Below are 72,089 nucleotides of genomic sequence, written 5' to 3'. Positions count from 1 at the left end.
TATGGATGCTGTTCATTAATTCATAGCTTCATAGGCAACTAATAGGCGATCAATCTACAGTCTATTACAAGCCAAGCATATGACCCATACTCTAAGGCAATTATCTTGTTTTACCTTGCAGCTGGCAAGGTTACTACTCCAACATGTAGTAGAAGTTGGTTTCAGAGGCCGGACATGTGCCTGGATATGAAAGTATCAGGGAACTGTATCTCATCTGTCTATTGATGAAGTTGTAGTTCTTTTATCTGGGTATTTGAGGAGACACTTTTTCCTTGAAGGAATATGAGGTTAAGGAGAATAAGATCTTTCATGCCTTAAAAGGCTACCTGCAGATCCCCACAGAGGAGTCTTTAACAGGCCAGGAACGTACAGAGGACTAGCAGACTGTCTGGATAACTTTGAGTCTCAAGGCCATTGATCTTTTTTATTTAAGTATATCTAAAGACTCTCAAGCTGAGCAATACATTTAACCAAATATATGTTGAAAAGGGCTTCATATTCAATAGTTGCACTGGTAAGATATAAGTATAAAGGGTTATTAAGACTTTTTTTGGATCTAGAAGAGATGAGATTGGAAATTAGATGGGGCAAACTGAAGGTTTTCTAAAGTAATGTGGAGATGTGATGGTGAAAATATAAGGAATTAACAACAGAGCCTAGATCCCCTTTAACACTGTTTAATTTGAAAGATTTTTGTTGTCTACATGGTATGATGGGGAAATGTTTTGTTTAACAAATTTAAATATACTACATTTTTTCACATTTCATTTGAGACCATTGTCTTTGCACAAGTGCTGAAGCTATTGTGAGTCTGTAGAGGATAAAAATACCAACACCCAGATTAGAGTCATCTGCAAATTTAAATAACCGTAAGTCAGGAGTGATGGTCTGAAGGTCTGAGAAATAAATGCAAGGTTAGTAGAGGACCCAACACTGAGCCCTGCTGTATACCACTAATAACCTTTTTTTTTATAAGATTCACATAATATTAACAGTAACATGGGTAGACACACAGTTATAGAAAAGAAAATAGACCATTTTCCCTCATTTTCAGTATTTATTATACATACATGTTTTCTTTATTAACAGTTATAATTCTATCCGGCATTACACAATTTGGTCAAGTCCTGCCTTCCCTTAATTTTGACTCCTTCTGCTGAACATTATTCTACACTTATTGTTCCCACCAATTTTAATCATTTGTATGCAATTTGTACTTTCCATTCTCTAAAGTTCCCACCTACAATTTTCTCTTATCTCCTTTATAATATTCAATACTTCAGTTGTGGTTAGTTTAAATTTTGAATTCCATTTTCTGCTAATTGCTTTTTGATAGCCAATAGCATTAAACTTAACAAGACTTTACTATGTCTAGGCATGTCAGATTCGTAATCCCAGCTAAAAATTATTATTTCCTTAGTTACAATCATTTGCTCCCCCAACTGGGGAAGTACTCTGTAAGTGATGTTTCAAATCTGCCATCTTGTTAATTCCCAAAATACATGTTACAATGTTCCTCTCTGTTTCTCACTTCTGCAACAATTGTCATCCACCTGAGGAAAAATTCTTCAAATTTGCTTGGGGTATACCAATGCCTGTGCAAACACTTCTATGCAAAATCCTACACCTTCTGGACTTTGTTGCATACTTGAGGGCTATACAGATGTCTTCCCACTGCTCCTTTGTGTATTGTTTTTCCAGTCTCTCTTCCCAAACTTTTCTTTCCTGTAATTCTGACATTGGTTCCATTAGGCAAAAAAAATTGTTATGCAAAGCACAGCATAAAGATTTATATTCAAATTTACCTGTCTTTCAATGACACCTGCATGGAGAATAATGTCAAAGGCCATGTCCAGGTAGAGAGATGCAGTATATGCTACATAATTACTACCTACTGCTTCTGTGACATTTTCAAATAAATTAATAAAGTTAAAGAGACAGGCTGTGCCTTTTTTTTTCTTTCAAATATAATTTTTATTAGTTTTGCAAAGCCAAACTGATGAGAGTCTAGGCTTTGGAGATTTTCAATGTCTAGATTAAAGAGGTCTGAGATAATATATTCCATAGCTTTACATTCAAGTCTAGTGAAACTAATGAATCTGTAGTTACCAGGATCCATACCTCTCAACCTCTTAGAGCAAAAAATCTGGACAAAGCCTAAAATGATGGGGAGACAAATAGGGATAGATTTTAAATATTGCCCTTACAAATGTAGATAGCTGATAGAATATTAGGTTTTGCATTAGCATGAATTATCTGCAAGATTTGGTGTATTAAACTCAAATTGTTGTCATTATTTAATGACTTCAGTCCTCAGGTATTTGCCAGAAAGGTACAGATTTTAGGAGGAACACACCAAAACTATGAGGAAAAATCTGGACATTCTGCAAAAATCTGTACAGTTGAGAGATACAGCTGGGACACCCTTATGTAAAGGTACTGCAATGGCTGTTTTCTGCAGTTTGGAAATACAACCAACTTAGATGCTTAGATTAAAGAACTTAGTAAGGCATCCAGACAGACTATATCTGGTACTGATAATCAAACACCCCAATATATTATCAGGGCCCATGGATGAGGTATTCTTAGCTTTTGAGAGGGTCAATATGTCCTCTTCTACAGGAATTAGCAAGATGGCTTGTGCTATGGAATCTGATTACAGCTTGGAATTAGTTTATATGTTTTTTTGTCAGAAAATTACCTATTTCCTTTGCATTAGACTGGGTACTATTATTGTAGACTAGCTTTGAACATTGTTGGGTATTAGTCCTTAACTTCCTGACATAGTTAAAGAAAGATTTTAATTTTTTGGTTTTAGCAACTATTTTATGGTCATGTTCTGATTGTAGCCTTCTAATTGTTCCCTTAAACTTTTTACTAGTTTTCTTAAATGTGTTCTTATTATAGGAAGAATGACATCTCATATAAGCATTAATTAATGCACTTCTCTTGTTAAAAATTTTATTTATATGGGTAATCCAACATAGGGGGTTGTTTTACAATTTTCTTTATATTTGGTACGGATAAGGGACTGCTTTATCAATAATGTCAGAAGCTTTTAACAGTGAGAACAGTGAAAAATTAGGTCAGCAATTAACAGAATAAGGTTTTAAGAATCCTCTAAACACAGACGTATAAGAAGTAGTTAACATCACATTTCAGGCAGAAGACATAAAATTGTTACACATGATTGTAGTCATGGTAGGTAGCACCCTGCTCAAACTTGTGATGTATTTGTGGAACTTCTTCATGATAATAGTAAAAAAAAAAAACAGCTGTGACCCATTTGCAAAAGATTGTTTTAATATTCTTTCAGCAACATGTTTTGCTTTTCTTCCAGTCCAGAATAAAGCCCAGCATTTATAAAATTGCATTCTACTGCTTTCACTGGCCAGGAGAAACCAGAAATATTAAGAATGGAAAAGGATATAATATAAAATATTAATTGTACAAAATGAAAAATCAATCAATAAATAAAAAATGCAGTATGTAGTTTTCCCCAAGGTTCAACCCAACACAAGTAGAGTTCCTCCACAGGAAATTTCTGTTATACAGTTCTGCCAACAGTGATTCCCTTTTTGGTGGAATTACCCCATTCTTCATGTTGGCATGACCATGAGGCTGGTATATATAAGTTTGGGGGGGTGGACTTGCCCTCCACATCAGTGTTTGGGGGGGGGCGCAAAACTGTTTTTTCAGCCATTTATTTTCTGCAAATGCATTTCACAGATTCTAATCCTTTGTGCATGCAGTGTCATCCATTCATAGTGGAAGCTGAATATTGAATATAAAGCAAAAAAATGGTCTATTACAATTGATAAATGGTTTTGAAAAATAAAATCAAGCTTTATTTGATTTATATTTAACTTTCTCACCAGCTATAACCATAATTGCTTAGCTTGGCTTAGCATAACCAAAGTTAAAGGATAGAAGAAACACAAGCAGATCATGTCAACAGGAATGGACGAAGTCACTGAGCATGCCTGAGTCATGCATGTCCTACATTTGGTATGCAGCACTGAGTGACAACCAGAAGAATGGCAAAATGTTGCAAGAGAACAGTTGTCTGAAGATATTAAATGTGTTCAGTAGTATGAGGGACAGAGAAGCTACTGGGCTCTGTACACTAAGCTAGAGAGATTTTAATCACTTGTGATAAAATAATTAGGGTGAGAAGAGAAATGTAGGCAGATCTCACTTCTCATTAATCGATGCAGATATAAAAGTCCTGGGGAGTTATGTTACAAAGTAATACCATCCTTCATTGAACAAGAATGTCTAACTGTAGTAAATGGACACGGTCTGCTAACTGACTGCCTTTATTATTAAACAAATTATGTTTAAGAACAGTAGGTGAAGTTATAGTGTTATGTGTTATGTGAATGTGATTTCTTTTTCACAAAACAAATTGCATGGTTGGGAGGCATTATAAAAGTTATATAGGAGCAAGTACACTGAGTTAGAGTGTAGTTTGAGGCATTTAGCTTGGTAAAGGTCAAAAGAGCATATGTACCTCCTCATTATATCTATTCATTATAGCAATGGAAGTTATTTACATGGACAGAGTAAATTATTTCTGAAATAGGGACATGAGTTTGTGATAACATTAGCTCACATTTATACACAGTGACTGTATACTTCTGGCAGATATGAGATAGGAGAAGCTGCAGGCATAATTACTGAGGAAATTAGACTGTATTAGATAACATCTTTACTATTATGAATGAGTAGTAATTGAAACCACAAGAGGCATCAGGCAATATAATTTGTAGGAAATAAGAAGAACTAAGGTATTTTGTGATCAAAATGCATAGGTAAGAAGAAGTTGGATAATTGAGCCACTCAGCCTTGTAAACATTGGCTCTAAGTAATTTTGCCACATTGACTAATGTTGATATGACACCCCGACTCCATGTCAAGATTGAAAAAATGCACTGATGACAGCAACAATGGATATCTGATATGCTTTTTGGTTGCATAAATGTGGCAAAGATGAATGTTCCTCCGAGAAATGTATATGTATAGAGAAATGTGTTACAGGTTCATAGGTACGTACTTGGCTAGCTGGCCTTGCAGACCATTTTAAGCCTAACCAGTTTCCCTTTTTATGCTTGAATTAACCTAGTCCATTTGGTTAGAGACTGGCCTCATCCATCCCATGGTTGATAATTATATGTTATCCCTAATGAGAATAACTGAGACCGTACCATAGATAAGTAGATGAGTTTCATATATGAGGAAAAGCATTTATGAGCTGCCTTTGCCCATTAGTAGTACTGAGGGTTGTCCTAGGGTCAATTTTCTGTTTTGCATCTGTAGATCCAAGCTGTTCTTGAGTATGAGCAGGGATTAACTTTGTTTTATGTGGATGGGAAGTCTGTTTACAAGCAGTGGTATCCTCTGAAAGATATAGCATTTATATATGGAGCATTTGCCCCTAGACCTCTGCTGAAAAGAGGCTTTGTTCCAAGTCAGACTTTCCTGGTAAACAAATCTTAAATAAATAAATAAAATATATCTGTCCATTCTGCACCATTCTGTTTATGTAGCAGAAGAGGCTTACATTCCTAGCTCTGAGTACTTCTGATACCATTTGACTTACCGATATGTAGTAAATCTATCAGTATTGGGTCATGGAATGCTTTGTATGCCAGATATAGTGCACTCTTTGCAGTCTCTAGGATACCAAGTACAGTAATAGAGTTTTGAACTGGACCAACTAGAAAATGAGGATTAGGCTTTGTATCCTTTTAGTAAGGCATCTCTGTGCACATTCCAGTTGTTGCTTGTATCTCAACAGATACATGCCAATGGGGCATTATTCTCAATGACTGGCCTAATGAGCCAGTATTGTCAGTAGTATAATCTTTGAAAATGGTGGATAAATTGCAAAATGCACGTAACTAATATGCATGGAAGAATGGGAAGCACAACCTCTTGAGTTATTGGGGAGAAGATAGGGAGTGGTTGATTTCCATAAGTTATATTTTAGATTCAACAAGCAACAGCCTATTACAGTAGGAAAGATTCAACAACTGGAATGGGAAAGCAGAGAGATGAGAATAAGTTATGCAAAGGAATACATTATAGCAGAAAGCACCAGACAAGTATATTCATTTAGGGATTCGAGAGATATTAGGTTTGTGGTGCCATAGTGATTGAGCTGAGAGTAGTGTTTTTAGAGAAAAGAACAGATCAAAATGGCATTTAGATTTTGATCTAAAAATATGCAGTAAGAAGTAAATGCAAAAAAAAATAAATAAATAAAAAAAAAATAAAGAAAGAAAGAAAGAAAGAAAGAAAGAATGGAGAAAATTGGAACCGAGGAGGAGAATTTATTATTTTGAGGCAGAATGTCTAGTGTATAAGACAAGCAAAAGTTAAAGTGGTGAAATATGAAATGAAGAAAAGATGTGCTTAACTCATTTATTCCAAATGAGCTCTGGTGGTTTGAATTCTAACTTCCAATGATTGCATCATAAGCTTTTTGACAAAATCATGTTATGTCTTCAGATTTCAAACAACTGTTCATATCTGTGAAGTCATAAAGAGTACTAAAGAAATGTAAATTGCAAACTTTTCAGCACAAACAGGTCTTTACAAAAATAGTGTCTATTAGATTCCCTGTCTTAAACTGGATTTCATAATGAATGCAGTAAATATTAATTTTATAATATTTTGTAAACAACATGCAATAACTTACCAACCACTCAAGCTGCACACAAGCTGCCGACAACAATTTGAGTGTCCATCTGTATACTTTCGTATAAGGCAATGTTCAACACAAAATGTTCAAACAAGTACAAAACATACTATAGGCCATCAAAGAGTATGCCACCAATTAAGAAAAGGCCATAAACTCTTTTCCTAAGCCAACTATCCAAACTCTGCTTAAAAGCATATAATTTGCCCAGCTTTCTAATTTTTAGAGATAAAGCATTTAACCATAATGCTTACATTTGTAAAGAAGAATCTCTTTTGGCTGCTAGAACTAAATATTTATACCTTTATGAACAGCTCTTTATTCCTAGTTTATCAGTTATGGTACCATTAAAATAAAGGAAAATAACTGATAAACTAAGAATAAAATTAGAAAGCTGGACAAATTATATGCTTTTAAGCTATGGTACCAAATTTGTGTATCAACATAAAGTTACCTTTCACCAATCTGTAATTTATAGTATACAGATTCTCCAATCTTAATCTGGAGCAGCATTTTCTTAGTTTAATAAGCCACCTTTTATAGAACTTGTGAATTCGTTAAAGTGTGGTATAGTATCACAGCAGATCGTGACTGGGGTATCTTCTGTGTGGAGCTGGCATGCCCTCCCTGTGTTCTCATGGGTTTCTTCTGGGTGCTTCATTTTCTTCCCACATTCCAAAGACATGCAGTAGGGGGATTAGACACTCTAAATTGGCCATAGCTGTGAGAATGCATGCAAATATGTAGTGTGGAAGAACTACCATAGCAGGACTAGCCACCTGGCAATGTAAACCTTGGATCTAGATGACTGTCATTGTTGAAGTGGCACCCTGACTCCATATGCAAAATTGGGAAAAAGGGGTTGTTGATGGATGAAGTCTTTCAAGTTTTATTATTTGCATAACAATTGGAACAAGCTGATACACAATTTTCCATAGTGGGCTTTACCACTGATTTACAGATCAAGGTCAGCTCCTCTTCATCCCTCCTGGAGACTGAAATCGACATATCACAATGCAGTAACATTATCTTATATCTGCAAATAAATTTAAATCAAAGTTTTTTTTATTATCAGACTTCATTCTGAAGTCTGTTATACTGCCCAATTTACCCAGAATCATATTAATACTTATGTGTAGCAGTGGTTATTATCCACTAAGTGCATAACTTTGGTTTTATTTGCATTTAATTGGACATTTTCCCTTCTAGAAAAAGCACAGCAAGCAATCAGCTATTTGGTTTCTAATGTTTGTAAAGAATATGTTTAGACCATCAGGACCAGCTGCTATATATGGTTTAATTGTTTTAATTGCCCTTTCCAAAGATGATTCAGTTATTAATGGACAACTTTCAAGTTCAGAAGGCATTGCGTCATTAATGTCTAAATCTTTTTTATCAAAAATACTAGAAAATGTTTTGATAAAAACACTTACCAAAAGAGATTAGTCCAATGTGAGAACAATATTAAATGTTATATTAAGTATTGTATGAAAATCGGTTCTATAGCTCTAGTAGTATTTATAAAGTACCTTGTGATTGTTGATAGTATGTTTATCTCATTCACCTTTATATTAACATCTTCTTTTATGTAACAACTTCCTAAAAATAATTTTAGTTAAAACATACTTTACATTATTGGACTGATTTGTGCGTCTTTTATAAGCCTTTCATAAAATATATTTCCCTTTTTACACAATTCTAATTTATTTTAGTTTGGCATGGACATTAAAATTTATGTTTCCCTCTTAAATATTATGAACATAACTCAGCAAAACCACAACACCCAAATGACAAAATCCAAGCAACAGTCACAGATAAAAAAAATCTTTATTCACCTCTAGCACCTTGGCAAGAAATCCTTCAAGAAGTACCTTAGATAGAATAACACTCAATAACTACTCAAACTAATGAGACAATTAACACATTATTCTTAGATCTAAGGTACTCCTTGAAGGTTTTCTTGCCAAGGCACTACAGGTGAATAAAGATTATTTTATCTGTGGATGTTGTTTGGATTATGAACTCTCTATTAGTTCTCTAATAAACTCATAAAATAACTCCCATGAGTCAACAATATTTATTGACATCATTTTTTATTTGAAGTTCCATTCTCCCAAAATACTATTCATTAACTTATAATTGTCCCTATGTTATAACTTTCTGTGACTAATATCTACTGCTCTATTCATGTTGCCCTTGGCTTCTGTAATGCATGTTACACTTAAATAAATAATCAGAGTTATTTAGTTCTGGTAAAATTTCACATCTTTAGTCTACAATATCTTCCTTTACCCATACTATTTCCAATATTTTGTCTCTCCATGATGGTTCATTTGTTATTTGCTTATTCCTTGTTCTATACTGGATTTTGCTATTTCACCAATTATTCCCTGTTTCACCCCTAACTTTCTCCAATCCACTCTGTGGGCATTAAAATCTGTTCTTATTACCTCAAAACCATTCATGAAGAATGTTGCAGTGTATAAGTAAAATAATTGAGCTTATCTTAAGTTTGGTTAGGAGGCCAGCAAAACAGGACAATCTTTGTTTCAACTTTGTTTTTATGTTAACTGTTACAACTTTTTGTTTACCATTTTGTGCAAAAGTAAAGAACTGTACCTGGAGTTAATGTAAACAGTCACACCTCTATCTTCCATGATAATTCTAATAATATGGTATCTTGTAAATCCTGGTAAAACCAATGACTTGTTTACATTACAAAACATTGCTTTAGTTATAAAAATAATCTCAATGTTTTCTGTAATTAAAATTGCTTCTAGGGTTGTGAATGTATTAGTTAAATTTCTTGCATTATACATGAAAAAATAAAAGCCATTCTTCTCCCATCCTTAGAGAGTTCAGTACTCATTTGTCTCCTGTATCTATTTCTATATCTATATCTATATATATTATATATTATTATTTAGAATTTTCATTCACTCATATTTGAATACTAAAAGATTTCTGCAACATTTTTAAAAGGGGATTCAAGGAAAATGTACCATTTAAACCTGGAGGTAAATGGACTTTTAAAAATGTTGCACAATCAAGTCTAATGTGTTTGAATTACAAGTTTTTATAATTGCATTTTTTATAATTGCTTTTTAAAACTGATTTTTTATTATTATTTTTTTGTATCTGTTACTGCGAATATTTAATGTTGAAAATTTTCAAGTGGTAGATATAACTTTTAAATATATGCTTTAGTTTTATTTTTGAATTGAATTTTATTATTCTTAATTGAAATCTCACTGGTTATGTCATGTGACTAATTTGTAAGTATATAATGTCTTGTAATTTTCTTATTGTGTATGAAGCCTGTAGAAAGAAGCCTTTATGGCGAAAGATTTTCTTGCTGCTATTATTAAAGAAATTTCCATCGTGGTTTCAGTAGCTTATCTTTTTCTTGTTTGTTTGCTGTCGTAGAGCTGCTGCATTTACAACCTAGTATACTCTGTTTTTCTGTCAAGAAATAAATGTACTGTCTTCTTTATTTGCCACTTGTATTCCTTTGTCACTGTAGCATACCTCTCAACCACTTAGAACAAGAAATCTGGACAAAACCATAAATACTGGAGGGACAACGGCCCAAAAATAGGAACACTTTTTAAATATTGCTCTTACAGTCTTATAAAGTTGATAGAATAACAAGTTATACCTTATCATAGATTTTTGAAGGGTATGAAGTTTGAAACTCAAATGTCTGTCAGTACTTTCTGACCTCAATCCTCAATGATTTGCCAGTGATTTAATAGAAAACCAAAATGTTATGAGGAACAGACCAAAAATATGAGGCAAAAATCTGGACATTGTGTGAATATCTGGACAATTGAGAGGCATGCACTGTGGCTATTTTTGTAACTGCTGTCCTTACTAATGAGATGACTTATATCTTCTGTATTCATACAACTAATATTTTTCTTCCAGTCTATCCACTTGCAAACCTATTTCTCTGAGATTAGTTTTGATAGGCAGATCCCTACTTTTTTACACAGACACTTTTTTCTTATTCCCACCCTTCAATTTGTCCAGTATTCATTTTGGAGATCTCACAAAAAGTGAAATAACATAATCTCAGTACATCTTTTAAATAATATTTAGCCATTTTCTCATGCCTATGTATTTCCACCCATACTTATTATAAACAACAGCTTTCTAAATTACTTGTCAGTACCTACAGAGTATGTTTGTTTCCTCTTCCCTCATCTCCTTTAGCATGCAAAGACATGCAAAGCTTGACTTTGCATCTTTGCATCACTGTTAGCTGTAGCACCCACTCTTATTTGCTGCCAGTCTTTAATGTGGCAAAACACATGTCCCCTTATTAAAGTGCTACTTCAAGAAACGTGACAGCCCTTTTCCTTCTATGGTCTGGTCACACTTGAGTTGAAGAAATGATACTTGGTAATGCAGCACTTTTATATTGATCGTTCTACCCCTTCTTTTAAAAGGCTACTAGAGGACAGAAGAAAATAAAAAATAAAAAGTTTCTTGGTTGATGAGATATTTTGAAAATATGAAAATAATAATAATATAAATAGTTCATGAAGAACAACTAATACCTCTTTAGTAGCACTAGACACAGGTCAAGTGTTAGTGTTGTTGTGTTGTCAACCATCTAAGCTTTCAAATGAAATATTTCAGTGGCTTGTATGTAACATGGTTTCAGAACTATCAATGCAAATATGAACAGGGTATATAAGATGCCTAAGAGCATTAGCAGGATGAAACTCCAGAAACACTTGGGGGTGTCGTTTAGTAATGAGTTAAAAAAGACAGACTGGTATTCTACATATGAAACACAGAATGTGGTCAGAAAGGGGCTGTGAGATTATTCATAAAGATAGTCTGAAGTAGGGAATTAAATAATGCATTAAAAAGTTATATGCAGGTGGAAAGTAAAAGAAGTTACACATTGAGTTAAAGCAAGAAGAAAGAAACACTGGAGAGGTTTTTGTAGCTTAGAACAACTGACACATTGTGAGGTCAACACTTAAGTATAATATATGTGTTTTATTTGGTCTGACAGCTGAAATACTTAGTATCTTACTTGACCATAACAGAATAACAATCTCAAAATGATGGGAAGGGAAGGCCAATCCCCTTAGTTTCTTAACCTTGAATTACCTTCTGTTCTTCCTTTCTCCCTTCCCATTCTACAAAACAAAATAAAACAAAAAAAATTCTTAGTTGCTTTTACAGTATTTGTGTTTCCTACTCTATTACTTCATGTTCCTTTTGCAGCTACTTGTTCTCTAAACTGTTCAGTTGCATTTTTTCTGCTGCATTTATTATTGCTTGTTTTTAGCCTGTTTAAATTGTAAGTGTTATTCTAAGTCTCTTAGTTTTGGTTTAAGCACTTGGGGTTTAGGCCTACCCCTTAGCTCTTCCTGGCCTGTCTCCCTAAGATACTGACAAGTATGGATAGACAATTTCCTACTCTTTCTCCTGCCAGCCTGTTTGATATGGACATCCCGAGACAGTGTAGCAACTGCCTCATGTACATGGACAACCATCTACTATTACCACCTAAAAGCACAATTTGTGAGAGATGCAATTACATTAAAAACCTAGAGTCTATACTCTCTCCCTCACAAGCTAGAATATCTGGCACCGAGAAGGTTATCAACACAATCACTTCACCTCAAACACCACCCAGAACTACACAACACACACACACGTATGTGGGGGTTCTCAACAAAAACATACCCAAATAAAGGAGATCTCAGAGGCAAAAACACGCGTAAAATCCACAACCCTCCACACCACAAACCATGCAAAGTCCACACACCATTGTCTCGCAACCACAAAGGCCTAGCCAAAAAAACAACATATTACTCATAGGAGACTCCACTGTGAGAAACACAGATGTGTCTCTCACCAGACTGGATAAGGAGAAAGTCATGGTTAGTTGACTGTCAGGTGCCAGACTCCACCATATCAAACACTTACTCAAGTCTCTCAACAACAGGTACTGTTAGGACTCATAGTCCATGTTTGGGTGAACAACTTGAGATGTAGCTCATGGACTGTATGAAGAGAGACATTAATGAGCTCTCTGAGTATGCGTCCCAGGCAGGTATGTCCCTAGCCTTAAGCAGCAGTCTACCATCACCTAGAATGATGCCTCAATACAAACAGAAAATGATTGACTTCAACAATTGGCTTTGTTTCTGGTGTCATTCCAGGGGGGTCCAGTACCTGACAACCTGTATAGTATAATTGACAAACCATGATGCTTTGCTAGAGATAGAATGCATCTGTCTCACTTGGGCTTCAGGCTTCTGGCAAAGGCCCTTGCCTCCCCCATAATGCCTTTTTTAAGAAAAATCCTGAGGTTGATAAAACTAACATAAAAATTTCAAAAAAATGCAAATTAAAGGTCATGCTGCTAAATGCTAGGAGTCAAAACATGAAACTCCACTCACTGCAAGCATTTTTATCTCTGGAAGATGCTGACATTTGTGCTGTCAGAGAAAACTGGTTCAAAGCCTTACCTGGTTTCTAATTCTGTCATACATTCAGACTCCAAACTGTGTGCAGCAAAGCCAAAGGAGGTGGAGTTTCAATATATATTAAAGACACACACACCTCCAGGCTGGTCAAACAGTATGATGCACAGGAGACAATTGAGGTGCAGTTAACCATTGACAAGACCCCTATTCAAGTCATAGCTAGTTATAGGCCCCCAAATGTGACTCAAAATGCCCACTCCACCTATCTGTACCTCTTTGAATCTATTAAGATTAAACCCTTTACCCTGATCCTAGATGACCTTAACTACCCAAACATAGACTGGAAAAACTACTCATGCCAGAACACACATGTCCAGAGATTCCTCATTTTTATCAATGCAATTGCCTTGGAACAGCTAGTTAATACCCCCTCAAGAGGTGATAATATGTTGAACTTGGTATTAACCAGCATGAGTAATTACTGTAGCATCCCTACATTATCATCCTCCCTGGTAAGATCCAACCATAAAACAGTCACTTTTGAAATCAGCATCTCCCTTGGTCCCCCCTCCAGCTAGGGTCAAACAAAAAAAACTTCTCCAAAGCTGATTACAACCTCCTGAGGGATGGCATAAATAGCTTCAAAGCCCCCTCCCACTCTGTTTGAACTGGCACCAATGTCCAAATCTACGCCAAAGTACTACACGAGCACTTATATAGATGCATGGAATTAGGAATACCTGACAAGACACAATCATCCTCCATAAGAAAGAGTAAACCTGTGTGGTGGACATCTGCAATAAATAAGCTACATAACAAAAGGAAAAAAAATTGCTGTTCAGGACCAAGAAGGAGCAAGTGCCTAATTAGAACCAATCTCTATTAGCCTGAACAAGCAAATAAGAGCACTAATGAATTCCTCTAAAACCAACTCCAAGTCCAAATTGGCCACATCTACTAGAGACAATCATAAGGCCTTCTTCACATATGTCCCCAATCTCAAAGGAAGCACCCAGATCTGTTAGGAACTGGTGGTCAAGGACACCACATACACAAATGCTGTAGATATAGCAAACCTACTGGCTGACAGATTCAGTGAAAACTTCACCCATCTGTCCCCCCATCAGTAAATCAGGACATCCCCAGAACCTGCCTCCTCCCCTTACCTCTAGGAAACAGGTCATCATTGCCCTCTTAAAGGTAAAAGATACAACCTTCATGGGACCTGATAACATCCCAGACTGCAGCCTACATGAACTCAGGCATGAACTAACAACACCATTAGGCACCCTATTCAACCAAAGCCTGAGTACCAGCTTTGTCCCAGCCAAGTGGAGGACAGCAACTGTCATCCCTTTACAAAAAGGTAGAGCATCCACCAATCCAGGAAACTATAGTCCCATCAGCCTAACTAGCCTGATCTGCAAGACCATGGAACAGATTATCATTGATCTCATTTACAGGAACATTAGCAACCTCCAAACACTCGAACCCACACAGTTTGGCTTTGTCAAGGGGAGGTCTTGTCTGTTAAATCTGGTTGACTTCATTGAGACAGTCACCAAAGCCATTGACGAGGGGAAGACGGTGCACACTGTCTACCTTGACCTGGCCAAAGCCTTCAACACTATTCCCCCACTCAGGAAAAATAGATAATCTCACTCAACTAGGCATCAATCCATATGTTATCAGATGGGTAGCAAACTGACTCACTGATAGAACCCACTTAATCAATATAGGGGAAGCCACTTCAAGCAGTAGACTAGTAAAGAGTGACATACCCCAGGAATTAGTCTTGGGGGCCTCTGTTATTCAGGATATACTTCTCTGAGGTGCACACTAAAACTAGTGGGCTATAGCTGACCAAGTTTGCAGATGACTGCAAGCTGGGCGTGGTCATCAATTCCCCAAATGATGTGGATGTCCTCCAAGAGGGTCTCACCCAAACAAATGACTGATGCCAGAAACATAGCCTCAAGCTGAATGCCAAAAAATGCATCATCATCCCCTTTGGGGAGAGTAACATCCCCACATATTATCACATTAATAACAATGTCTTAAGTACGCAACCAGTTATGAGGCTCAGAGACATAATGTCTGGACTGATGAATTCCTTCTATTGTTTTGAGACCAGAGTTAATTCCTAGATTTTACATATATAATGTCTTTTATTGCTGTAGTTTCCTAGCCAGATGCAAGATGAAAGAAATGTTAAAACTCTGAGTTTCTGTTAGCCTGGGAACCAGAGAAGAATGATGTAATCTAAAATGAGTCAGCAGTGATGTATTATTTTTAAGACTTTCACAGAGAGAGAAAATCAGAGCATTCTGCATTTGTCTTCAGAACTGACCACTCACCAGCACTCTGCATTTGCTATATATGTAAGTTTATTTAAAACTGTGATTGCTCTTAGTTAGATAGGAATTTAGTCAGATCAAGTCTAGCTGTTTTCTATATTTATGTCAGACTATTCTACAGTATTATTTTAAACATTTTCCTGTGATTTCTGAACTCTTGATTAGTACCGTGTTAAATTGAGAAGTTTTGTCTTGTGTTTTTATTATTTGTTATTAAATATTTTTAAACCTTTCAGCTGTGGTCGTTTTGTGTAGAGATAATTTAAGCTCCAGAAAAGAAGCCTTGACGAGTGGATGGGTAACAGAAAATACACCCCTGGGATCACTTCATTGGCTTTGCTTGACAGAGGCTCAGTTAATTAATCAATGGGGCGGCGAAAGTCGACACACTCTGGCTAGGCTTAAAAATGCCCTCGGGAAGATAGCCTGGTACCTACCTTTGAACCGATGAACCTATGAGTACATTGCATGTATATAGTGATACTGTACAAAGCCACTTCAAATAAGCCTTGCTGTTCATTACACTTACTAATTGGATAATATTGCACAGTAATAATTGGACACCCTTTGGTAAGGGCCTTTTTAGTAGCTGATAACAGTAGTCAATGGCAGTAATTACTACCTTATAGCCTGGCAGGAGGCAGCATAGCTGGAAAACCTGTGCCAGCCTTCCCTAGGAGTGTCTGTGTGTTTGGATATAAACCAAATCTCAAAGTGTGTATGTGTCAGCTACTTGGGCAGGGACACAAAGCACTGGTTGGACAGAGAGGGCACTGGAGGTTTTGGCTTGACTACTCAGCTGAGATCTGTACCTTATAGCTGTGCCAGTGGGAAGTCTTACTGGGGATCTGGAGAGAAAGGGAGAAACCAGCTCCAGACTGACTGTGATCTCTGTGTGCTCTTAAGGGAAATTGTGCTTTACTGTGTGTATATTTGTTATCCTTTCCAATGTGGATGCCCCTCACTGGTGCTAGTGGTGAGGATTGAGGGTCCTTGATTACTGGCCCATTGCATGGCCATCACAGTTATCATAGTCAGTTAGTGGATTGAGTTCAGTTCAGTAAGGGATTGGAGCACCCAGGTTGATAGCAACCTTACTTTTGACAACCATGTTGCTTCCATTGTATGGAAAATGTTCTACATGGCCCACCTCATAGGTCAGAGTATCTCATCCAGGGATAAGGAGGTCATAACATCCCTGTATTCTTCCCTTATAAGGCCAATTATTGAGTACAATGCCCTCTTCAGCATATACCCTGCAAAGCACATGCAGCAGCTGGAGAGACCACATAGATTCCTCACCAGAAGAATCCAGGGCCTCAAACAGCTACCATACACAGACAGGCTAAAACCCCTGTCCCTCTACTCAGTTTCATACAAACTCCTCAGAGGTGACTTCTGTCTGGCATACAAAGCAATCACAGAGCACACTTTGATGGGACTGCTGAATATCCGCAAGTCAAGCTCCACTCGAGTCACCCACACGTGTGACCTCAACTTGGTCTGTGACATCAATAGGACTTGTTGAAGGGACAGATTTGTGTCCCAGAGACTCCTTCATCTGTGGCATAGACTTCCTCTCCACGTCAAGCAGAGTACCTCATTATCCCTATTCAAGCGCAACCTTGATAACTGGATGGGAAAATGAAAATACATCCCTGAGATTCAACTTGTGCCCCTGTTGGACAGAGGCTTTGGGTGCAGACTTGTCGAAACATGGCCTAAACTCTTGGCTAGGCTTATAAGGACCTCAGGCTCAACAGCTTAGTAACTTCCTATGGTCCTATGATCTTATGATCCTATGGTAGGGGCAAACATTTTCCACAATGATTACTTTCTGAGTAAACATTTTCAAAGTCTGAGGCTTATAACTGCAAGTCCCAGAAAACAGAGACTGAATGCATGAATCTGGGAACGTATTCAGTCTTTATTCACTATGTCTTAGAACTAATATATAAAAGGGGTGGAGAAGGTGAGCACAGCAATTGTTGACTTTCACCTTTCTCTTGCTTTCCTGTTCTCCTTCAGTTTTGTTTCCTTCTTTATCTTAATATGGGTCTAACAATTAATTGCAGGTCTCAGAATTACAATAGGGAGTTTTACTTCTGCATTATGAAGAATGAAAGGTTAACATATATTTTCAGTTTAAAAGATGGTCTTTAATGTATAAAAGTTGTATAGCCAATCTAATCATCAGGCATAATATATTTCTCTTTCAGTTACAGCTGTTCACAGGACATATTATTTGCATAATGATAGAAAACACACCAGTGTTTCAGTCTTGAGCACTTTACTGGTAGACCAAAGCAGACAGCAGGTTTCATTAACACAAACTCACGCATGTCAATTTCTCATGCACATCAGTTTATCCTGTCAGAGAGAGTTATGGTTTTCTAAGGGATAACAGAGGTCCAAGGATGCAGAGAATGTTACTGAAATGTCAGGGAATGAAGAACTTCAAGGTCTGTGATTCATCGGCAGGGCTGTAAAATCACCATTTGCAAAATTTCCTGAGAGTTGGGGAAACAAAATAATAAGTTTTAGATTGCTCTTTGAAACATCAACTCATTGGCAAGCTCCAACAATATATTGCACATCTTTAGGAAATTAAAAACATAGCAGAAATCTGCATACACAAATTCGATATAATCATTAAATATATTTTTTTGAAATAGATCTGAAGAACATAAAGAGCATATTGAGCACAGACTTGTGAAATCAGTCAGTTGTTAAAATACATTCTGTATCTTGTACTAAGTTCATAAGTTTGATGCTGATCATATACATAAGTGAGTTTCTTTGCAGTATTAGTTGAATGTGTCAGTAGCATAGGTCTCTAGGGTTGAGTGTGCATGCTTTCTTGGTAAAGGTCTGTGTCAGCACGTTGTTTGCCACTGGCATGAATGTCAGTGTATGCAACATCATCATTTTCATCACAGTTCTTCAGAAAGATAGAATAGCAGTCCTGCACATATTAATGTTGCATGCCATATAGAGGTTAGAATGATCAAGGAAGCCTGTTTCTTCTTGTTGAGCTGTTTGTCTAAAACAGTGTAGCCCTTGTGAAATTCATATTCTCTTGTTTTCTTTCAAATATCTGCTTATGTCTTTGTCATCTATTTTTTTCTATTTTTTGTTCCTTCTTCTACTTCTGATTTATCTTTCTTATGAGTAGTTCCTCAGTACTGCCTGAAGGACATAGATATCGATAAAAATGTAGCTGAACATGAGTTTTCCTGGAACCTTCTTCACTAGGCTGAAAGGAACTAGTGTATTGTCTATGCAACATGAAGAATTTCTGTTTTAACCAAATTCTCTTCTGTCAGTCCTTATTGTTTTGCCAATATTAGCCATGGATCAGTCTATCATTTAATTTTCCTGAAACAATAGTGATGTAATCTTCAAGCTTAATTTCTGCATTGTTGAATCATGGTCCATTGCCTGACTTCAGTGTCTCTGGTGTTCTAGATATGGAAAACATCTTAAACTTTTTGTTAAATGCTTATAGGAGTAGATGTTACTGGCTGAGTAACAGGAAATGTGAATTATTTTTCCATAATGAGTGAACATATACTCACATCTTCTTAATAAACCATAGGAATCGATGTTGACCTCTACCCAAGGGATCTGCCGATAAAAATGACAGCTGTAGTAACACACAATCTCTCTTGGCTGCATTACACTAGCATAACATGTAGTTCTTACAGTTTCATAGGTTCATAAGTAGATGCTAGACTAAAGACCACTGGCCTTTTCAAACCTAGCCACACATCCTAAATCTTTGACATGTTCCTGTACCCTTGTAAGTGTAAGCAGGGGCTTGAGAGATTAAACATTTACAAGCAGGGGCTTAGGAGTTGAAACGTTTACAGGCTACCTTTGCCCATTAGAGACATAAGTGCCAAACAAAAGGTGAATTTCCTATTCCCCATCCAATTGTCCAAGTTGTACTTAAACTGGGTTAGGAAAGAGCTGTACTTCATGTCACATGTCTCATTAATTCAAATGAGACACTGAGGTGCAGGATGGGTTCAAGTAATTTATTACACATAAACACATCAGGAGCAGTAACTGTAACATATACTTCGAACTTCATATGCATACTGACTGACTCGTTACTTCTAACACACTCACATGTGCATCTCTATTCAAGCTAGCACTCACTGAATGACTATACAAAGTGGTATTGATCTCACACCTTCCCAGTAACTTATATGCATGTGCTATCTAGCTACAGTGTTGACTGGGTACATTATACACACTGATCTACATCCTCCCTCTTTAATTTTGTTCAACATGCAAAATAGGAGAACAAAGACATTTTAAGAGCCAGACAACATATCAACATTTCAATAAACAAAACTTAGTTCAAGTCCAAGTCGCTGTGTATTTTGGATTCGGTCTGGAAATTCTACCTGATCTGGTAAAAGGGAAATTCTGACTGGGTTTAGCAACAGGGACAGTATTTCAGGATTCTTTCAAAACCGGAACATCATGGATTACATCAAAATTATTTGAAGGAAGCACACTGTCCTTTTGGATTCTAATAGGTGCAGAATCACTCTGGGAATTAGAGTCATTGACACAGGCAATCTGCTGCGTCACTGGTTCAGAGACAGGTGACACATGACTTCGATTCCTTCTGAAATCCATTCCTTCAGATAGTATGATGTAAGATCTCAGTTCTTCACAAATGTTCTTCATGATTTCTACTCAGTCATATCCTTTAGATGTTCGGATTCTCACAACTTCTCCTTGTAGTAATGGTCTAAGGGATTTACTTGTCTTATCATAGTACAACTTTTGTGATTGATGTTTTCTCAAAATTTGAGCCTTGACCACTCTGTTGTTATTTAGATTTGGTACTAACAATTGTTTACTGATTGGAAGAGTTGCTCTAGTCTGTCTGGACATTAATCTATGAGCAGGTGAACCAAGCAAGTTGTCTTGAGGAACGTTTCTGAGATTGAGTAAGATAAGGAAAACATCAGTACGATATTTCTTGGATTTCTCCAACAAATGTTTTGCACTCTGAACTGCACGTTCAGTTAACCCATTGGACTGTGGATACTCAAGACTACTGGTAATATGAACATTGTCCTAAGACTCAGCAAATGTCTTAAACTGCTGACTTGTGAACTGTGCACCATTGTCAGTCATGACTTTGTGTGGACTACCATGGACACAAAAATGTCTCTTCAATTTTGTAATGACAGTGCTGGACGTCAAGTTAGGAAGTAGGTCAATTTCAAACCAATCTGAGTAAGAGTCTACTAACACTAAGTAATGTTGACCATTCCATTTGAAAATATCTGTGGCAACTATCGACCATGGTAATTCAGGAATCTGGTGGACCTGAAGTGATTCTTTTTGTTGATGCGGTTTGGTGCTGTTGCAAATTGAACATGCTAGAGTTTCCTTCTGTATATCTTAGGACATCAAAGGCCAAAACATAATGCCTCTTACCCTTCTTTTGGCAGAATCAGTACCTGGATGACAGAATTATGATATACTCCTTTTGTAATGCTATAGGAATTACCACTTTTGGACCTTTCATGATGATTCGATCTTCCATCATGAGCTCATCTCTGTAAGAAAAATAATGCTGAATATCAAGTGGTAAACTGGCTTGTCATGTTGGGCATCCTTGACTGATAATGTTTTTCAGCATCTAAAGAATTGGGTCTGAAGCTGTGTGATTTTTTATTTTGTCGAGGTGTGATGACGAAAAGTTGTTGACTTCTATGCTGCACCAAGGCCATGCTTTGAACCATCACAAGAAACAGTTACAGGTTTGTGAACATCATAATATCTCAATGTGGGTGGACTGGCAATTTTCAATTCAGAATATCAGGTGCTCTTTGGTGTTGTTCTAACCAGGGCCAGGATACATTTTTGCATATCAACTCATGTAATGGTGCAAAAAGCTCACTCAAGTCTGGGATGAACTTTCCTAAATAGTTGTCCATACCTAGAAAACATTGTAAAGATGTAATATTCTCTGGAACTGGCATTTCAAGAATTGCAGCTTGCTTAGACAGATCTGGTTGTAAGCCAGAACTGGTAAACACATGTCCTAGATAAGTAACGTCTTTCAGTTTGAATTTACATTTCTGAGGATTCAGTTTGAGATTTACTTCACATGCATGGTCTAGAACTTTCCTGAGGTTTCTATCATGTTCATCTTCACTGCTGCCTCCAACAATAATATTGTCTACTATAATGCACAAGGATAACTAGAAAAAAATTGTTCCATGGAATGATGAAAGACTTCACTGCCAGAATTGATTTCAAATGGCATTCTGAAAAGACTGTATTTACCAAATGGTGTAATAAATGTAGTTAACAATGTAGATTTGCAATCCAGCAAAATTTGCCGAAAAGAGCTTTTTTTGCATCTAAGACTGAGAAAAAAGTGGAATTTGGCATGAGAGTGGCTATCTCTTCTACTGTACAGATCGGATGATGAGAACTCTTAAGTGCTTTTTTTAAATCTCTTGGATCAATACATATTTGAATATCATCTGAGCTTTTCTTATGAGTTATGACCTTAGAGGATACCCATTTAGTCGGTTCTTCTACCGGAGTAAGGACACCTAAATTCACCATTTTAGCTAGTTCTGCTTTTACTTTGCTCTGCATTGCTACTTGAATGTTTTGTGCTGGTCTGACAACTGGACTTAATTGATACTTGGTTTAACTTCATGGAATATATGACTGGAAGTTTACCAAGCTCATCTTTGAAAAGACAGCATATTCACTAATAATATTCTGTGTAAAATTGTTGTTCTTCAGACTTATATGGTGAACCTCTTTACTAAATGAAATCAGTTCCATTCTCAGACTGTCTTTGAGGCCTAACACTGACTGCATGTGTCTTCTGACTAAGTAAAACTGCAAGTCATAGCTGTTTCCAGCTGAATGGCATGAAAGAACTACAGCACCATCAGTTTGAATCTCTTCACCATCATAAGCAACTAGCTTTGCACACTTTGCTGAATCAAGTTTCTCCCCAGCTTTTACTTTAGCAAATATTTTTGCTGATATAATATTGCACTTGGATCTAGTGTCTACTTTAAGCTCCACATGTTTCCCATTAATTTGTACAGCACAAAATATTTCACTCTTTGCTGACAACTCTTAGTCTACTGTATTAACTGTTTCATCAATCACAGAGACACCATCAACATAGATAGTTTGCTCACAGCTCTCATAGTTTGCTACAGCCTCTATCTGATCTACTTGCTTCTTTGGATACATTCTTTCAACATAAATCAGAGACACTTTAGACTTGCAAAGCCTTTTGAAATGATTCTACTTTTTACATTTGTGACATTGCTAACCAAAAGCTAAACACTTTTCCCATTTAGATTCATGACTGCTTCCACAATTGTGACAGTTAACAATGAAGTTAGGTATGGTGCTGCCCTTCGGTTTATATTTCTTTTTCGTCTTAACTTTCTGGTGCACATTATTAACATTTGCAATAGCAGACACTGCACACCTGCTTTTCTCATTCATGAGCATACTTGTATAATTTTCTGTAATCTCATATATCTGACAAATATCAATGGCTTTGTTCAATGTTAATTCACTATAGAGAAGCAAAGTCTTTCTCACTGCATCATTATTAAAACCACATACAAGATGGTATTTTATCAACTCATCTCTTAGATCACCAAATCTACATGTCTTTGCTTTATTTCTTAAGTTGGTAATGTATGCTGCAACAGTTTTACCAGACTTTTGATTTATTGTGTAGAATGTGTGCCTTTCCATTGTAATATTCATTTCAGGGTTACACATTTCTCTAAATTTACATTTTAAACACTTAGGGTCTTCCCAAATTTCAGCCTGTATCACAATATGGTGGTTCTCCCCCTCCCCTTTATACACAGCAGGCACATACAAAAATTAACATCCTCACTCAATGGCCTCAAAGCCAGCTAAACTGCGAAGTATAAATGCTCTTGTATGTGCATCTTTATCAGAAAATGCAGCCTGTATGAAAATATCATATTCTTGCTCAAACACTCACCAGTTCTCAGAGATATTATTATCAAACACCAGCGGTTCAGATCTGGGTAATCCCCCGCCGTAACAACAAAGTTCTTTTAAACATAATTATAGATCTTGTACGTGTAATTTTGCTCAAATACACAACAATCTCTCCATTATTTTAACACTATGAAAACCTTGAACACTCCAGGCACTTCAGACTACTTTGAAAAATCGTAATTACTGCAAAAAAGTTATACATTGCAAAAAGAAAAAAAATCAGACATTATAGCCTTTTCAAACATTTTAAACACTTTGGAGATTAGTTCAAACACTTAATCATTATGTCAGTATTTCAGAAATTTTGATTAACTTGGTAATTACTTTGAACAATTTGAATGCTATGCCACATGTTTGATGGCTGAAAATCATTTAAAACAAATTTAAGTACCTTTCAATAACCACTATGTGGCTCATGGTTTGTGAGCTGCTTCAACTTCAGATCCCATTCTGACACCATGTGGCATGTCTCGTGTATTCAAATGAGACACTGAGACAGGATGGGTTCAGGTTATTCACTGTACATAAACACATCAGGAGCCGTAACTGGAACATATACTTCAAACTTCATATGCTTACTGACTGACTCATTACTTCTAACACACTAACATATCCATTTCCATTCAAGCTAGCACTCACACTGAATGACTATATAAAATAACACTAATCTCGAGCTTCCTCAGTAACTTATATGCACGTGCTGTCTAGCTAAAGTGGCTGACTAGGTATAATATACATACTGATCTACACTTCTCATGGAATGGGAGCCTTTTCCAGGAAGGGGTTGTATCTCTGATACATACCAGTCTCTCTGGGAGGTCCTATTTGTATCACAAGCAATGTTTAAGTCTTTAGAATGAGCAATTTTGGTGATGTAAGTTTTGCAGATATGCAGGAAGTCCACCTGAGTGGGGTCTGACAATGCCTTCTTTGCCAAGTGTAGATCTCCCCTCTACAGCATGTAGGAAACAGAATACAGCAATAGAACTTTGAAGTGGTCTGATAGGACATGTTCTTTATGCCCTGTATTGTTTTAGTGAGAGGCCTCTGTGGATATTAGATTGTTAGATGTGCCTGATTAGGTACTTACCAAAGGGGGCATTGCGCTCATTGGCAGATATGATGAATGTTGGGGTCTATATTAAATGATCGAACTTTCAAAAGTTCGACTGTCATATGGTTGACACCATATGATCAAATTTTTGAAAGTTTGAATGTGTTAACGGAGATCTCCGTACAGTGCAGAATGGGAAGATTTCCCTTTTCTGCACTGTAGTGCGATCTCGGAGTTGGTATATTTAAAGAGTTGGGGATGTGGAGGTCGCAGCCCCCCTGCTTAAAACATTCAGGTAGGTTATTTTTGTAGTTTATTTTTTTTTATTAGATTTTCAAACTTTTAAAAGTTCAATCATATGGTGTCGATCATATGACAGTCGAACTTTTGAAAGTTCAATTATCTAATATAGACCCTAAATGATAAATATGTTGGAAAAATGACCTCCTTGGACCTAGATGCCATAACTTTGTTTATAAGTTGCACAACACAGAATGATTTCCTCTGTATTGTAGACACATAACGGTCAAGAATTAGATCACTGTCTACTTGTGTCCCCAAGTCCCTGACTATTGGGTCGACCCTTAGGGGTGTGCTGTCAATATGATAGTTATCAGGAGTGGATGACTTCCTTAAGGATACTATTATCCCAAAAATATTTCTATTGTAATATCATCTGAGAAAAGTGTATTATAACCTTTTACATAGCCTTAGTTTTGTCTATGCTTTGTCATGTTTCATGAGATATGTTTCTTGTTTTTCTATCATCTAACAGTGAAACGTCATAACATTGTCTTATACCTTTTTGCAGGTATTTACTACTCTGATATAGTTACTTCATTATGATGAAGTTCAGATTTCTCATACTGCCTATTGGGAATCATTTCTGACTATTTTGTGCCATCTGAATGTCCTGCATAGTTTGTTCATTCTTTATAATGCAGGGATTTGTGTCCTACTCTGTCTCTGTCTTCTGTCTCCTACTCAGCAATGAAGTTGTCATATTCCTCAGACAGTTTAATGCAGTTCTTTACCTCCCTTGCAGAAGTATGTGGGTACCTAAAATGTGATTTGTAACTTTGCCATTGCCTTTCATTATCTGGAATTCACTGCAGATTAAGCTGAGGACCACTCTGTGTAAAGGAGGCCTGACATGGACTTGAGAAAAAATATTTCAAGGGGCTTGTGATTTGTCAACAAGTCAAATAGTTTCCAAATATAATTGGGCAACATCCAAGCCAATAAAATGATTGATGACTTTTCAGATAGACAATGCTGCCTTCAAAATTCTTTGAGGTGTGTACATGTAATTGCTCTTGTTTAGCCAGTCTGTTTTGATCCAGTAACGTACCAAGTCATACAGGTCATGCATCTACTTCCAAAAGTTTTTCACAGTCAGTATTAAAACAAACATTATTTGAGGACAGGCTGCTTTCAGTTTACCTACACAGTTTGTGGTATATAATACTTTTTAAAAGAAGCACTTTTTTACTTTATTAATTCTCCCACTGAGGCTCTTTGGCTTGATGTCTCCTATGAATAGCCTGTAGCAGTGGCATAGAGGGATAAAGCCCTGACTACTACCCAGACAGCCCAGGTTTCACTAGCTACTTGATCTTTTGATGTCACAGGCATGAAGGATTGGTGTTTGATGTGCTCATTCTGAGGAGTTCTAGTTCTCACTCAGCTTTCATCAAGGCTATTACAAGGCTTCACTGGAGAATAAAAGCTCCTCATGCTTTGTGGGACCTAAATTAGGAGGATCTAGGCAGTGCTGCACAAGATGGTGATAGGAGGTCCTTTGGCACATACAGAGAATCATGCCTATATGTACAGAGGAGCATGGGTATCCTTTGCAGTGATAAAAACACACATGTCATCAGTAGGGCCAAGGGATAGGTTTATCAAAAAGTGAAAAAATGTTCTCATTGCCAAAATGCAGGCTAGAACAAGAAACACTCCCATGGTTGCCTGGCTGATGACACATTAGAGAGAATTTATGGTCATCAAACATGAGGCGTAAATGATAAAATAAAATGCAAAAGGTCTTCCTCAAAATACGTTCGACAGATTGTCATGCAAAGCAAACTCTTAACATCATAAGAAATGTTTAGAGGAGATAATCACTTTTTTTAAAGTCAGGTCATATCCAGTCTTAGAGAAGTTAAATCCCTAAAATTCTAGTTTTCCTTTTTCAGTTTCACATATCTCTGTTCAGTGTAAGGCCACGTTCTTCCCCTCTCTTGTGGACTCTTTGCAAGACTATTGTTTTCCATCCTTGACAAACAAAATACCACCAAATAGTTTATTACTGAAGCTTTTAGTACATTTTAGCATCCATTTTATCTGGGAAATTACATGTTAGAAGATTTCTGCTGCACAGCGGATAGCTACTCTGATCTTTCTGTGTCTTCTACAATCAGCATGTTTTCACAAAGTTATTATGGTCTTGCTCTAATGTTATAGTGTGAGATTATGGTGGCATGGCTTAAATATTGGCTTGCTAACAAGAATTATGTAATTTAAGATACAATATATATACAGAATTCTGAAAGCCCAAAATCTTGAGACCAAAATCTTGAAAGTTCAAAACGCACAGGATACCAACACTTACTATATTCCAGCACATGTACATACAGAAACAAATAAAAGACAAACCATATTACTCTTCTCCAAGTATAAGCAGAGGAGCAACCCTGTTTGCACCCCCCCATATGGGGGGCTGTGCCCCCCACACACCCTACTTAAATATATCAACTAGGACATTGCACTTAGTATTGTGAAGTGCAATCTCAGAGTTAATATATTTAAGTAGCAGAGGGTGTGGGAGTGCAGCCCCCCCACATGCGGGGTGCAGGGGGGGGCTTGCCCCCCTGCTTATAGTTGAAGGGTAATATGTTTCTGTATTTACTTGTGCTGGAATATAGTAAGTGTTTATATCCTGTGTGTTTTCAGTATTTTGAACTTTCAAGATTTTGGTCTCAGGATTATGGGCTTTCAGAATTCTGTATCACTCCTATCTATCTATCTATCTATCTATATATATATATATATATATATATATATATATATATATATATATATATATATATAGATATATGTGTGTGTGTGTGTGTGTGTGTGTGTGTGTGTGTGTGTGTGTCTATCTATTCTCTCCTTCTGTCTGTCTCTCTCTCTCTCTCTCTGTGGCCGAATTATTTTCCTCTAAAGCCACACATATTCTTATGTCATTTTTTAGTATAAAAATTTAGGGCAGTAAAGGTACAATATCACTTTTCAGTATGTCTTATGTTCTTTTATCCTTTTTAAATGCATTCCCTACATTTTGCTTGATGAAAATATAATTTTTCTTATGTTGCTCTGCAACAATGTGAATGAAACTTTTACATGAAATTTAGCAAGCATTTTTTTAGCGTGCCTGTGTCCTTACACATTTCACTGAATTTAATATTAGTTATATCTGTGTTTCTCTTTTATTTATATTGTCTGTTTTGCCATGTTTGGATTTGTACCTTTTCTTTGGGGTAGTTCAGCCATCAAAATATCTCCTTAATATAAAATAAAGAGACACAACAAGATCAGTAGAGTCCGCCAGGGTTCTGTGCTGGGACATCCCCTGTTTGGCATCTACTTTTCTGAAGTAAAAGCAGATACAAAAGGGCTCTGGCTGACTAATCTTGCTGATGACTGCAAGCTAGGAGCAGTCATTGAATCCCCAAATGACTTTGCCATCCTGCAGGAAGGTTTGTCTCAAATAAATTAATGATGCCAAAATCATGGACTGAAACTATATGTAAAAAAATGCATTATTGTATCCTTTGGGAAGACATCTACCCCAGGAAACTACTACATTGAGAATATGGTTCTGAGAGTTGATCCAGATAAGGATATTGCTTCCTTTATAAGGCTGGTGAATTCACAATATATTAAACGATACCAGTTTGAGAATCCAGAGGAGTCTGAAGGTTGTGTGCTGAAGAGACATAGTGAGGAATGAAGGGGCAAAGTTTTGTGATATATGAGCCCTGATCTGAAGTTTTGGGGCAGACAGAGAAAGTGCTGGCAGTTGTGAATTAGAGTCATTTTACTGGAAACAAGTTGAACATAAGAGAGTTTTGGCTTCACTCAACTAACAAGTTATTGTTTAAGTAGAGACTCTGTGTAGAGACTTTTTGTTTTGATCTTACTGCAAGGCAGTGTTTAACAATATTTTGCTAGTTAGCCAAAGATTTTTGATCTGCTTGTCTAAAAGGCTCTGCTTAAAAAACTGACTATTTTGCCAGTACGAGCCCTGCTGAGGATAGACTTAAACAATACTAAAGTTCCAGTTTGGTGGATTATGACTGAAGTTTGTGATAACATTTTTAATGAGTAGTTGCTACAGGAGCACCAAGGGAATGGAGACATTGTTTTCATGTAAAAAATATTTTCTACTGAGTTGTTTTATTTTTTAGCTGTTGAAAACTTTTGGTTCCTGTTTAATTACAGTCTGCCTGATTCTGGTAACAAAAGTACAATTTTCCTAAAATCTTTAGTGTGTTTGCTGCATGAAACTTTGACAGACCTTATACTCTGAATTATATGCATACATTTTGACAAACCTTATACTCTGAATTATATGCATACATTTGTTTGACACCTTTATTAATATTGATTGTGCTATTAGTTTCATGAAAATGTCATAGTTCATAATGTTCACTGATACTATAAGTGCCACATATGAAATGGTCTTATTCAGTGTATGCACATACACTGAATCATACTTGTTCTCTTCTTCTGCGTGATACACTTGAATGATTTTCTTTGAGGTCTTAAACCTTACTCATATAATCCCATTTGAAGGGAATTTTTCTACTGTTGTTTTCTGTCTCTCTTTTTATATTGCATTAACTTGTATATCAGTAAACTCTTGCAAAATTAATTTTCTTTTTACACATTGCACATGCTTTACATAGTTCACCTCTTTCTGGACACATTATGTGTGCATAACAACCCCCACAATCTGCAAACATTAGTTCCTACACTGTTTTTGTACGAATCTTCATTGATGATTGTTTTACTAGTATTTTATTTTTTTATTGAAATGCTTCTCTTTTGTTATGCCTACAGTGGTACTTTAAAACCTCAATAATGCTGCCTGCTTTGCTGTTTTCAGTTTTCTCAGTTCCTGACTCAGAAATTTCTAGTGATTTATATAATCAAGTAAGCTGTGAACTTGAAATGTCATTTTCACAATTCACTACCCTGTGATATTTCACAAATATATTCTTAGTCTGATTCCTGACCTAACATATATGCTAACACTTTGCCCATCTTACTCTCTCCTCAGGCATTTGATTTTTATTACTTTTATGCATGTAAACACTGCACTTGCTTTTCATTCCTTTTGATTTCAGAAGTGACAGATATTTAAAAAAATAAGAACGTACTTATGTTTTACTGGTTTTATGGGGTTCATTAGATTCATTCCCCTTCTTTTCATTTGCCAGTTGTTTTATGGATATATCCCTAATTCTCAGTTTCATTGTACTGCTGAGTTTAAAAACATGATTTGATTTAGTAACTGAGGTCCTCTGATACTGACAGTATTAAGTGGTATATAGAGTATGTTAGGTCCACCACATGGTACATTGTTTTATTTTTTTTAACTGTGGGAAACTGAAAGTCAGAATGTTAGCAGTACACATCTTGCATCTCATTTTTGCTCCTTTTTCTTAGAAAACACCTGTTTTTTTACCATGTTTGTAGCAAATTGAACCCTGTAGAGCAGAAGCTATTTGTAATATAAACATGCCTCAGGCAGCTGTCATAGAATTTTTGCAACAATCCCTATTCATTCATGCATAACACTCTGTTTTCTCAAAGAAAGGCATATTTTGTATGGAATGGCAGAGAGTTATTGTCTCTGACAAGGGATGTAATGTTTCAAAGGCTGTATTTCCTCCATAAGCCAATGCATCCTGGAAGTTCTCTGGTTTCTATTTGAGATTCAATCAGTGGGGTACCTGACTGAATATGTACCCTACTTCACAACACCAAGGAAGAGCTGAGCAGGCTTTGACTTCTGATTTTTCTCTATTACTGTCTGGGTCTTGAAGTTCTGGATTTTTAATTGAACTTAAATCACCTGATTCAGAGTCAAGGCTTTATCTTTACACCATGAAGATAGAGGAAGTGACACCATAGTGTACAAAATAATGCAGATGGCCCTGAAAACAGTAAGTATATTTCACATTCAGTAATATTTCTTCAAGTTGCACATTCAGATCTGTGTAAAGGAAGAAAATATGTCAGATTTCCATTTTCAATAACCTAACTAGTTTAACCAATCTGACAATGGGGTTCATTAAGCGTATGAATAATATGGTAAAAATAGCAGAACAGAGAAAGTATATGCAGATATCTGAAGAAAAAGAAAGCTTCATCAGGGACATGGTGCCAAATAGGAGGTCAAGAAATGACAAACCGGAGAAGGCAGTGCCACAACCTAAAATCATAAAGTATCAGGTTGAGATGATGAGGTCTGCACATCTCTTCCCCCACTGATCTAGAACTGGTTACTACCTGACTGCCATCTAGTCATTTGCAACTAGTTAACTGCATAAATTCCCACAAACATATGAAACCATTGCTTTTTACAGGAGGAAAAGCCTTATAAATACCTACTTGGGGTACTTTGCCACTCATCCCCTTTATTTATATACATAACTTTGTGGTCAAACAACTGGGTAGAAAACAAGCAAGAGGAAATGAGAGCATCCAGCAAACAGATGGAGGAACTGTGTGAGAGCAGACCTGTGACAACCAGGCATGACTGCTGAAGAAGGTAGAAGAGTGGCATTAAATAAAGAGAGATGGTAACAGTTGACACAATACTCCAACCCCATACAGAAAATTGGAAAAATGGGGTTTGATGATGATGTAGAACTGTGTAGAAAACAGATACACAGTCTCACTCTCTAAATGGAACAATGGGAAGGACAACTGGGGAGTAGTAAATTTAATGAGTTACAATTTGGACTATTACAGCTCAATGGTTTATACTTTGTTGGCTTTTAGGAAAGCCCTACAGATCAGACAACCTCTTTAAGCAAGAGCCCTGCATGGATCAAACAGCATTAGATAATAAGATATCAAGAGGAAGAATTACTCAACAGGAAGAAAGTCTGACTTATGGCTGCTGAATTGTATTGTGATGCACACTGGCCGATAGGTGTGCATAACACCCCGACCCCCACCATTATCATGGGTCCATTGCTAGCCTGGTAGGGCAGACAATTTGACATGGGCTTCAACACAGATGACATGGATTTGATTAGTGGCCCAAGCAGATGAGTAGGCTTTTACAGAGGGAATAGAGTGAATGGCTAACTTTGTTTTGCCTATTTGAAGCTGAGGGTACTCAGAAGGTCTTCCTGCAAAGCTTCAGTTGAAGAAAGGTCAGATACTTCAGCATATTCAGTCTAGGACTCAGAAGGCTCACGCTTGTCAAGAACTATACAGGGATTCTTGCTTGAAACCTTGAGTATATGAAAGCTTTCACTGACAGTAGTCCAAAGTATTTTGTATTGTGAAGTGATTTTTGATCAGTAATGTAGTCTTTGGGGCATATAGAAAAATGTAAATTATAAGATCTTCAGGATGATGACTGTCGTTCTTGTTTTTCATCTCCCTGTCTAAGTAGTTGGGGGAAGAATGAATGTTAGCTAAGGAATCTGTGCTTATATTCTGTGTTTATATGCTTATATTCTGATCCGGGTGAGAGTAGGAGCAGAGTGCATTGATTCCTGACTCTTTCTGGTTGGAGAGTGAGTGTGCTTAATGTACCTGATTGGTTGGTTGCTATTCAAGGCATCTACCAGAAAAAGGCTACAAGCCTACCGACCATTGCATCATCTGGGACAAGACTGTGGATCACCAAACAGGCCGTGGCCTACTTTCCATCTTGGGATTGGTGCTAAGATTTTGCTTCTGGTGAGAGAAGAAGCAAAGGAGTATTGTATCCCAAAAGAGTGAAGCTGTAATGAGACCAGCATTAGTAGTAGCCAGGCAGTTGCCATTCATGCAACTCCCATCTTTTCATCATCCTTGACAAGCTAATTCTTTATTTTTCTGTAAGTACTGCTTGATTTCTTTCTAACTTCAGAATATCTGCCTAAATACTGCATCCTTAAATTTTCAGGGTCTACGTATTAGTTTTTCCTCAAGTGTTTGGCAGTGCTCTGTACAGACCCAAACACCTCGAGTGACATTTTTCCTGTAAAAGGAATATATAAGGAAACAGCTCCAGTACTTATTAGTAATAATAACCATCCCTCTTTGCATGTCTAAAGATCAGTTCTATGTGTTTTGTCCTATTAACGTGGTGAACTTGGGCATTCTGAGGCAGTGTAGCAACTGCCTCATGTACACAGACAACCCTCTCCTCTTACCTCCCAACACTCAGACTTGTGAGAGATGCACTTATATATCCAAACTGGAAGCCATGCACTCTCAAACCAAGACTGGAATAGCTGGACAAGAGGAGAAGGTCAACACCTGCACCACACCACATGCAAAACATAGCCCTCCAGAACACCCACTATCACAGCTCTCACATAAAAACACAAACCACTCACCCACCTTTGTGGAGGCTCTCAGTAGAAATCTACCCAAACAGCAGAGACCTCCAAGACAGAAACGCACTTGACCACCACAACACAGCACAAACCACATGGCACACAGCTCGCCTACGCAGTATGCCCCTCAACCTAAGCCCCTAAGACAAAACAGATTGCCCAATACACTAATCATAGGTGACTCGATAGTGAGGCACACTGATGTCCAACTTACTAGGTTGAATAAGGAAAAGGTAACAGTCAGCAGTCTATCTGGTGCCAGAATCTGACACATAACACACACACTCAGGTCACTCCACAAGTACAAGTATGACTCTGTAATTGTCCATGTGGGTGTGAATGACCTGAGATGCACCTCCATGGACTACATGAAAAGAGACATGGAGGAGCTCTCGGATTATGTGGCCCAGGCAGGTATGACCCTAGCCCTGAGCAGCATCCTACCATTTCCCAGAATGATACTGCAGTACAAACAGAAAATGATTGACTTCAACAATTGGCTAAGTTTCTGGTGTCATTCTAAGGGAATCCAGTATCTGTCTGCTTGGGATGACGTGATTGACAGACCTCGATGTTTTGCCAGAGACGACCTGCATCTGTCACCCCTGGGTTTCTGGATACTTTCTAAGGCTCTTGCCTCCCATATAGTGCCTTTTGTAGGTGATGTTCCAAAGGCAACATTATCACTGTAACAGTTATAAATAAATGCAATCTGAGGGTCATGCTGCTCAATGATAGAAGTCTAAATCTCTCAAAATGGAGAACATTGACATGTTTGCTGTAACTGAGACCTGGTTTACAGCATCAGAAAGCACCCCTGCACTACCAGGCTGTAACTCATTCCACACCTTTCGGCCCCAGAAAATGGACTGAAGCTCTAAAAGCAGTGGTGTCTCCATATTCATAAAGGATATGCACACCTCCAGACTAGTAGCCCAGCATAATGCATCTGAGATACTTCAGCTACAATTAACACTGGTTAAGACGGCAATTCAGGTTGTAGCCTGCTATAGGTCCCCAACCATGTCCCAAAACTCTCACCTTCCATGTTCCTAAGCACCCTGGAAACTATTAGGGTCTAGCCCAACACTCTCATACTAGGTGTCTTCAACTACCCCTCCATCAACTGGGAAAACTACTCATGCACCAATACACTGGCCTGACGCTTCTTGAAATTCATCAGTTCCAATGGCCTGGACCAGCTCATTTATACCTCCACTAGAGGAAGCGACATCCTTCACCTATTTATTACTAACATGGGCAACCATTGCTCTACCCCAATAGTCAATTCCTCCCTGGTTAGATCCAACCACAAACTAATCACCATGGAAATCCACATCTCACCCACACCTCCCACAAAGGTAACCACCATGAAAAACTTCTCCAAACCTGACTTTGGGCTCCTAAAACAGAGGTGGATAACTTCATAGCACCCATGTCAATGGAAAATAATTGCACATTGCCAAATCATACACCAATGCACTGTACAAACACATACATAAATGCATGGAACTAGCCATATCCATCAGAACCAAGATGCTCTCCTCCAAAAAAAAGGAAGCCACTCTGGTGGGTCCTGGCATTAAGAAACTCTACAACAGAAGGAAGAAACTGTTGAAGAAAAAGGGGAAGTCCCAAGACTGGAAAAAAACACCCTTATTAGCCTCAATAAAAAGTTGAGATCCCTCATCAAAACCTCTAAAGCCAGCTATGAAGGCAGAATTGCAGAAGACACTAAAAAGAACCACAAAGCCTTCTATAGTTATATCAAGAATCTCCAAGTTTGTTCTGAGTTGCTGCACAATGGTGCCTCCTATCCTGAGCCAACAGATATTGCCAACATACTGTCTGGCAGATTAAGTGCCAACTTTACCCCTCCCTCCCCAAAGGACCAATCACAATACCAGAGGAATGCCAGGTGCCCAGCATTACTGCAGCACAGGTTAAAGCTGCATTGTCCAAGGTCAAGAATACAGCTGCCATGGGACCCGACAATATCCCTGGCTGTGTTCTACATGAACTACAAAGTGAACTGGCACCACATCTGTGTGCCCTGTTCAATCACAGCCTTACCTCAGGCTTTGTCCCTATTGAGTGGAGCACTGTTACAGTCATCCTTCTCCATAAAGGGGGAGTGACTACAGCCCCTGGGGATTATTGCCCCATTAGCCTTTTGACTCTGATATGTAAGGCTAAGGAGCGCATTATCATGGACCTAATTAACAAGAATATAGGGAATCTCCAAACCCTAGATCCCACACAGTTTGGTTTTGTGAAAGGTAGATCATGCCTGCTCAACCTGGTTGACTTCTTTGAGTCAGTCACCAGAACTGTGGATAAGAGCAAGGTAGTTCATACAGCCTACCTCAATCTAGCCAAGGCTTTTGATACCATTCACCACTCAGGAATTATTGATAAACTCACCAAAATAGGTATCAACCCCTATATCACTAGGTGGGTTGTAAATTGGCTCACAGATAGAATCCACAGTATGAAAGTAGTGGATTCCAAGTCAGACTGCTGACCAGTCATGAGTGGAGTCCCACAGGGATCGGTCCTGGGTCCTCCCTTGTTTGGCACCTACTTCTCAGAAGTCCAGGCCTACAGGGAGGGGACTCTGGCTGGCCAAGTTTACAGATAACTGCAAGCTGGGAGCCATTATTAACTCCCTGAGTGATGTAGACATCCTACAGAAAGGCCTCACTGAGACCAGTAACTAGTGTTGAAACCATGGCCTTAAGCTTAGTGCCAAAAAGTGCGTCATCATCCCCTTTGGGAAAAACTCAGTTCCCACTAATTACCACATTGATGGGAGCCCACTGAACACTGAAGGTGTTATAAGAGATTTGGGGGCACAGGTTAACAGCAACCTCTCCTTCTTCCACCACATTGCCACTGTAGTCAGAAAGTCCTTCTATGTGGCACATCTCATTACCAAGGGTTTTGCATCCAGGAAGAAAGAGGTCATCATCTCTCTCTACTCTTCCCTCATTAGGCCAATCATCGAGTATAATGGCCCATTTGGCGTGTACCTCACTAAACACCTGCAACAGCAGGAAAGGCCACAAAAGTACCTCACAAAGAGGATTCTAGGCCTTAAACATATGTCCTACATAGACAGACTCAAAAAACTCCAGCTATTCTCTGTCTCATATCATCTGCTAAGAGGTGATCTCTGCTTGACATACAAAGCCATGTCTGACCCAGCTCTATTAGAAATGCTACATCTAAAGAAATCCCAATCTCTCTTCACCACATGCTCCAGAGACCTCAACCTCATTACTACAATCAACAGAACATGCTGGAGGGACAGGTTCATAACCCAGAGACTGCCCATGCTTTGGAATAGACTTCCCATACATGTCAAGCAAAGCACCTCACTGAAACTCTTCAAGAGAAATATTGATGAGTGGATGGAAAATAGAAAGTTCACCCCGGGGATCACTCCAGTGGCTCTACTTGATAGAGGCACTGGGATCTAACGTCAGGTGGCACTTCTATGGGCTAGGCTTGTAAAAGCTCCAGGGCCATTAGCGTAGTATACACCTATGAACCTATGAACCTATGAAAATGGGTTAAAGAATAGCTAAAAAATGCCCACTGTGGAGACTTTGCTACTGTGTGCTGAGATAATTTGAAAACTGCAGTAAATTTATAAAACATGGATTTCTTTCAAACACTTTTAAATTACATTTTCCTTTTTAAATTTTTTTATACAGATTCTGTCTAGAAATGAAATAGGCAGTTGAACAAGCTTCGACTGTATGTTAAAGTTACAATTCATTAAATTATTCCTGTACTCATTCATCATTATGTTTTCAGATTTACAAAAAAATGAACTAATGACTTACAGTTTCAATACTTCACAAAAATTTGCCCACAGAATTTTCCACCTCCATTTGTAAACAACTCCAAAAACTAGAGATTCCGTTTACAAATAGTTGAAACAATGGTGTTATCTGAAGTCAACCTGGCTTACTTCTGTTTGTTAAAATCTTAACAAAGACGTAATATTAGCAAACACAGAAAGACCAGTTGATTAGACAGTCCAGCTAGTGTGCTCAATGTAAATCGAGCATATACCAATAGAAAAAATCCAGCTTCACCCTCATGATCAAACTACACGAACCATAGGTAAATCCTGATATACCTACACCCACAAGTGGGGCATTGTTTAAGGCTTCCACAATTGTGCATTCCTTTTATATTATATGGCATGGTCTTTATCTAAGATTGCAGTACGTATATTCCATGATCAAACCTGAAGTATGATTTCACTGAGAAAATACTACTTTTTAGAAAAAAAAATGTGGATTTATAGACATCAGACAAACTCACATTATTAAGTCACTTTTTGTGGAAAAGAAAAAAAGCCATCTTTTCTCATAAAGACAGATAGTGTAGCTGTCATTAAATATGTGTTATAATACCCATGTTGACCATTAAGTAGTACAATTCTTTGTATCCTTGAAAGATGATTAGACCAGTTGTACACAATGATGTAAGATATGCCCACATAATTACTTTTTCTTTTTGGTCACAGCTGCTTTATCTTCACCCTGGGGCCTTATCTGCCATTACCTCATTAATTATGTCATCATACCCAGCACAGGATACATTATCACCCAGTGGGATGAGTATCACTCCTACAGGCAGAGTTAGCCATTGGGTAGCCACATGTAACTGCAGAGTAATATAAGATGTGAATCTAGTACAGGTGGTCATCAGTCATAGCTGGCAAACGAATTGTTCTTTTTTTGCATTATTTCCCTACTGCCCAGGTTCTTGTCTATGTCAAAAGCCCAGTGTATGTCAATGCCATCCTCATTACTAGGTGCCAGTCATAAATTAATTTCACTTAAATGTGTGAAAGGCACATTTTATTTTAATTGTAGTTTTACCATTGCCTATGATGTGCAATGAATACAAATGCACTATATTTAGAAGTAGGGTGTTGGGGCAGAGCCTCACAAAGAGGGTTGATGTTCCCAGTGCCAAACATACACTTGAAGTATGGCTTTTGCATTTTTAATGACCCACAGTTTTGTGAAATGTAATAATGATGAGGATCCTCATCAGCAGATCCACACCCACACCATTATCTTACTTCATGAGCTTAGTTAATCTTAGCAAACACACATGTTCATTCTGGCGATGAGTGTAAGAGAAGATGTCTCTTCAGGGTTCAGTCTCATGCCCTACATGTAAGATAGAGGATCTGACCATTATCTATTTATTCCATTCTTACTCTTCTAGGTTGCCATTTCAGGTAAGGGTTCTTTGATTGATCTCCAAGTATTGATTCACAGTCTGGGATATAGTTTCTAAGGCAACAGAGCAGAGTTGGCTCCATCTGCATATAATGATTACCTGTATTTTCCTTATATAAAAAGTTTGACATAGAGATTTGATAATATAAAATTGTAAATGATATAAAGAGATACATCAGATATAATAGAGTAAGGGATTTGTATATTGGAAAGTAAAGGGATTCAAACAGCAACAGAAGCAGATATATGGAGTGAGGCAAAAAGAACTGGAATCAATTTTATAGAAAACAAGGAAATGAATGAGAGGTGTGATGAGATTATCTGTTAGCCATGGTTATAAATGAGAGAGAGAGAGAGAGAGAGTTGTGGAAAATAAGGAATTAAAATGTAAGGGATCACCAGGCTATGCAAGATTTGGATGTGATATGTGGGAAACTCAGTAAAAGTTAGAAAGGGTTCATTCATAGACAGCAGAGAGATGGGTCTATAATGAACCCTATAGGAAAGCTGAGAGAGCAAAGAGTAAGAGCTGATGTATGGTTTCTCCGTTTTTTTAATTTCTCCATATGTGTTGGGTTACTAATACCATGCTGGGAACTGGCCCCATTCCTACATTAGGATACAATTAGAGATTAAGAAATAAGCATTGCGTCAGTCTTTCATGTTAGTCAAGAGTGCTGTTTTCACTATCTGCAATGAACCCAGAATGGCTTCCTTCTACAGTTTGCATTGTGTATGTGAATTGATTGCATAATTAGGTTGTTGTTGTTCCTTCAGCTTTTCCCGGTTAGGGGTCGTCACAGCGGAACTCTGGTCCGCTAATGATTGGCAGTAGATTTTCACGGTGCCGAGGTGCCAGCTCGGCGCTCAACCTTCAACAAAGGCATGGCCATTCAAGCATGTCTTTCAAATGCCACTTGACCACGGGGAGGACATGCAGACTCCACACAGAAGGCGCTCCAGCCGAGAATCGAATGGGAGAACCTCTTGCTGTGAGGTGACAATGCTACCGCTGCACCACAGTGGCTGTCTGATTGCATAATTAGGTATGAATATAATTTTTTTTTTCAGTAATCCTGTTGGTCCTACTACTCTTGGAACTATCTGGGTATTTTTCTTCCACACTGTTTTCTTTTCTGCTTCAAAGTTCTGGTATTTTATGACTTTGTGTCTCTTGATACATATGATACTATAATCACTGGGTGTAGCAATTTCAGTGATTAAAAAATATTTTGTATTTTCATCTTGGACTACTAAAAGTGCATCTATTTTTTGAACTCTTGATATAGAGTGATTCCATTTCTCCATTTCAGTTTTTAATCTTGTGATAATAATCTGCCTGTCCCATAGCTTTGCCGTAAAGCAGTCAAATTTAGTGCAATGTAATTAATCAATGTGAGGTGTATCTTATAATCAGTAAGTGTTCCATTATCCACAAATATGGGATACTTCTTTTTGACTCAATCCATGCCTTGCTCAGATTCTTCCCCTTTCCAAAGTTCTCTATTATGGTTTTCTTTAATAACAGATGATTATTTTTTCCTATGGCTTTCTTTTATAACCATTTTATTCTGTTGCCATGAGTGATTTTTTTAATGGCTAAAAACAATTCCAGTATATAATTTATATTGTTTGAAGGCAAGTTATTGGTCGATAGTTCTTAGAATGACTTGCAGGTTCACTCTTAAAAAGGACAATGACAACAGGATAGCCTATCAGGTGAAAGACAGTCACAAAACATTCTTCAGCTATGTCTGTAAGCTTAAAGGTAACACTGAACTGATGGCTAACGACACCACCTTTACTGATCAAAGAGACATAGCAAATATACTGGCTGATAAATTTAGATCATTCTTCACCCCCATTCCTCCAGGCTACCTTGATGAAATCTCTACTACCATGATCCCCCACACTATTAGCAGAGATCAGGTTCTGGAAGTGCCCGCTAAGGCCAAACACTCTGCCTCAATGGGCCCTGACAATATCCCTGATTCCTTCCTGAAAAGTCTAAAATATGACCTATCAGGACTACTTGAGACACTCTTCAACTACAGCCTCAAAACAGGTTATGTATCAAGTGAATGGAGGACTACAACGGTCATCCCTCTTCATAAGGGCAGACCAACAACTGATTCCAGGAACTACAGACCCCTCAGTCTGACAAGTCTAATATGCAAAGCCATGGAACAAATTATCTTATAAATGATCAACAAGGACATTGGCAAACTAGAGAAACTGGATCCATTCCAGTCTGCTTTTGTTAAGGCAAGGTCGTGACTACTTAACCTGGTTGATTTGTTTGAGAAAGTCACCAAGTTAATGGATGAGGGTAAAGAAGTGCATACCACATGACCTAAGATGTCAGAATTGCTGAGACCACCTCCACTAAGAGGCCAGTCACCAGCGAGTACCTCAGAGTCCTTGTGGGCCCACTCCTATTTGGCATCTACTTCTCGGAAGTCAAGACAAATGTCAAAGGCATTTGGCTCGCCAACTTTGCAGATGATTGTAAACTAGGAGCAATAATAGATACCCCCATGGCAAGAATGTCTTGTAAGAGGATCTAACACAAAAAATGACTGGTGCCAAAACCATGGTATAAAACTCAACAGCAAGAAATGCATTACCATTCCCTTTGAGAAATTGTCCACTCAGTTTAATTACTCCATTCATCTTATCCTGGTCCCTAATCCTGTGGTAGGAATTTTATGTTCTAAGGATTCTAGGCTGCTTTTTCTCCAGTCCTGGCATCAGTGTCTATACCAATGTCTACACCAGAAGTGGGTAATTTATTTTTAATACAAAATACAAAATCCAAACAAAGAAAAAACAACCACACGAAGGAGCCAGGAAACTGCAAACTTTTATGTCTTCTGGTACCTCGGCTATACAAGCCTTCACAGGAATAAATTAATGACAACAAGCAGCATCTTTTATAACAGCAACAATTAAGTAATCAATTAAAAAATTACAAATTTTAAAGCAACATGACATTTCCAAGGTAACATTTTATAAAGTCAAATGCATTTCCAAATTTAAACCCCTAGGTGCAAGTGTGCCATAATTAAGAATGAACCTACTTTCTAAACTAAGGAGCCTTTGAGAAAAATTCCCAAGGCTCTTACCATCTTATAGGTTCATAGGTTCATACTAGGCTATCTGCCCAAGGGCATTTATAAGCCTAGCCCAGAGTTTTTGTGGCTTGCGCCACCCCTTTAGTTTGAAGAAAACTATGCCCATTATTTTGCTGTGCCTCTGTCAAGCAGAGACACTGAGGTAATCCCTGGGGTATATCTGCGATCTCCCATCCATTGGTCAAGATTTCTCTTGAACATGTGCTCTGCTTCACATGTACCGGGATTTTGTTCCACAGCATAGGGAGTCTTTGGGTGATGAATCTGTCCCTCCAGCACGTCCTATTAATAACGTGTCAAGGTTTAAGTCTTCCGCCCTTGTAGTTCTGAGGGATCTAGATTTTTTGAGGTGAAGCATGTTCATCAAATCTGGGTTTGACATGGCCTTGTATGTCAGGCACATGTCACCTCTGAGCAGCGGTGTTTACTGAATAGAGCTGAAGTTCTTTCAGTCGGGCAGCATAAGACATATTTTTGAGACCCTTTATCCTTTTGGTGAGGAACTTTTGGGGCCTTTCCAGCTGCTGCAGGTGTCGGGTCAGATACATTCCAAATGGGGCATTGTACTCAATCATTGGTCTGATGAGTGATGAGTACAGGGGGACAATGACCTCCCTTGATCTAGATGTGAATCCCTTCATGATCAGGTGGGCAATGTAGAAGGTCTTCCTAACTACTTTAGCAACGTGAGTGTCAAACAAAAGGTTACTGTCAACCTGAGTCCCCAGATCCCTGATAACTTCTTCTGTGCTCAGTGGATTGCCACCTATATGGTAGCTAGGGGTAACCTTGTTTTTATGACTATGCATTTCTTGGCGTTTAACTTTAGGCCATGGCTCTGGCACCAGTTATCCATTTCTGTGAGACCCTTCTGAAGGATATCTGTGTCAGATGTGTTTTCAACTATGGCGCCCAGTTTGCAGTCATCTGCAAACTTTGTCAGCCATAACCCTCCTGTGTTTGTTTGTACTTCAGAAAAGTAGATGCCAAACAAGAGTGGGCCCAGGACTGAGCCCTGTGGGACCCCACTTGTGACAGGCTTTGAGTCTGACATGGCGCCAGCAACTCTGACCCTGTGGGTTCTGTCACTTAGCCAGTTTGCAACCCATCTTGTGATGTATGGGTTTACATTTAAGCTGATGGCCTTTGCCAGGTTGAGGTAGGCTGTATGGACTGCCTTTCCCTCATCAATGGCCTTGGTGACTGTTTCGAAAAAGTCGACCAAGTTTAAAAGGCATGATCTGCCTTTGACAAAGCCAAACTGGGTTGGATCCAAAGTCTGCAAGTTCCCTATGTCTTTATTTATGAGTTCCATTATGATCCTCTCCATGGCTTTGCAGATCAGGCTTGTCAAGCTGATGGGACGGTAATTTCCAGGGTCGGTGGAGGCACCGCCTTTGTGAAGTGGGACCACAGTTGCCGTGCGCCACTCCTTGAGTGCGTGATCCTGAGGTGAGGCTAAGATTAAACAGCTGTCCTAACTGCGGGTTTAATTCCTCGTTGAGTTCGTGGAGCACACACCATCCGGTCCCATGGATGCTGTGTTTTTCACCTTAGAGAGAGCAGTTCTCACCTGGGCATTAGAGATGTTTGGGGGGCTACACTCCTCTGGTATAGATATCTCTCCTTTTGGGGGGGAGTGGGGGGAGTTTGCACTGAACCTGTCAGCCAGTATATTGGCAATGTCTGTAGGTTCAGTAATTTTCACATCATTTTGAACTAATTCTGAGCATATCTGGGAGTTTCCTCCCAGGTTTCTAACATAGCTGAAGAAGGCCTTATGATTGTCTTTTGAGTCCTTAGCAATTTTTCTCTCAAAATTTGCCTTGGGTGATTTTATGAGAGCTCTTAGTTTTTTACTTATAATGATCAAAGGTGTCTTACCTTTTAAGGATTTTGCTCTATCTTGTAGTAGCTTCCTCCTTTTGTTGTAGAGCTTGTTTATGGCTGGGGTCCACCAGACTGGACGCTTGCTTTTGGTACAAAGAGTCTTTGTTTTGTTTGGGATTGCGTGATCCATGCAGTCCTGTAGGTGCTGGTAGAAGGCATTTGTAAGTGATTCAGCGGCTTGAGTAATGTTTACCGCTGGCTCGGGGCCTTAAAGAGACCACACTAGTGTTTAGAAGTGTGAAGCCGGCTTTTGAGAAGTTCTTCAGTGTGGTCTTTTTTATCTCAGGTGGGGCGGGATGAGGACCTCCAGTGAGATTAGTTTATGATCTGATCTCACCAGTGAGGGGTATACTTCCGGTGTTGAACATTGTGATCCCATGTTCATGATGATGAGGTCAAGTATGTTTTCACCTCTTGTGGGGATGGTGACTAGTTGTTCCATGGCATTTGAGTTTATGAACTCCAGGAACCTTTGGGCTAGAGTGTTTGGGCTTGAGTAGTGATCCCAGTCTATATTAGGGTAGCTGAAGTCACCTAGTATGATGGTGTTTGGAGATACATTTATCCCCTCCAGTGTTTTCAGGAAAGCTATGTTGGTTTCCTGAGTTTGAGAGGGTGGCCTGTAACATGCTACAAATTGCAGAGCAGTTTTGCCTATGGTTAATTGCACCTGGATGGTCTCCGATGCATCGTGTGTTGCCACCAACCTTGAGGTGTGGGTGTCCTTGATGAATATGGACACCCCCCCTCCTTTCTTGGTGTTGTCCGGATTTTTGGGACGGAACGCATGGTATGAGGTAAAACCTGATAGTGCTGGGGTGCTCTCAGGAGCCTTGAACCAGGTTTCAGTCACAGCACAGACATCGATGTTCTCCATACTGAGAAGGGCCTCGAGTGTGTGCGTCTTGAGGTTGAGACTTCTGGCATTGAGCAGCATTACCCTTAGTTTTTTTCCTTTTTTGTGTTCTAGGGTGGTAGGTTTAGAATTTGAGCCTTGCCTAAAAAGGCACTATGGGGTGGCAAGAGCCTTTGCCAATATCCGAAGCCCAGGGTGACAGGTGCAAGTGGCTTGTCCAGCATGTCATCCCAGGCAGACAGACATTGGATCCCCTTTGAATGACACCAGAGTTTAAGCCAATTATTAAAGCTGATCATCTTATCTCTGTATTGTGGCATCATTCTTGGTGAAGGTAGGATACTGCTCAAGGTCAGGGTCATACCTGCCTGGGCTACATAATCAGAGAGCTCCTCAATGTCTCTTTTCATGTAGTCCAAGGAGGTACATCTCAGGTCATTTATACCAGCGTGGACAATGACTGAGTCGTACTTGTACCTGCTGTTGAGAGACCTGAGTGCTTGCGTTATGTGGCGGATTCTAGCGCTGACAGGCAACTTACTGCGACCTTCTCCTTACTCAATCTAGTGAGTGGGACGTCAGTGTGTCTGACTATGGAGTCACCAATGACGAGTGTGTCTGGCATTGTGTTTGGCCTTAAGGGCTGTGACTGTTTGGCACACTGACTGTGTGGTCTAAGTGTTGCATGTGTTGTGTCATGAGGTGGTAGCTGTTTGGGTGTCTGCTTTGGTGGCCTCTGCTGTTTTGGTAGATTTTTGATCAGAGCCTCCGAGTATGTCTTTGTGTGTTTATGTGTATGATTTGAAGTTGTGATAGTACTATGTGAGACTGGGTGTGTGGTGTGTGTGGTACCCTTCTCCTCCTGTCTGGTCTTGCCAGTCTTATGTTGAGAGAGCTCAGCCTCCAGTTTGGCTGCATAGTTGCATCTCTCGCATGTATTTCTGTTTTGTGGGAGAAGGAGAGGGTTGTCTGTGTACATGAGGCAATTGTAACATTGCCTCAATATTCCCAGGTTCACCAGCTGAGCAGGAGAGGACACTAGCAACTGATCCCTCGACATGCTAGAAGGGGTAGACAAAAAAACTTAAAAAAAGACTCCGGGGGATGTGGGTAATCGAGAAAGGGGTTTTAGGCTGGTGGGGTACTATCTATAGTAAAAGTGCTATATCAAGATGAAAAGTACTGTAGGAGCAAGTGCTAGGCTTTACAGATAGAGAATAGTCTACTTGGGAATCAAGTAGAGATGAACTTTTTAGTTATAGGATACGCTGGTTAGATCAGTAGTACAGTTCAAGGAAGGCTGTTTTAAGGGAAAATTTGAAGAATGGACTTTAGGTAGCCCGAATAGTTTAACCTTGATTAATCGCCGCTGCTCTTGTGTGCTCCTGTGGCCTGGAAAAAACAGGAAATGACCCAAAATGGCCAATGAATTACTAGTTGCTGTCTCTAACCACTCCTCTGAGGACAAACAGGCAGCTCAGTACTCCCCACTCTCACTGGTGAGTAAAGAAACTTCCCTCTGGCCACACAAGAAAATGGAGGAACACAGGAACCAAATACAAAGCCCAGGGATCAGCAAATCTGGTCTCTGGGACAACTAGCTAGGAAAGTTAGGAAAGCAGAAGTATTTTTTTGTTTTTTTTTATTTTTTTTTGAACAAACAACAGAAAATACAGTAAATGCTTTGTTATTCGACTAAATTGCTATCAAAGGCTAGTACACTTGAGTGTATTAGCCTGTTTGTTAACCAAAACTTTAGCCAAGAAGTGCAATCAACAATTTAAGCACAGAAAAACAGGAAAAACAGGTTTGGCGAAAACACAAAAAAAGAGTGAATCGCTGACTCCATTATGAATAGTATTAAAATGCTCAGAAATGGGACTTCCCAATCTATAATTTCTAACATCCCCAATGTGCTCCAAAATACGTATTTTAATTTGCCGTTTTGTTTGACCAATATACCATTTGCAAGGCATACATCCACAACCCACAATATAAACTACTCCACAAGACAGACAATCAAATCTGTCAGTAGCTGTATATTTAACACCATTAATAAGCTCACCTGATAAGTTTTTAACCCTTGAACAAACCTTACATTTACCACATTTAAACATCCCAACATTTTTAGTCATGGATCCAGTATTATACCTCAAACTCAACAGTTCTTTCAAATTAGGGTATCTCCCATAAGAAAAAGTAACCTTCTTTGGAAATATATGGCCTACTTCATCACTGAAGCTGTCATGTTGCTTTAAAATTTGTAATTTTTTAATTGATTACTTAATTGTTGCTGTTATAAAATATGCTGCTTGTTGTCATTAATTTATTCCTGTGAAGGCTTGTATAGCCGAGGTACCAGAAGACATAAAAGTTTGCAGTTTCCTGGCTCCTTCGTGTGGTTGTTTTTTAATTTATTTTTAATCCTGGGAACCTGTGCACCCAATCTCATTATATTGTCTGTGAATATAATCAAGTGAAGGTACTCACCAAGACCTGAGGATGAATTCATTTCCAGCAATATTACCAAGCTTTTGTTGCTGATTCCATCTCTCAGATTTGACCCTGGGGAATGCTGGGAAAATGAATGGATGTTGGAAGGAGTGCAGAAGATGACAGAGTTGTTAAACATGTAAGACCAGTAGAGGTTGTATACAGAAGATTATTGCATTAGTAGTATCAGATTAGACAGAATATTGATAAGGAGGAGTGGGGACCTACAGAAAGGTTTTGTCACTGAGGTGAAGTGAGTATTGACCAGACCATTAGATATTACAATCTAATGAGATTGCAGTATAGTGGGGATTGCAGAATTTGCCCTTTTCCCATGATAATTCAATTTCATAGCTGGTATGCATAACTATGAGGGAGTTTAGAGAGTTCAGGAGGGCTTCCCTCACTGCAAAAAAGCATTGTTTCCCCCCCCTGTTAAGAATAAACTCCTCATACTCATAAAACATAGTTCATCCCTGTCTATATTCATGTGCATCCCACATCTATGGAGGGGAAACAGAACATTTTCCATAGAACAGCCCCTTGTAAATGATTTATCCAATGCACGGTTCCATTAAATTATCTATAATATAATATCAGTTATTGTTATTATGGGTAATATATAATTATCAACCACTGCCAAACTCTCATCAAATTGGGCAGGTTAATTTCAGCACAAAAGAGAAATTTGATAGGTTTAAAATGGCCTCCTAGGGTAGTTAGCCTAGTACTTACCTATGAGCCTATGAACCTATAATATATTATAGAATTCATGGAAACACTAAAACTGCACTGACTATCAGTGCAAAGCATGCTTCTTATAGATATCATTGATACTTGTGCAGTTTTAATAGCTTTTTATTGTTCACAAAATATTTACGTTTATCTTATTTTTTTTATGTTTTTTTTTTCAGAAAATGCTCTGGAATGCAAGATGAGTGTAGGCTGCTACAGGTGTGATATTCCACACCACATAGTTATTAATGAGTTATAGTCAATCACATTCCCATTCCTCTCATCAGTCCAGAGTTTTGCAAAGCATCCCTGATTTTCCTCATATTTTTACCCTATCCTTTCTAACTTTTTTCAATTTTCTGTTGAATTATTAAGAATTCATATCAGTAAGTCAGTATTACCAGACCAGAACACCTTAGACTGGATTCTTATTAATAAACATCACCAAACTTATAAGGTAGGAGCCTTACCTGATGATGTTAGTGATCACTCATTGACCTACATTATCAGGCAAAAGAATGATATTTCCAACCCCCCCCCCCATATATAGGATTTCACGGTCCAACAAACACTTTAACCCACTTCTATTCCAAAGTGAGCTTAGTGCTTGTGACTGGAACCCTCTAAAAATGCTTCCACTTGAAGAAGCTGTTAAATATTTTAATTCTAAATTCCTAACTATCCTAGACCACCAGGCTCCTAAACATTCAATTAGAATCAAGTCTAAACCAGCCCCTTGGCTCTCAAAAGAAACCAGACAAAAAATCCTGCTCAGAAGCAAAACTTGGTCTAGGTGGCGAGCAACCAAAAATATCTCAGATCAGCAAACATTTAGACTAATGAGAAATACTACAAAAAAGCCATAATCACAGACAAAAAGAACTTCTATTGTAAACTACAGCAAACCCACCAAAATAATCCACAAAGGATCTGGGCTAGTATCAATAGACCCCTTCACTCAGGGCGCTCCAGTACACCAAACCCTCTAGGGCCAATCATAATACTCCCCATCAAACTGCCAATGCTTTCAATACCTTCTTCACAGAGGCCATACAATCTCTAGCAAGTCAGCTTTCCCCATATAGCTCAAGCCTTCCTACCTCCATTCCAAGCTCTCTCCCTACATTCCAGCTGCAACCCATCTCTATCATCTTCATCTATAAATTTATCCAAAAACTTAAGCCTTGCAATCCTTCTGCTGACCTGTTGCCATCTGAATATCTGCAAAAAGCAGCCAGAGCAGTAGCCTATCCTATATCTATCCTTATAAACAGAACCACTAATGAGGGAACTATCACAGACATCTGTACAATCTCACACATTATCCCCCTACATAAAGGAGGTAACTCAAATGAATATTCTAACTATCGGCCTATAGCCCTTCTGTCACCCTTAGCAAAAGTCATGGAAAAATGTATTCATCATCAGCTACTTGACCATTTAATTCAACACAACATACTAGCTAATAGCCAGCATGGCTTTAGGCCATTCCATAGTACCACTACTGCCCTCCTATCTTTGACCGATTCCATTAATAGAAACCGTAATAATAATATGCTCTCATCTGCACTCTTCATTGATCTCTCGAAAGCTTTCAATATGGTAAACCACCCTCTGCTAATAAATATTCTTAAGTCCCTTTCTCTTGACAATCAGGCTGTTCAATGGTTCAATTCCTACCACAGCAATAGGCAGGAGGCAGTGCTCTTGGAGAACAATCTTTCATCCCACTTGCCAGTCACCCTGGGAGTCCCTCAAGGCTCCATTTTAGGACCTCTCCTCTTCTCACTTTTCATCAATGACCTATACACAGCAATTCCTCAAGCCACCTGTATACAATATGCAGATGATTCTACACTCATATGTTCAGCCAACTCCTCATCTGAACAGCAGTCTCTGACTCAGAAGTTATTTAACACAGTGGAGACATGGTTCTTAAAACATTGATCCTCTTGAATCCCCCAAAAAACTAAGCTCCTCCTCTTTACTTCTACCAGCAAGTCCTCCAATATAGAATTCTCAGTCATCTCTAACAATGGCACCCTCATATCCCCTGACTCTACCACCAAACTCTTAGGAATTACAATAGATAATAACCTTAACTTTGATAGCCATATTAACGACACTATAAAAACAGTAAACAGAAAAATGGGCTCCCTATACAGGATCAAATCATTCCTAACTCCAACAGCTAGAACCACAATTGCCCACTCCCACCTAATCTCAACTCTTCTTTATGCATCACCCATATATACTAACCTGAAAAAATAATCTTCTCAAACTAGCCAACTCCTACAATAACATTGCCAGATTTGCCACTGGGAATCCCTTCAGAACCCACCACTGTCAGAATCTACAGCAGCTAGGTTGGCTCGAACTCCAAAACCAACTACAACTTTCCCAACTTACCATTGCCCATGAGATCCTTAATCAACCTAATAACACTCCTATACTTTCAAACCTCATAATCCCCTACAAAAATCTCAATACTTTACGCTCTTCAAACAAACTTCGAGTTAGTATAAGCAAATCCAACAACTTGGCAGGGGATTCTTTATTTTCAAACACAGCAGGAAAAAAACTGGAACCTACTACCTAGTGAACTAACCTCACTTCCTTCCCTACCCCTCTTTAAACAAAATCTCAAAAGACACCTCAAAACACATCAGTTATGCCCCTGCAGCAACCCTGACTAATCTTCTGTCTTCACTACTAATATCTCCATGATCCTACTTGTATGCTAACTCAATACTGCTTGCTATTTCAGAAAGGCATACAGTAATCTGGGATACTTAAATGAACTACTTTTTGTGAACATCAAGTGCTATTTACTGTAAATTATCTCTTGTATCTTATTCATAAATATATTGCTTTATCCTGTATACCAATATTATTGTAATATTTTCTTCCTGTTACTACTGCTTTGCTGTCTTTGTAATCCTTTATTATTTTGCTTATTGTTAAGACTGCTTTTTTATTACTGTTTTGTGTTACTATTGGAGCTTTTCTCCCTGGGCCTCTACTGAAAATGGACATATATCCAGTTAGACTAGCCCGGTCAACAAATGTAAAATAAATAAATAAATTATGTTGCTGACTCTCTCTTTTTTAAGACAGAGAGAGATACAGAGAGAGAGAGAGAGAACTCAGGTGCCATACACATGCAGAGCACATCTGAATCCAAGGAAGGAAGCAGAAGAACACTAAAGTGTCATCATATTGCATTAGTTCAGAAAGGTGAGCAATTTATTTTTAAATAATGTCACTCCATAATGGATTTTCTATAATGATTAAACCATATAAACCACTGGTAAATACTTTCATACCCAGACCCAGTTATGGGTTACTGTTAAAATATATAGAAGTCTGGTCCTTGCCACCACCACAAACTTCAACAGGAAAACTGGGTTAGAAAAAGCTGGTGATGATATTGTTATTGTGTACTATTATAGCTTCAGTTGAGCAGGAGAGTAGATAGGATACATCAGGAGCAGTTAGTAGCTTATGTTACTAAAATGTAATACTGTACAGTGTAAATCATTTATATATTTCAGTATTCTATTATTTTAGCCTGTTCTCTTGTATTTCAGTATGCATGTAATCATTATTTCTGCCATTCATTAGTTTATTCACTATAGCTTTGTTAATGTACTGACACATTTAAGCAATGTAGGTGTGTCCTATAATTATTATTATTATTCAAAAATGATTATATATCCAATGATCAGGCTGGATATCACAGGTCAGTAAAGTGTACATAACCTCATTTTCTGTGACTTACAATTGTTGCCAAAAGTATTTGGTCATTTCTCCCTAGTTTGTTTGATTCTTTTTCCACATGGTTTGTTCTACAGCTCTTCCATCTCTTTCTTGCACCTAACTGCTATCATTTCTAGATGTTGTTAACTAATTTTATAACTGTTTATAATAGGTATATCAAATGATCTGGTTGACATTTTAGGATGACTGCAAAAGCAATAAGATTCCAGAACACAGAGGAGGCCAGCAATCACTGTATTGTTTCATAGAGTTTCCAGATTTTTCCACACAGCTGCTATTTATGGAGTACTATCCGGCTGCCTATCACAGACATTGCAATTATTTGCATGTCCTCATGCAATTTGCCTTTTATTTTACAGTAGTGTGGCATGTCCAATTTGTCTTCCATCTGGTAGTGAACATAATGTTTGCTGGTGACCACATATTTCCAATAGTGTTGATAGGATGTTTACTGTGCAGCTTGGTACATCTACATGAGAATGTTCTGTAGTATCAGAAAATGAGTCTTTTGCAGTTAAAATGACTCCCTGTATAAGCTACAGATTCTAATAAAACTAAATGAGAAGTATCTTTATACACTATCAGTATGTAGCACACATTTTATTTGCATGTGTTAAGCTGCATAAGATTAAAATTGTCTGTAATAAATATACAGATATAGGGATATATAGATAAATATGCATATAGGCAGTGAATAAAATGTTACTATTTCTTTAAGTATTCATGCTACATCTGCACATTTGAAGGTAATTATTGGACATTTGTCTTTCAAAAACTTGTCGTTTGGAAGATTTGAAAGGTTGAACAGCAGTCGTATTAATAGGTGATGACTAGCCTTTTCTTCATTTTCAAGTTCTTAATATTTCTTTGGAGCATACAGGATATGTAATATCTCATATCTGGCCAAAAGAGATTTTATACCATCTGCTAATATGTGGACTATGTATGAAGCCAGAGTCAAGAGCTTATAAGTTAGTGATGTTCATTGCAGTACCTTAATATCCATTTGTAACATGAACAAAGAAAACAGTGGGCAGGATTCATGAAGCTTCCGTGTAAGAGTTATAACTCTTACACGGAGGCTGCAGTTAAACGGAGTGATGTCAGCATGCTCTGCATATTCATGAGAGCATGCTGAATCATACCTAAGTCTAACACGGTCCGTGTAAGACAGTAGGGTGGGTGTCCGTAGGCCGAGCCCTGCAAGCGGACACGCCCCCAGAAGAGTAAAAGTGCCCAAAGTAAACACCCACGACAGAGTCCACGGAAATGTGAATAAACACAACACAACACATGCCCCCACAGACTATGAACAGAAAATATATAAATGAACATGTGATATATTTTTTTTAAATTGTAAAGATGTTTAACCGTGAGTGCGCTCGTTTGTGCAGGCATGCCCATAGCGCAGCTACAGTTAGCAGTCAGTGAGAAAGCATATAAGAACTAAATATACAAAGTAAGCCAAGAAGCAATAGCGTAGCGGTAGAGACATCAGCTGAAGAGCAGGCATTCGTGGTTCGGGCCCCCACAACACCAACTTTTATTTTTAGCAAAATAAGCACGAAACAAGTCCCTGACAAACATGTACACATATAAAATCACATTTTATGTAAAATGTAATGAACTAGTCCATTTATTTTGAAGAAATGTGAGGTAACAAAACAATAACAAAATGCCAGATGTGCCTATAGCTGAGCTACAGTTTAACAAGGTGAGTGCATCTGCCCATAGGTGAGCAGTGGTTTAACAGGTGCAAAATGAGTGCCCGTAGGTGAACAGTGGTTTCACACGCTGAAACTGTGTGCCCCTAGCTGAGCTGAGCGTACTATGCATGCTGACAGCCAAATGAGGCGTAAGCCAGCGCACCGCGCTAACAAGCTAACCGGCGGGCAACGTTGAGCAAGCTGTAACAAAACTGCCTTTACACAGACACACCCCATAGCCTGTCTAGACAGTCATAAAATATAAAAAGCAGTGGCCAGGTTCGAACCCAGCATACCATGCACCATAGTCAAGGTACTGAACCACTAAGCTACAACAGATGTACTCAGAAATGCAGTAATAGCAAATATATAGGAATGAATAGAAAGTGGAGCATGACAAAGCAGGTTTTGTGAAGTGGATACAATTCCAAAATGGCCAATCACAGATAAGTGTGGGAAAAACAGCATATATAAGCCCCATAGGCGGGAATACACAGCATAAACGATTGTAGAACTGACTTGCAGCCAGAATGTCAGGTGTAGGTGAGGGTAGTTGGTTTTGAGCACAGAGGTGGGGCATTGAGGAGTCCAGATACATGGTCTGGCTCCTAGTCCACAATCATGAGGCCCAACTCATGCAGGGCCAGGTCCTGTGGGGAGCATATAGGGCTGAGGCATGGGACCGGTTGGCTCATGATCTTACCAGTGCCACAGGGATTCCAAGGACTGGTGAGCAGGTCCGTCACCACCATGCGGACCAGAAGAGACACAAGCAGGACCAATTGAACCTTTGGATCCAGGAGGCCCGGCAAATGCCCAACGCCCCACTACTGAGTAAGTTACATTTAATTATGTATGTAAGAAATTAAATTAGCTGATATTATGGATATGTGTATTCCAATATTACTTCATTTATATTACAGCTGCAGGCGTCCATTCTGCGAACCGCAGAGCCTATGGCGATAGGCTGGTGCAGTTGCGCCACCAGGCAGGTCAGTAATCCACTCCCAGTAACTGTAAAGAAATATAAAAGTATGACAGTTAGCAAAAGAGTGCAGTGTAGTCACTAAGTAATAAAATGTGCAAGTAACAGTGTAAAAGTGTTTGCAAGTATTGCTTGATTACAAAAGTGTGTTGCAGTCTGAAATCCAAACAGAAAAATGAAAATGTCTGAAATAAAGTCTGAAATAAAGATGCCCCACCTATAATATCATAGTGCACAACCTGCAGCAGGCTGAAAAGTACAGCTGCAGAAGATGAGCAACTCACATGTGTGAAATATATCCCTGTTGAAATACTGAAACATGACAGAAGTGAGACTGCTGGAAAGGATTGTAATAACTACAGGTAAAACATGTCAATAAAGCCTAGAAGTAAGTACCATCCTGAATAGTAAAATGAAAACAAGTGAGAGGGTGTGAGAAAGAGTTATGAATCCACCAATAAAGTAGTAATAACCCCTGTATAAAGTATACTGCAGTCAGTACAGAATGAAATGAATGTGACAAGTAGAACCAAACTGCGAAATGTGTCCAAAGTGTTGCTGCAGCTGGAATATGTATCCCAAAATCTGGATATATTGCTCTCAGTCTACAATATGCAGATAGTATGATTGTCTGAAATATCAAACATCCACAGTTGTCTATAGCTATATAAAGCAAATGTAGCAGGATGATGTAGCTGAGCAAAGCCAGATATGAACGTGTATGAATAACAATAAAATGTATATTGATGTAGCAGTAACAGTCCTATCACCAAATTGAAGTAGTTATCATATAGGAAACTGTAGTTAGAACAGTAGTGTGTATATATCTGTAGCTATTAGAAATGTACAGCATATGTATTGGTATTTGAAGGTGTTAATAATATTTTCTTCACCCCACCCTATAACCACATATAATCCATTCCACGTGAAAATGGTATGTGCAATCACAATTAACACCCCTGGGCATTTGTCCTGATGGGTCATAAATATTTGCATGTCCGTTGATGCATCTGCCCTGTTCATACATCCAAACCTGATGGCCTGTTGCCATCAATCAACCCTGCATGTTGTTGGACTGTGTATTGCTGTTCAAATTATGCATGTGTTATGCTTGCTGTTCAATGGTGTGAATATCTGGGTGTTTGGTTAATGGGAATACTAATGCATGCTGTTACAACTAATTGCGAATGGTATTGTTGTTACTAACCCAAACTGTCATGACATAATGCAAAACATAGGACGACAGGGAAGGCGGGTTCCAGCGGACCCACCTCTCCCACCTCAGCTGGCAAGTGCACCTGGCACTATTGCCAAGTCTGGACCCTCCTCCGGTGGCCCTGCGCCACCTGCGGGTGGAAGCAATGCAGAGGATGGGGCCCGTCCCCCCTCTGCAAGTGTGGCCGAAGGAGAACTACCACTCACCCTCCGTAGCATCCAGACTGTGGTGCGTAGGGAGATCCGGGACTCTGTTCTTGAGCCCCTATGCCAGCTTGTGGCACAGGTGGCACAACTTATGGGCATGCCTGTTGCCCGGCCTACACAGCCCCTAGCACAGCCCTGTCCTGGGCAGTGAAGGAACAGTGGCAACTGCCCATGGGTGGGGATATCAGTTCCACTGTTGCCATCTGTGGGCTCATGGGCTCTGGATATCCAAACCTCCGTCCCTGTCAATTGTGTAACCCCCCCCACACATGTCATACACCGCCCCTGTATGCTTCTTGTTTGTCTTGTCTGTTGACCTACCCAACCTACATCCCCAGCTATACCGACTTCCTTCACCTAACATACCACTCTCACCTGAAAAAAAAAAAAGGGGGCACTCTGTACCCACAAAAAAATTATGCCCATACATAGCTGCCCATTCCGCACATATGTCTACCAGACATGGAAACTATCAATTACAATTGGCTGTACAACAAGTATTATTGTTGTCCTTACACCTCTCTCAGGGGTGGAAGGTATCAAATGTCACACCAAATTACAAACATATGCACAGCTGTTGCTGATGAAGAAATGGGCAGCTATGGGCCTTACCCACATCCCTCCTGCAAAACCCAAGCTTGTTTCCCTACTGTCTTACCCTCTTTGTGACCCCTTTTTCACCACTTTCCTGTCTCCCCATTTTCATTTCTTTCAAAGAAAATAGCGCGGGTGTGCGCAAGAGTAAGCATGTTTAAGCGGTTGTAAGTGGGTGTGCGCTTGTGTGCGCAGAGCTAAACACTAGTGCACATGCGTGAGCTCTGAGCAAACCAGCGCTAACCCGGTTACAACTGCTTAAAAGTGCCTTAGTCACTCTGATTGACAGGTCCTGTAGTCAGTTCAAAAGCAAAATAAAATCCCACTGTCAGTCCCAAACCCAGGACCTTGGAAACAGTAGTCTGCATGATTTACCACTAAGCCATGACTCTTATACAAGAGCATTTTGCTAAAATAAATATATCATGTAATAGTAGGAATGAATGTAAAGGGAATATAGGATGTGTAGTACACAAAGCACATCATTTTGAATTACTGTCAAAACTAGTGGATTTCCATAATAGTAGTGTGTGAACAGAAACAGCCATGCTAGTTGGTAGCTAGTAGGTAATAATTTCACTGTAGCACCTTGCAAGCCACATACATACTCACAGCAGGATAATCACTGCCCATTCCCCACAACCTCTTACAGGAACACATCTGGACCAAGTAATAAAATATGTGGAGCAAAGGCCCAAAACCAGGGACACATTACAAATAATGTTACAACAAACGCAGGCAGTTCAGAGAGTAACAGGGTCTGTATTTTGTGGGATGTTTGGAAGGGTATGAAGTCTGAAACTTGAATGTTTGTCACTATATTCTGACTTGAGCCCAGAGTGATTTGCCAGAAAAAGCTGTGCATGAGATATTGACCAAAATATGAGGCAGAAATGTGGACAACCTGCAAATATTTGTACACATGAGAGGTCTGACACCACCATATTTGAATAGTTAAGAGCCTAGACATAGCAACAGTGAATGACTTACAGGGATGCCTCACAGACTCCATGTGAAATGTACAAACAATAGGCAGAAAGGTGTAACAACACATGCAATGGTAACTATGGAGTCCTGAAAGTATTCACCACTTGCATGGCAGAATAAGTGTAGTAATACATATGCTCATGCTAACCCACAGTCACAACTGCAGCATACCAGATAATTTAGTAGGTGTACCCCACTGATATGTACCATTCCATGAGGCAGATAACAGATGAACCTGAGAGTCTCTGGGGCCTGCTCAGCAGCATATTCAAATACCCCAATAGATGTCAAGGCCCACACAATGGCCAGACCACATTGCATGCTGTAACACCCTAGCAGATATAGCAAGCATTCCAAGGTGTGAATGTACATGGAAAATAGGAAAGCTACAGCAGCACACTACAGTCAGGACACCTAGCAGGCATACAAGTAGTGACTGTAAAGGGCAAATATTGAAGCCTTAGCAACAAAGTGCAAGCAAAAGTGAAAGGAAAGCACACACACACACATTAACAGTAGTAGTAGTTGTAGGTGTCAGTGTACATACACAGTTAGTACAGGAAACTGGAGAAATGAATGGAGGAATGTTAATCTACAACACAGCTAGAAATATGAGAGAGATACCAATCTTTACACTCACAGAACATTGTCCACAGCATACCAGCATGGTCCCTGCCCTTAAAATCTGAAAGGGCTACGCCTATCTCACATACCTTTTTATAGCACTGTTCTGAAATCACAGTGAGAACTGCAATCAGTACACAACTGGCTGCATGCAATTAGAAAATGCTGGCTAACAACTGGTGCAGAGGCCATCACATGGACATATGCAGATACCTACAAAAGTATGCTGTACTCCCAGTCCACACATGCAATACTTCCATTGCACCCTGAGGAGGACGTGAGAGACAGACAGACAGAGAGAGAGAGAGAGACAGAGACAGAGACAGAGAAAATTGAAATTCAGCAAACACAAACAAAACTGTTCAGCAACAGCCACCTGAAAGCTGACAACTGGCAAGTGGAGCAGCAGGACAGAAAACCAGATGGCAACACAAGCAGCTGTGACAAACACAGGTAATGTAAAGTAATACTATAAAGGTCTACATACTGTGAACCCTCCATATGTGTCATTGGTCTGTATCCATATGTATATGAAGATGTGTAAAGGGCAGGGGACATACAGCAACTATCAGTGAAGGCTGTACATACATTTGTATGTGAGAGCATCTATGTGCACATTTCAATGTAGGTTGACTGTAGGTTGTAGTGCAATGTACAAAGTAGGTTTCACAGTTATGTATGTTTAGCAGTATGTTAGTGTGTGCATACAGTATGGTAGACAAACATGTTGATATACCTGTCTATCATATGGATACGTATGTATGTCAAAATATATGTCTGTATATATATATATATATATATATATATATATATATATATATATATATATATGCATATATATAAATACATAGAGAGAGATGTAGGAATACATAGACAGATGTAGATAGATAGAATGTGTACAAACATATATATGTAATGCACACATACAGATATAGATATATGTAGATACATATACATAGACAGACTGATCTGACTATCTACAGGTATGACTGTATATGACGACCTCAACACCCCCTGTCCCACCCCCTCTGTCACTCACACCCCCTCTCTGCACCCCCTCCATATCTATAGCAATAGATGTACATGAATATATATATGTGTATATGGATACAGCCATATATATATATATGTATATATATATATATATATATATATATACATATATATATATATATATATGTATATAGATATATCTATATGTATGTGTAGAGAGAGAGAGAGAGATGTATATATATATATATATATATATTCTGAGTGAGGCACATGTGTACAGATGTATTGCAACAGGTGCCTGGTGACAAAGTCATGGAGTGAACACCAGTGTCACAACTGGAGTACCATACCCCATTTCAAATCACCTACACCAGTAACCACCAGATATGTGATTGGCTGCCCACCACTGCAAGTGTCAGGGTGAACAGGGTCATAAATGTGTACAATAGTGCCCCCAATGATATTCACAGTAGCACACTATTCCTGGAATACCTGCACATGGTATGTGTCAGCAGACATGGTGTGTCAGCTATGGACATGTAGGTCAGTGTACCCCTCCACACCACATAATGGATGCCATGGTATGAACCTCACATGACAGCTACAGATATGGAGAAGGAGACAGTGACATGTACAACACTGTGACAATGCACACAAACACATTTCCAATGCACAGTGACTGACAACACCACAGAGTACACACATACTACCCACATAGAGGTTACCATTCCCGGATTTACATACATATGTCACACCCATGACAGATGTCCAACAACCATAGTAACACCTCACACCATCCACAGCCTAAATGACTGCTGTGTGTTGTCCATGCCACTGCAATAGAGAGCACATGTGTAGGTAAAAGTTCCTACCCGCAGATAAGACATACCCTGCAATAAACCACACAGTGTTAAGAAGCAAGACTCCCCATGAGTACATGTCACACATACCCCTGCTGAATGTTAGTCAGATAGGTAATATGCCATATGAGTCACCCTGTGTAACTGTGTAACAGCAGCAGGTACCATCACACCACATGTGTCACAATGGTCAGGGTAGCAGAACAGTATGCTGCTGTAGTCTCAGGGGCAATAGCATATTGTATAGTATTGTACTGTAATGTAATGTATTGTGTTGTATTGTATTGGTATGTTGAGGTGCCTCCTTCGTGGAGTGGAACCACTGCTGCTGTGCGCCAGTGTACAGGTACATATCCTGTAGTCAGGCTAGTGTTACATAGCACTTCTATATGTGTGTTTAGCTCCTGTCAGAGTTTATGTAGCATGCAACTGGGGATACCATCAGGTCCCAGTCATGTTGTGTATTCTGCTTTCATAAGGGCGGCTCTCACCTGGACATCTGTGATGACAGGGAGGTTACAGTCAGCTGGGATAACTATGTCTTATTTTGGGGGAGAGGGCGGGGTGACACCTGCACTGAACCTGTCTCCCACAATGTTGTCAATATCTGTGGTTTCAGTGAAATACTTGTTGTTGTGTACTAACTATGGGCATAGAGGTTGGATTCTGACCAGGTTGCTAACATAACTGAAGAAGGCCTTCTGGTTATCTGTAGTGTCCCTCTTGATTTCCCTCTCAAAGTTGCCCATGGATGTTTGTATGATGGAAAATAGATCCTTACTAGTGCTGCTCAGACATATCTTCCTTTTATGGAATTATGCTCTGTCTTGCAGTAGCTTCCATCTTTTGTAATACAATCTGTCTATGGCTGGGGTCCACCAGACAGGATGCTGTCCCTTTGTGGAGAGTGTCTTGGTCATATATGGGATTGCATGATCCATGCATTCTCGGAGATGTCTGTAGAAAGCATTTGTGTAGGGGTCAGCATTGTGGGTTGTATCTGCCACTGGCCCAGTGGGCTGAAAGGATACCATGTCACTGTTACAAAGTGTAAAGTTTGCATCTGCAATGTTATTCACTATAGTCGTTTGTGCTGGTGGTGGAGGTGGGATATATATATCCAGGGCAATTAGTGTGTGGTCAGCTCACAGTAGTTGATGATGTAGGCCATACAGTACCTAGATACAAACCCCCAGAGTGAGGAGGTGCTCTGGACCTGAATCAGTGTTCTGACTGCTGGGGTTTGGTAGTATGTCGTATGGAGTGTGCCAGGTACTGTTGCACAGTTGCTGGCTGAGCACTGATACCTGTCCATTTGCATGTGTATCCACCAATAGACAGACAGATGCTATATATGTGAGATATGTTGTATCATAACAGTCGAGTAGCATGTGTAGTATGTGTGCCAAATTCTGCTGACGTATATTGCTGATATCAGGTTATTTTCTTTTTCAGGTACATGGCTCACCCACGGAATCCCGCTTACTCCACAGCTGAGGTTGAGGAGATACACCAGAGCCTGGTGTGGGATTATGCAATACTCTTTTCCCGCACCAGCCAGAATCAGCAGGAGAGGGCTGCACTGTAGCAAGACCTGGTCTGTCGGGTAAATGACATAGGCACGCATAATAGGACATATGAGCAGGTACGACATCACTGCAGTGATTTAATCAGAAATGTCCATCAGCGTGCGTCGGATATCCACAGGCAACAGGTCACCACAGGTGGTGGGGTGGCTACACATCCCCCACTCACCAGACTGGAGGGACTACTCATGAGTGTAGTGGCTCCAGTCCACCAGCAACAACAACAGCAGCAGACATGCATTATGATGGAGGCTGGAGCCACGCAGCAGCAAGACAGTGAGCGTGCAGGTAATATGCCATATGTATAGTTGACTGTTGTGTACACTGGTAGTTAATGCATGTGTGAGGTGTGTCCTTGGTTTGTAGCTGTCACCATAGTATTTAATGTGCAAGTGTGATATCCTCAATATTAGCAGCTGACCTGTGAAAGGCGACTGTTGTACTACTGACCTGTATCATACTCAGTAACAATGGCACAATTGTGCCCACTGACATTAGTTTCTTCATGTCTGCAGGTCCCTCCGGTGTAACAGCAATGCAGCCTATCCATGCTGGTGAGTGTGTATTAACAATACCTGTAATAGTCTTGATAGTAATAGTAATATTAGGCTCACTTAGTAGTGCTCTTTGTATGCATGTAGGTGTGTCTGTGTCTGTGTGTTGATATCACGCATACTGAGTACTGTACAATTGTGTGCAACTGTGTGCATGTGTATGTGTGCATGTGTGCACCTGTGCATGTGTGCATGTGTGCACCTGTGTATGTGTGCATGTGCACATGTGTGCATGTGTGCACCTGTGCATGTGTGCATGTGTGCATGTGTGCACCTGTGCATGTGTGCATGTGTGCATGTGTGCATGTGCATGTGCATGCATGTGCATGTGCGGATGTGTGCATGTGCACCTGTGCATGTGTGCTTGTGTGCATGTGTGCATGTGTGCACCTGTGCATGTGTGCATGTGCGCATGTGTGCATGTGTGCACCTGTGCATATGTGCATGTCTGCATATGCGCATGTGCGCATGTGTGCATGTGTACATGTGTGCACCTGTGCATGTGTGCCTGTGTGCATGTGTGCATGCGCATGTGTGCATGTGCGCATGTGTGCACCTGTGCATGTGTGCATGTGCGCATGTGTGCATGTGTGCATGTGTGCACCTGTGCATGTGTGGATGTGTGCATCACTGGTAATGTGTAGACATTGTAAACTGTGTTTCCTGTTTCCCTCCCACAGGTTCTGGTGCTGCTCTGGTGTCATGCAACAGGGAACCTGAATCAGGTGCCATGGGTACTGATAATGATGACATCTGTGTAATGGCACAGGAAGGTATGCCAGGGTCTGCCATTGGTCAGCCAATTGACAGTACACAGCTGTCGACCCCATCAATGTGCACAGTTATCCTGCCAATACACCCTTTGTCACCAATGTCCCTAGGTGATGGACAGCATACAGTGGGCATTGACCAGGGTAATGTGGTATCTGTGGCACATGCCTCCCCACACAGCAGCCATGGGCATGGCCCAGAGATGGTACCACACAAACAGATGTCCAGGAGTTCTCGTGGTAGCATCCGTGGGCATACTGCCCCTGTCAGATGTGCCCACAGAGGTCTTACAACCTCAGCTATGTTTCAGGCTGTCATGCAGGCACAGTCACGTATGGAACGGTACACCAGACAGGGTCTGAGGGAGCTGACAGCATGTCGCACAGCTATGACTGACAGTATGCGTGACATTGCGGCTGCCATCCGTAATTTCACTGATGTCATAGACAGACATTGTGGGGACATATTAGACTGGTTCCACAACTACATGTCCATGAGCCAGGGCGATGGTGGACGGTTGAGGCGTCGATGTGGGCATATGCCAGCAACAGCAGCTGCTTGCAGTCATCGCGGATGACAACAGGGCCGTGGCCACCCCCATAGTGCCAGCAGCAGCCCCAGCAATGCTGGGTCTGTGCTGTCATCAGACCGCCCCAGGAGACCACGTGCATGTGGCTCTGGCCAGGCCCGACAGGGATCTGTGTCCAGTCAATGAACACCTGCTTCTGATGACAGTACCCAGTCTGGGTTGGTACCGGATATGGTCCATAGCACCCCTGCAAGGCACAGGTACCGTGTCCGTGGCCAGAGACACTGATCTGTATGACCTGGCAGGTACAGTCTGTGGCTGTCCACAAACACCAGTATATGGCAGCTATGACGTGGAACTGTGTGCATCCATACACACTTGCGAATTGACCTAGGGCTACCGCATACACGCACACACTGCATCAACATTGCCCCACCTTGTACTGATGTCCCTCACCAACACACATACACATACATGTCAATCGGTGGTATCGGTGGCTGACTCAGGCATACCAAGTTCACACCCTGTGCATATGATGAAACTGTGCCACCTCCTGATATCTGTAACATCAGTGCAGGTACAGGTTAACATGTTGCTGATGCACAGGGTGACTACATAGACGTGTAGTAATAGTATCATGTTGTTAACAGTACTGTGTGCTGAATTAATTGTGGGTATATCACAGCATGCCTGATGCAGTAAGGGTGTGATTGTCATGTACTGTTGTCTACACCCATGGTAAGTACCATAGTGTATTATCTGCACATGTTGGCATACTGGTGGTAAGGATGTCACCAGAAGGCTACATACATGGGTAGCAAAGGGAATAAGGTAATGAATGTATTAATACTCAATGATGGACATGTAAACTGCAAGTGGCATGTTGCCCACACTGGACTCTGCAATGCGGATGTTTGAGGATGTTGATATGTGTGCAGTACTACACGACTGGTAAAGGACACACAGGAGCACCCTAGCACTGCAAGCTCACATCTCATACCATGCTAGACATCCCCAACACACAAAACTAACTGTCACAGGAGGGAGAGTCCCCATATATGTCAGGGATACTGTGGTGGCAGGCCAGGTAGCACACATCCTACTACGTATGGAAACACTGAGTGAAGGCTCAGTGTCTGTTATTTGACATGTGTATTATTGCAGGTATGAGCACATGGGTTTCCATCCAGTTATTGTACATCCTGACAGTACATGGTCTGTACACTTGTGTGCGTTGAGACTGGACCCTAGCCATCTGACCTGTGTATTTCCATGTACATGTGCACAGTGCCTGCATATTTGCAGTGTTACCTACTGGAAGTGGTACAGCTTGTTTGTTGTACAATGGACTACTTGCAGCCCTGCTTACTGTAGCTTTGTTTGCATGCATGTTTGCTTGCAATTACCCTGGAATACTGATCCCACCTGCAATGCTTAGTTACAGAGCTTCTGTGGACTCCTAGTGACATCTGCATAGCTTACTATATGTATGTCCATGTCTCACTTGACAGAATGTCACTATTTGTCCTGTTCACATGTACGTTGCCTGTGACACTTGCATATGACTTACCTGGCATTTGTCCACGTGGGCAGTCATATATGCTACTGCTAACTAATCACAGGCACTACACCCTCACATATTCATCTTCTGTTGAACCACCTGCTTCGCTAGGGACGGCTTGCACCTGTCACCCCTGGGCTTTCAGATATTGGCAAAGGCTCTTGCTACCCCCATAGTGCCTATGTTAGGCAAGGCTCAAATGACAAACCCACCTTCATAGGTATCACAAGGGATAAGAAACTAAGAGTAATGCTACCCAATGCCAGAAGTCTAAACCTCAAGATGCATGCACCCGAAACTCTCCTTGGCATGGAGAACATCGATATCTGTGCAGTAACAGATGCCTGGTTCAGGGCTACCGAGAGCACCCCAGCACTACCAGGTTATACCTCATACCATGCTTTTCAGCCCCAAAACTTGGAAGAACCACAAATGGAGGGAGTATTGATATTCATCAAAGATACCCACACCTCCAGGTTGGTGGCAAAGCACCAAGCATCAGAGACTATCCATGTGCAACTAACAATGGGTGAAACTGCCTTCCAGGTTATAGCCTGCTACAGACCACCCTCCCAAACCCAAGAACTGCACTCGGCCATCCTGTGAACAGTGGAAATATGAAGGTCCCTCCAAACACCATTATATTGGGCAACGTCAACTACCCAAACATGGACTGGGAGCATGACTCTAGCTCCAACACCCTATGCCAAAGATTCATAGAATATATGAGCTCAAATGCTATGGAACAACTTGTTACCACTCCCACAAGAAGTGGAAACATACTGGACCTGATCATCACCAACATGGGCACTATATGCTCCAGACCAGAAGTGTATCCCTCACTGGTAAGATCGGACCATAAACTAATCTCACTGGATATTCACATCCCGACCCCACCCCCTGCCCAGAACACCATAGTGAACAACTTCTCTAAAGCAAATTCACACTCCTCAAAACTGAGGTGGAAACCTTCAAAGCCCCCGGGCCTGTGGAAACTACAGACCAGACCGCAGATTCCTCTATAAATGCATTCTATGGACACCTTCAGGAATGCATGGGTCATGTGATCCCGAATAAAACCAAGACCCAATCCTCCAAAGGCAGACGTCCTGTCTGGTGGACCCCAGCCATAAACAAACTACATAATAGAAGGAGGAAGCTACTAAATGATACAGCAAAATCCCAAAAAGGGAAGGCATCACTGATCAGTATTAGCAAATAACTACAGGCACTCATAAGATTGTCTAAGGCCAGCTTTGAGAGAAATTGCACAGGACACTAAGGATAATCACAAGGCTTTCTTTAGTTATGTTAGGAACCTGGGTGGTAATTCCCAGATATGCTCAGAGGTAGTCCAAAATGTCAATAGAAACACCAAACCCACATACATTGCCAACATTCTAGCTGACAGGTTCAGTGCAAACTTCTCACCCCCCTCCACACCGAAAGGGCAAATATGTATCCCAGCAGAGAGCTGCCCCCCTGACATCTCAGATGCTCAGGTGACAGCCGCCCTCTCCAAAGCAATACACACTGCATCAATGGGACCAGACAGTGTCCCGGGCTGTGTCCTACATGACCTCCAAGACATGCTACAACCAAACATAAAACTACTGTTCAATCCCAGCCTTACTACAGGATATGTGTCCAAAGTGTGGCGTACAGCAACAGTGGTCCCACTACAGAAAGGTGGTGCCTCAACGGATCCTAGACACTATCGCCCCATAAGCCACACTAGCTTGGTCTGCAGAGCTATGGAAAGGATCATCATGGACCACATAAATATAGATATTGGGGACCTACAGACACTGGTTCATACCCAGTTTGGCTTTGTTAAGGGCAGATCCTGCCTCTCAAACCTGGTTGATTTCTTTGAAACAGTCACCAAGGCCATTGACGAGGGGAAGGTGGTCCACACAGCCTACCTGGGCCTCGCAAAAGTCTTCAAAACAATACCCCACTCGGGCATTCTAGAGAAGCTCACCAGCTTAAATATGATCCCCTATGTCACTAGATGGATTGCACACTGGCTCAAGGACAGAACCCACATGGTTAGAACTGCTGGAGCCATGCCAGACTCCAAACCAGTTACAAGTGGTGTCCCACAAGGCTCAAGTCCTGGGACCTCTCTTGTTTGGTATATATTTATCGGAGGTACAGGCCAACATGGAAGGACTGTGGCTGACCAAATATGCAGATGACTGCAAACTGGCCCCCATAATTGACTCTCCAGCCGACACAAGCATCTTCCAAAGGGGCATCATAGAAACAGACAACTTGTGCCAGAGCCATGGCCTCCAGCTGAATGCAAAAATGTGTATAGTCATCCCCTTTGGCAAAAACAAAGTGCCCACAAAGTACCACATAGGTGGTACTCCATTATGTACAGAAGAAGTAATTAGGGACCTGGGGACCCAAGTTGATAGCAATCTCTCATTTGACAACCACATGGCCAAAGTGGTTAGAAAGGCATTGTATATAGCCCACCCCATCATGAAGGGATTCACATCAACATCAGGGGAGGACATCGTGCCTCTTTACTCATCCCTCATCAGGCCCATAATTGAGTACAATCCCCCTGTTGGGATGTACCTTACCAGACACCTGCAGCAACTGGAAACACCCCACAAGTACCTCACCAAGAGGATCAAAGGGCTCAAACAGATGCCATATGCTGACCGGTTAAAGAAACCCCAGCTCTACTCAGTGGCATACTGCCTGTTCAGAAGCGATCTGTGCCTAATGTATAATGCCATGTCAAACCCGGAATTAACGGGCATGCTGCACCTGAGAATATCCAAATCCCACCGGGCTACATGCTTGAGAGACCTGAACCTCAGCACTGAAATAAATAGGACATGCTGGAGGGACAGATTCATAACCCAGAGGCTCACTTCACTCTGGAATAAAATCCCAGTCCAGGTTAGGCAGAGTTCCTCATTGACTCTCTTCAAGAGGAATCTTGATGAGTGGATGGGACATTGTCGGTTTACCCCGGGTATCACTTCTGTGTCACTGTTAGACAGAGGCACAGTATACTAACCTAGGAAAAGGGCATGGCAAGATATATTTACAATGGATGGCGACAGCCAAACACATTCTGGCTAGGTTCTTAAATGCTCTAGGGCAGATAGCCTAGTATGAAGCTATGAACCTATGAACCTATGTACCTTGTTCCCCATTGGCCCTATGTGCTGTTAATCATCATGGCAATCACAATACTATAGTAGCATGTGCAAAGGTCAGTTGTCAGTCACCTCTATGGTACAGTTGTGGAATATGTGGGCCATGTGGCAATGTCACAGCTGCCACATGTACACAGTCAACCCTCTCCCCTACACATGGACGTACAACACATGTATGAGATGGAACCACATAGCCAAACTGGGGACTAAGCACTCTGAACCCAGTACTGGCATAACCTGTCAGGTGGCATGCAATACTACAGTGACTACAATATCAGTCTGATGTAGACCTACACTGACAGCAATACAAGCACGTGTACACACTGGTCCATTCATGGAGCCTTAGAATAGCATCCTGCCTGAGTGGCACACACCTCTGCAGCTGGCACACAGGCATACGTTATGCCTGAACACATCACACATAACACATAGCACACAAATCCTGTGTGCCAAACAGTCACAGCCTGTATGGCTAGACAACACACCTGCCACAGTTGTGTTAGCTACCTTTATTGTCCGGTACAGTGTGGTCATGCTCACCAGGCTGGACAAGGTGAAGGTCACAGTGATATGCCCGTGGGGCACTATGGTCCACCACATAACACAAGCATACAGGTCAGTCAGAGGCATGGACACATATGACTCAGTCATTGTCCATGCCACATACCTTCTCCTGCTGTACTTGTAGGGTGCTGACATCATCAGTGTTTAGAAAGGGGAATGTGCATCCTGTATTGTGTTTTCCCAGTTGCCAAAAGGGACATTTCCCTCACACAGATTTGCATACACACCAACCCCACTCACACTGAGCATTTGCAGGATTCAAACCCCTACCTAAATATGTTATGACACTTAAGACGGACGCATTAGCAGAGCGCGCTATTCGCATTACTGGGAGGTTTCCCTTCTCCTGCTGTACTTATAGGGTGCTGACATCATCAGTGTTTAGAATGGGGAGTGTGCATCCTGTATTGTGTTTTCCCAGTTGCCAAAAGGGACATTTTCCTCACACAGACTTGCACACAGACCAACCCCACTCACACATACCCACTGAGAATTTGCAGGATTCAAACCCCTACCTAACTATGTTATGACACTTGAGACGGACGCATTAGCGGAGCGCGCTATTCGCATTACTGGCAGGTTGCCCTTCTCCTGCTGTACTTATAGGGAGCTGACATCATCAGTGTTTAGAAAGGGGAATTTGCATCCTGTAGTGTGTTTTCCCAGTTGCCAAAAGGGACATTTCCTTCACACAGGCCAACCCCACTCACACACTTGCTATTCACAGGATTCAAACCCCTACTTGACTATGTTATGACACGTGAGACAGACGTATTAGCGGAGTGTGCTATTTGCATTACTGGGAGGATTCTCTTCTCCTGCTGTACTTATTGGGTGCTGACATCATCAGTGTTTAGAAAGGGGAATGTGCATCCTGTAGTGTGTTTTCCCAGTTGCCAAAAGGGACATTTCCCTCCCACAGACTTGCACACACACCAACCCCACTCACACACACTGAGCATTTGCAGGATTCAAACCCCTACCTAACTATGTTATGACACTTGAAACGGATGCATTAGCGGAGCGCGCTATTCGCATTACTGGGAGGTTTTTCTCCTGCTGTACTTATAGGGTGCTGACATCATCAGTGTTTAGAAAGGGGAATGTGCATCCTGTGGGGAGGCAGACGCCAAGCACACTCTGGCTAAGCTGTCATTCCCTAGGGCAAACAGCCTAGTGTTGACCTCTACACCCATATGTTCAATTGTCAAATGCACATTATTTGTTGCTGATAGATTGTTTGCACGTCTTTATTGCCATAGCATTCCCTGTTTGTATGAACAACCTGTGTATCTGTGGAAGATGTTTGCATATGGGAGGGATCCACTATATCACGTATGTCTCTGTAGTCATTTAACTGTGTGCATTGGGCAGATTGCTGTAATGTGGTTGGTTCCTGGAATAACGATACGCATAAATACCAGATATGTGTGGCCAACTGCTAAACTGAGATTTGGCCTAAGTGTGTGAGCATACCCAGTTCAGCCTTCCCATGGCATGTTGTCTGACATATGTCTCATTTATCAAAGTGTGTGAGCATGCCCAGTGTGAGCTTTCCATATCTTGAACTCTGCAGCCCACCACATTTGTGGATGAGTGTGAACTTCAACAAATATCTCCCGTTTATGGCTGTGTGTTGTGTGTCATGTTGTGTAGCTACTGTCCAACTGCTTTGTGTGTGAACACAACAGGGATTATACTGTGCCTGCAGGGTTTGCATGGGATACTTTGCATACAGTTGTCAACATCCTTTCACACTGACCTAACACTGTAGTACTGTATAGTGTACTGGTTCAGTACTTTGACTGTGGTGGACAGTATCCTGGGCTTTAGTCCTATCACTGCTTTACATTTCCATAGTGAGCACAACAGCCTGGTTAGGGGCCAGTTGTGCACATCTGACCATGTTGCATTATGTTCAGATATGAACTACTTAAACCAGGCTTGTCCAACATTGGTAGTGTATTCCACAACATAGGTGTACATTTGCAAACACTAGCAATGTGCCTAGGCCATTTCTAATGCTAGTCGGAGAGTGTGTTTGTCCTTCGACACACATTGTAAGTGGAGTTTGCCATGACATATGTCATGGTTAGTATACTGTGCCTCTGTCTACCTGTGACATAACAGTGATACCCAGGGTAAAGCTACCATCTCCCATCCACTCATCAAGATTCCTCTTGAGGAGAATCGATGAGTGACTCTATGGATAGCCTGTACTGGGAGTTTACTCATGGGTGGGGGTGGCTTCTGTGTTATGGATCATGCAGTACAGCTTGTCCTATGTAAGTCAGTGCTGGGGTTCAGGTCTCTCATGTGCATAGCTCACTGCCATTCAGATTGTACAAGGTGCAGCATGTTTATTGATACCAGCTTGGACATGGCTTTATACATCAGGCACAACTTGCCTCTGGGTGGGCAGTATGGCAGTGTGTGTAGCTGCAGTTTGTTTAATCAGGCTACACATGGCATCTGTGCAAGCTCTTTGATACTCCTGGTGAGGTACTGTTGGGGACTTTACAGTTGATGGAGGTGTCTGCTGAGGTACATCCCACAGGGGCTATTGTAGTCAATTGTAACGCTGATGAAGGATGACTGCAGAGCCACAATGACCTCCCCTTATCTAGATCTGACAACCTTCATGATTAGGTGGGTATATGGTATGTTTCTGTGAACACTACAGCCACATGTTTGTCCAATACAGGATATCTATCACCTTGGGTCCCCAGGTCTCTCATTACATGTTAAGTACATAATGGGTTAACACCTATGTGGTAATTGGTGGGCACTTACTGTATATCCACGGGGGTTGACTATACACTTTTCTGCAATTAGCTTGCTGACATGGCTATGGCACCAGTTGTCTGTTTCTATGTGGCCCTTTTGTGGGATGCTTGTGTCAGCTGGAGGGTCATATATGGTGAGCAGTTTGTAGTCCTCTGCAAACATGTTCAGACACAGTCCTTCCATGTTGGCCTGTACTTATGGGACATATATACCAGACGAGGGAGATCCCAGGACCAAGCCTTGTGGGATGCCAGTTATATCTGGTTTGTAGTCTGACATGGCTGCAGCATGTCTGACCATGTCTGTTCTGTCCTTGGTCTGGTTTGCAACCCCTCTACTGACATAGGGGTTTATATTTAAGCTGGTGAGCATATCTATAATGAACACGTAGGGTATTGTATAGAAGCCTTTGCAAGGTCCAGCTACGCTGTGTGGACCACATTGCCCTCATAAATGACCTTAATGACTGTTTCAAATGAGTCAAACATGTTTAGGGGCAGGATCTGCACTTAAGAAAGCCACACTGGGTAGGGTCCGGTGTCAGTAGGTCCCCAATATCTTTATGTCTGCGATACATGCTGATCCTTTCCATAGCTGTGCAGACCGAGCTTCTCAGGATTCTGGGGTGGTAGTTTTCAGTATCCATTCAGGCAACACCTTTGTTGAGAAGGACCACTGTTGTTGTACACTGCTCTTTGGGTACATATCCTGTGGTAAGGCTGACATTGAGCAGTAGTGTGATTTGGCATTCCATTCATCTTGGAGTCCATGTTGGACTCAGCCCAGGACACCATCTCATACCATTGCTGCTGTGTGTTTTGCTTTGTAGATGCTGGCTGTTACATCAGCATCTGCAATGTCAGGGTGCCAGCAGTCTGCTGGGATAGATAATTTGCATTCTGGGAGGGGGGGTTTGCACTGCACCTGTCAGGATGTATGTTGGCAATATGTGTGTGTGTTTGGTATGTTGTTTGTGAT

The sequence above is a fragment of the Protopterus annectens genome, chromosome 5.part0 (genome assembly GCF_019279795.1).
Source record: "Protopterus annectens isolate FY-2018-M chromosome 5.part0, PAN1.0, whole genome shotgun sequence".
Lineage (NCBI taxonomy): Eukaryota > Metazoa > Chordata > Ceratodontiformes > Protopteridae > Protopterus > Protopterus annectens.
The sequence above is the reverse complement of the archived record's forward strand: the minus strand, read 5'-3'. Positions refer to the sequence as shown.